Source organism: Ictidomys tridecemlineatus, chromosome 9 (genome assembly GCF_052094955.1).
Source record: "Ictidomys tridecemlineatus isolate mIctTri1 chromosome 9, mIctTri1.hap1, whole genome shotgun sequence".
Classification (NCBI taxonomy): Eukaryota; Metazoa; Chordata; class Mammalia; order Rodentia; family Sciuridae; genus Ictidomys; species Ictidomys tridecemlineatus.
Window position 1 is genome coordinate 135,542,816 of NC_135485.1, and position 72,089 is coordinate 135,614,904.

Sequence of the window (72,089 nt, forward strand, 5' to 3'; positions counted from 1 at the left end):
CACAGAGAGAGTGAGCAAGCCCTCTGGTGTATCTGCTTAAAAGGATATTAATCTTGTTAGATCAGGATTCCACTCTTATGGCTTCACATAACCATTACTTCCGTGTTAATGTCCTGTTTCCAAATACAGTTCCCCTGCAGTTTAGGGTTTTAATACATGAATTGGAAGAAGGCAATATCATTCACATTCAATCCATGGCACAAACTTAAGGAGGTAACTTTCACAAACAGAAGAAAGTAAGAAAAAAATCTGCATGTGCAGATTTTGCATCGGAAAAATGTAACTAAGAAGCAGTATTGGTAATTTGATGCAAGTATGAGATAAGAAAATTGCCATAGAATGGAGTGGACATGTGGGGTCATGGTTTGGAGATTTCATTTTCAATGTGAAGGTAAACTATTGAAGGCATGAAACTAGGTGGTAATTCAACACAATGTGTGTTTTGAAAACATCCCTATGTTGGCTTTGTTGAGAATAGGTGGGTTGTGGTTAATATTCAGAGGTCATCAAATACAGAAAGTCAAGATGCGAAAAACAGTCAAAAATACAAGTATAATATTTATAGAATTAACACAAATTGTAGTATGTTTGAACTCTACTAATAGAAAAAAAGATGGAAATTAAAAGCATCAATGGAATATAAATTTTGTCACATTGAGTTTTTAAAGGGGTCCACTAAGGTATAAGTCAACTAATGTATAAGAGGCAAGCTGTGATTCTATTAAAACAGGAAAACCAGACAAGGCGGCTCAGCATCTGTGTAACCGGACCATATCAAGAAAACAGATCCTGCTCTCCTGTTTCCATCTCTCAGACAGTGGACCACCAATGGTCATGTGGAAATGTGTCAGGATACTTTTTTTCACAGTGCCTGGTAAAGTTTTATTGACAGTTGTCTTCAGTCTGCTGTAACAAAATAACTGCCGACTGATTGCTTACAAATAAAAAAAAAATTCTCACAATTCGGGAGTCTGGAAGTTCAAGATGCCATCTGATTGTGTGTCTAGTGAGGATCTGCTTTCTGGTTCGCAGATAGTGCCATCATGTGGTAGAAGGGGACAGGGACCTCTCTGAAGCCTCTTTTAAAAGGGCACTAATCTCATTCATAAGGACTCCACACTCATAATCTTATCAGTTCTCAAGTGTCCTGCCTCCCAATACCATGACATTGGGTGTTAGGATTTCAACATATTAATTTGGGGAGAGTACAATCCTTCAGACCTGGCAGCAATTATTTGTGCACAATGAAGCTGCAGTGGGGAAGAAAACTGAACTTCCTGAAGTGATCTGGACGGTTGCACACAAGGAATGGTAGCTGTGTCCTTATGCCAGCAGTCCCTAATGCTGGAGGATAGAAGGCCATGGCAAGCTGACCTAGTTCTCACCCCTGGACAAGAGATAGGCTCCCCACAGCAGGGGAACCAGTCAGCCATGTTCCAGAAATTGGAAGGGAATGCAGTTGAAGAAAGTCAGCGCTTGAAGAAGGAAAGGATGAGGAATTATTGGGGTTAGGATTTCCTGCCTGAGATCTGCCCAAGGCAGGAGAGCCACGAGGTTTAGAGGAAACCAAAAAATCTTCTTATAAGATAGATTTCCATTTCGTGGTGGAAGATTTGCATTTGGTTTTTGATAGTCCAATGCATAGTTGATATACTACTTTTGATCAAGCAAAGAGAAACTTTAACTTTGAAATGAATTAACATCCCCAAGTTTCACTTCAGAATATTTTTTTGGAGAAAATTATAAGAAATCCAGGAATTCTCCATGATAGTAGTCACAGTATTATTTCTGTTAAGAAAAGAATGGATGGGCTGGAGTTGTGGCTCAGTGGTAGAGTGCTTGCCTGGCATGCATGAGGCCCTGGGTTTGATCCTCATACTACAAATAAATAAATTCATTAATTAAATAAAAATTTCATTAACAACTAAAAAATGTTAAAGAAGGGGCTGGAGTTGTGGCTCAGCCGTAGAGCACTAGCCTAGCACTTGCAGGGTGCTGGGTTCGATCCTCAGCATCACATAAAAATAAAATACAGGTGTGTGTCCAACTACAACTAAAACAATTTTTTTAAAAAAGGAAAGAATGGAGATGATTGCTATTATGTAGCATCAGAATTGTATTTCCAAAATGTCTTATTGACATGGACATCTTCTCACAGTACATTGACAGGATAAAATATGTGCGTTCATACAGTTTATAAAATATTATATGTGTATAGGGTATATATGCACTTATATATACACATTTGTGTACACTGAAAAGAGATCTAACATACTTTTAATGATTAACTCTGGTGGGTAGTGTTACTGGTAACATTATAAAATATTTTTATTTTTTAAACTTTTATAACAATCTTATGTTACTATTTCTTCTTTGTGGTTGTTTTAAAAGTATGTATTTTTTTCATTGTAAAAGATTAAAAAACATTAATATATGGGGATTATATTTTATTATAGGAAAAACATTTTTGGGGACATCTCATAATTAAAAGTTTGTATAAATCAAGGGTAAACGTATTAAAGAATATTTTCTCCAAGAAAAGATAATGGAGAAAAGCAGTTTCAGAGCATAGATATTTCCAATCACAGCACATACATCTCTTAAAATGCATGTTTTTCTCTAATGATGCCTTTATTTTATCTAAAATGAAGCCACCTAAATTCAAAACTTGACCTTCTTCATTGAAATTTAGTGTGCTTAATTGAATTCCAAAGGTATGTTGTCTGACATCCCTTTTAACTACCTGAACTGGTCCTACAAAGGCTTAGATAAAATATTTTTAAACTTTTAACAACAAATGTCAAAATAACACCACACTTTTTGTGTTATTTTCATGGTAATTCTATTGTATGTAAAGGAGCAGTTAACTTAACTGACATGCCGGAAAAATAGAAATGAAAAACCAAGGAAAAGTGGATATTTTTGTTCATCGGTTTGTAACAGAGCTTGTGGCAATCAACAAAACACCTATTAGAATGATCCTGGTTGGCTCATTTTCACATTGCTACAGACTTGCTGATAAAAAGCTAACATTCACTATAATTTCTCAAAATGAAATTGCACTGCAGATATAGTAGAACACATCCCTAGAACACACTCTAACACAAACACACATGCAGCCACTCACTGATTGTTGCCAGCTGCTCCCAAATGTGAATGTTTCTAGAGTTACCACTGAAGAATTGGGGGCTGATGTTTCCAATGATTGACTTCATAATTCAGTATGTATGTACATATTATATTAAATGTATTATATTTTATTCTCATTTCCCCTCTAACTTACATGCTAAAAATCACCTGGTGGCCAAACTCAGAAGGAAGTATGCTAATGTGTGCTATACTATTGGTTGTAATAGACTGACTCAAGAATCTGTTACAATGATCTGAAATTTAAGCAATTCATCACAAAAAAAATTCACCTTAGAATGTTTTCCCTGGGTATACATTTTGTCTTCTATTTGCTTTACCTAGATATAAATAGAAATATTTTGAAGGGATAAATTTCACAAATTCCTGTTACCAGGTAAAAAATATTTGTCCTAACACTAAGAAAAATGAGGTACAGGAAGTCAGCTTTTCCTGTTTCATTAGTATAATCTGAAACATTTAACAAAGAGAGTTGACTTTAATTATGGACATAAGGCTTTTCTTGAAAATAAAGGGCCAGCTATCTCCTGAGCTATGATTAGGTCTCCTAAGAATCAGCTTATAAGAAATTTAGAAAAAAAAAAACCACTAATATTGAATGAGGCCTAAATTATTATCATGTATTTGAGATGATAAGGAAAAACTTGCTAATACAAACAGAACAGAAAAAAACAGGTTTTTAAAGAACTATTTATTTAAGGAAAAAACCTTGCTTATAAATTTCTCCCCATTGATGAAATTTTAAACTTGCGATCTGCTATGGATTGAATGTTTCTCTCCAAAAATCAAGGTTTTGGAAAATTAATTTCCAATGTGGAGCATGAGGATGGGGAGCCTATTGGAAAGTGTCTAGTTTACAGAGGGTGCCCCCCTTGTGACTGGATTAAAGTCACTACACCAAGCACTTGTGGGTTTATTCTTGTGTTCTGCCAAGTGAGGAATGTGTCCCTCTCGTCCAAAGGATGGGGCATTCAAGATGCCATCTTGGAAGCTGAGACAGGGCACTTATAATCATCAAACTTACAGGCACTTCGATTTTGGACTTCCCAGTCTACTGAACTGTGAGAAGTTTCTGCTCTTTTAAATTAACCAGCCTCAGTTATCTTGATACAGCAGCACAAATAGGAATAACAGATGAACCCACCACATTAAAATAGAACCTCTCTGAATCTCTTCTCTAATGTGAAATTAAGTACCTATAAGGCTTTTTGTTTTTCTGTACACAGTAGGGTTCACATTAGTAAATTATCACTCACTATCCTTTCAGTAATTAATATCATCCTGTCTTTCCATGCAATTTCCCACAGTCATCATGCTTAAATTACAATGAATCTTCCAAAATAAGAGTGTCATGAACAGAACACAAAAACAGTTATAATCCAATAATTCTAATGATGAAAGTAAGTAAGTTTAGCTAAGAAAATAGAAGAAGTTCATTGATATAAGAGATTGACATTGAAGGAAAATTTATTTCCAAATTTATTTTATAATTTACATTTCAATTTTTTGAATGATGGTCCCTACCTCAATTTTACGTAAACAAAAATAATTCGAGTCACATCATTTTATTAGAGCTTGCCGAGGAAGAGAAAATTCTGAATTTTTATTAATGATTGATCAGGTTTACTATTGTATATTTGTCAGTAAATCAACCTATAATTACTTATGGGAGCAGAAATGTCATGCACATTTGTATTTCCAGTTTTGCATTTCTAGAAGCAAAAGGTGCTTAACAGATGGAGCAATATTGAACTTTACCCAGTGTTACATTCATCTTATGCACAAGTCCATGCAGCAAGCAAGCCAACTTGACAGTTTAATTCCACATTAGGATAATGCTTGGAAGGGTAATCCTATTCGCACGGCAGGATAAGGATGCCTGCATAGTGGCTTTGGCCTATAAAATTGTTAGCTATAAATTCTGAGCTGGCATTATGAGCTTCTTAACTTCTAAACCAGCTTTTTCTTAGCATCCTATTGCCAGGAGTAGGTTATTTGTCCCATAAATCCACCTAACCCATTATATTTTTCTTTTTGAAGTCATTTGGCAAATACTCAAAAGTAATGAAATCTGCTTTTAAACTGGATTATTGTAATCTGTACATAATAGTCACATGTATGTAAAAGATATGGACTGAGTTATAAATTGAATATATTTATTTATGACAGTAGATTTAAAGAAAAACAAGACAGATTTGTTTCTTTTTAAAAAATCTGTATTTAAGTATAAAAAATTAAGCAAATATTCATTTGAATAAAGATAAATGTTCACAATAATTTTTACGGAAAAATCAAAAAGGAAATTAAAATACCTCTTTGTTTGCTTAGTTTTTATAAACAAGTTTTTAATCTGACTGCTCAGCTGTGTACCTGCCCATACTTTTATAAGCCAGATGATGTAGGAGTCTCATCTCTGCTCTGTGGAGATGTGAATGTGGGTAGGGGAGTCACAAGGGGTTTTGAGTAATGTCTTCCCTGTCATTCTATTCCAACACACCAGTTACATGTCAGAAACTTCAGTCTCTAAGGAAAAATAAAAGTGTCTTGAAGCCAAGTGTTTTTATTCTTAACCCTTCATTTTCAAATAAAGATATTAAAAGCAATTTAAAATGAAGATTAGGCCTAAAGTACTCATGAGCAATGGCTAGTTAGTCTGGGTGACCTTAACCTCACTTGGTTAGTAAACAAGAAAATTTGAACATGAGCTCTGTTTTCTGAATGTGTACATTAAAGGAAAACAGAACTTATAGTCAAGCAATAAGAAACAGTCAACAAACAGAAGTATTTAAGAACTTTCAGTGGGAGATGTCAAATAAAGCAACTGTATGACTGTAACCGAATTTCTGTATTTAATAGCCTTCCTTTGGGGCTCCAGAAGTTCTGCTGCCATGGAATTTACCTATGGAGTGCTATTTGCTCAAAAAAATCTATTCAAGTTTTTATTGTGTTACAGTTTTAGTTTTTAACAGGCTAAACTATGCCTGGGATATATTTGGGTAGGATCTTAATATTGAAATCCATAGCTCCTGTCATCTCTTTCAAATGAAAGAGAGGTTGATTGTCTCTGAGAAGGTTTGAGAAGGTGGAATTCTTTCCCACTTCTAGGTGCACCTATCTCATTGAGGTTTTGCCTTTTTTTCAATTTCTTAATAAATTTACTTTGTTTATTAATTTATACTTTTTTCTTTCAAAATTGCAGTCCAGTAATCCACGAGTATCTTTCTTTAGCTGTCCCTCTCAATTAATTATGATTTATACCATTTTGACACAAGAATCACCAAAATTACATTTGGTCACATGTATATTGACTACATTAATTAACTTGTAGACTATTTTCTCAGAGCAGTTTTATATTTATAACAAAGTTGGACAAAGAATAAGGAGTTTTCTCCCATTTATCCCTTGCCTTCTCCATACATATTGACTGTCATTTGTATTCTTCTTGTTGTAATTACATTTTCACTGTAAATGTCATTGTATGGTGTATTCATGTTTGTATCTATGGAAACAAGAATGTTCATAATGATTGTCACTCCACAGACCACCTATATCAACTGAGAGCAATGTCTATCATAGGTGTCAACTTTAGTGGAAATGGCATATCTATCTTTATGAGAATTATTTTTTAAATTTTTAATTTGTTATATATGACAACAGAAGGCATTACAATTCATATTACACATATAAAGCACAATTTTTCATATCTCTGGTTGTACACAAAGTAGAGTCCCATCCTTCATGTCTTCATACATGTACTTAGAGTAAAGATGACCATCACATTCACTGTCTTTCCTTCCCTATGCCCCCCTTCCCCTCTTCCCCTTTGTTCTATCTCAGTCTCTTCAAACAAAAGGAGGAGAGGTTTGTGAACTACAAGGCACACAGAGAACAAACGAGATAAAATGAAAACAACAGTTACAACTCTTAATTCTAAGCAAGGCTTAGATGGAATTCTGGATTACAAGAATGAGTAATTTCCATTGAATTTTATATTTTTTTAGTAATGTCTGCATATTCATATTAACCTGGAAGCCTGGTAGAAAACACTGATGAAGAGATTTTATCATGAGACATTTTTCTGTAATTGTGTTATGACAGGGATTATGCATTATTTGTTATGTTTGTTTGTTTTTGAGTTTTGCACATTTATTTTTAAAATCTACTTTATTCTGGATTAATGTGCATATGATAAATTGCTGTTTTAAAAAGTCCACTTCATTATTTTTGTAATTTTTTTCTTCCCGTCCATCACTCAAATCCTCATATATGGAATATGTACATTTTCCTTTACTACCAAAATTTTCTTATGCCCTTTGCCCTAAATCCTTCCTCCCATCTCTAGTTCCAGTCCATCACAAGTCAGTTTTGAGTGACTATGGATTAGTTTTACTCTTCCTAGAATCTCACATAAAGAGAATAACTTAGCATTTTCCTTTCATGTCTGTTTTGTTGTTATTGTTTTTATTTTTGTTTACCTAAATCTTCTTAAATTTACCCACATTGTTGTTTTATACAGATCTGGTTGGTTTTTGTTGCATAAAAGCTTTTGATTGTGAGCTTATATCAAATTTGTTTATCTGAAGAAATAGGTCTTTTATGGGTTGTTTTAAAAAATATTTTCTAAAATATTTGAATTTGCCTCTTCAACTTTAGATAAATGTTGTACTTAGATACATTTTACAATAGAAGTTCATAAAAATGACAACTACTTTATCCCGTGGGTTATTTCAATACTACCTTCATATACTCAAAATATAATGTCCTGTTTTCACCATCAGAAATGTTGACTTCATTGTTCAGTTCCAATTTCATCAACTATTTTATTTTGTTTAATGTCTAAGTATAAGACTTAATCTGAGTTAATATTTGTATTTGGAAAGAAGAAAAGGTTGAGGCAGATGTCTTTGGACAGCCAGTTGTTCCATCACTATTCTGTAAAACAACATCCTTTCCTATGGCAGTGTTGTCAAAAATTAACTAACATGATTTGGGGGAAGGCTTAGTTTTTAGTGGATTGAGCAGAGATTTTCATGGAGATGAATAGTGTGTATTTCTAGACTCTGAAAGAATCTATTTCATCTGTAAATCTGTACTCTTATGAAAACGACACTGCTTGATACTTCTAAAGTAGGTGTTGAAGTACATTAGTGTAAATCTTCCAATTTTGTTCTTATCTCAATTTTACTGTAAGTTTTTTTTTTTTATGTCTTACTAGGTCCATTCCAATTTTAGAATCAGTTTTCAACTTCTAACAAAACAAAAACATGTTTGGAGGATATTTGAGGAATATGCTGAATATACGCTTCTATTTTGAAAGAACCAGAAACCTGACAATATCTTTTTTCTTAAATATAAAAAAAAATTAACATCCATTTTCACATTTTAGGGCATCTCATTGCTAGAGGTGCTTTGTAGTTGTTAGCTTTCAGTGTTTCATAAAATTTTGTGTATATTTTGTGTTATATCTATCCTAAAATATTTTAATTTCATTCTCTGATATTTTGATTCCCAATGTATGAAAATGCAATAGATATTTTCTAGTAGGTTTTCTAGATTTCTTTGGGTATTTCATAACTATAAAAATCCTATTTTCTGTTAAAGAAAACATTTTTGTGCCATTTTTTTGCAAATCACATACTTTGACCTGTATTTCACTGGCTAGGACCACCAGATAAAAGTTTAATAATGGTGGTGAGAGTGAATTTGCTTGGCTTTCTAGTCTTAGCAAGAAAGTAGTCAGTCATTTGTCAATAACTATAAAGTTTAATATAGGTTTTTCAAAGATGTCTTTTATCAGAATGAAAAATAGTATTTTTTATTCTTAATCATGTACAATGTATCATGAATGGATATTGAGTTTTATCCCAGACTATTTCTGTATGTAATGAGATTAACCGATGCTTTATTTCTTTTATTCAGTTAAAATGCTAGTATGTGTGTGTGTGTGTGTGTGTGTGTGTGTGTGTGTATGCTTGTCTGTGTGTATCTGTGTTTATATATGACTTTCAAATGTCAATCCAACCTTGCATTTATGGGTGGAGGTTTCAGTTCATGATATATTATTTTTATCTATTATTCAAATACATTTCTAATTTTTTAAAAAAATCTTTTCACATCTGTATTCATCATGACCTCCCCAAATGTTCTCTTCTCAGCTGCCTGACCTCCTTGCTCTTATCTGGTTACTTTGTTCCTGCATCAGGACTCAGAAAATGCCACCTGGAAAAAAATCTGACTGTCCATGGAGATATTTAGTACTACTATGGTGACTGGTAATTGTAGTGGCTGTTTTAAATGAGATCAGTTGCATTTCTGCTGTCTTCGTTCGATCCATAAACAACATACTAACCGTGTCACTTATGAGCAACCAAATATAAAGACAGAAGTCCATAAAAATGACCTCTTTCCCTCTCATGGGCTTCTCCAGTACTACCTTCATATACTCAAAATGTGATGTTGTCCTGGTCTCATTATTAGGAATTTTAACCTTAATGTTTTGTGTTAATTTAATTGAACATTTTCTTTTGTTGTTCTTTCTTTGGGCTTTTGTTTTTAATCTTTTCAAGTATTCTCTCATAAAGTCACAGTAAGAGAATTACTGGTCTAAATCAATTAAGTTCAGTCAATTCTTATAAAGCTTTGCAGAGAGTTCTCTGCCACCATGCTAGAGGTTAAGTAATTTACAGAAGTTCATTTTTCAAGTAAGTAGCTAATCTGTATGATGTGGTGATCACTAGTATTCCTGTTCTTAGCACTCTACAGTCATACCTTCTTTGGCCACTATTATGGTATTTATTCCCTTAAATTTACTAACATTATTATATAGTGAAGTTTCCTTTTGAATTGCCTACTGATATCAACAGGATATCCCTTCAGTAAAGCACTGCCCTTAAAAGATCAAAACTATGTAATTAATATTTTCAATACCCAGTCATGGTCCCCTCTACATCATAGAAACATGATTCCTTTTAAACTTTTGCTGAGAGGGACTTTTTCCAATTATTTATAACGGAAATAATTATCTCGTATTAACTCCTATATAAGTGTTAAATTCATTGCTATCTTAAATTTACTAAATTGAAATTCCTTCTGTCCGTTTTTTTCTTATATAAGCAACACAACGTAAGTCCCAATAATTTAAGTAGGAAAACTAATTTATTTAAAGAATATTGACTGTTGGTGACTTGATGAGTAAGACAGAGATTCCAATTTGGGAAATAGGCATGCACAAAAAGAGTCTAAGAATCTGGTGTACAGCCCAAATCATGCCACAGGAAGTGTGTGACAGGGAACATAGTCACATTCCTGTTGGACACTGGATACTGATATATCTACCAGAATTGAGCAGTAGAGCTTCAATGTATATTCTTCTAGATATCTTTTTCTACTGTGGTCATCTGATGGCTGAATAATTCTCCATTGTTCCTGCTCCACACAATTTTGATCCTGTCTCTAGTTGACCCATCACAATCATATGCAGGTGTCCAAGCTGCTAAGTAGTTAGAAGTGCAGGCCTGAGATGCTGAGCTCCTCTGCTGTATAGTCAACTCTCCCTAAGTTGGTGGGAGATCAGATACCAATTTGGAGGAAAAAACTGCAACCCTACTTTCATCCAACCTGATTGATTTCTGTGAAGAACCCTAGATAAATATCTCCATTTGTCATCCTAGATCCTATAGCCTCTTATTCAACAGAGCAGTTCACTAGGACTCTGGCCCCTTGTATAATGAATCGATCTTAATATGCAAACAAAACCAAATTCAAAGAAGTGAATAAAGAAAACATTTTAACTTATTAAGTCATAGTTCTCCCCCCAAATCATCTGAATTCTTTGAAATTAATTTTTCCATCCTTCAAGAATCTATGTAGTCTAACCTTGTTAATTTTGCTGTCCAAGAATCATCATGACAGCACTGTTTTATTTTATGTTCTTCATATTTGTATCATAAAATTATATGGTTATTATGATATATTTGCTTTGGTTAGAAAAATGTGTTTAGGTATTACTCATAACATCAATTTTAAAATGTACTTGAAATTTTTATGAGGGTGTGGTGTTAATAGTTTAGTGAAAGAAAAGTATTCGTTTTCCAAACTAATCTTTATCAGACTTTACTTGAAATAACATATATGAGGAATCTCAGACTGAAATATAAATAAAGACATATTAGTATGTTTTCTTTGGATATTTTCTAATCACTTTCAATTATTTTAGACAATCTACAAAGTTACAAGTTTAACCATATACTCACACAAAATTTTTATATCAGTTTTGCTCTGTGTACCTCTGTATTGCTCACAAACTATTTGAACTTCTCTTCAAAATATTTTCATTACAAATGACTCCTAAAGTGTTCAGATGAAACAACAATAAAACATCAGTTACTAAGTAGTGCATTTATTTGATGTATATACATTTTATTTAGCAGAAATATAAGAAGGAAATTAAAAATCAAGGTATTAAAAGTTGTAGTTGGCTGGGCACAATGGCACATGCCTATGATCCCAAAGGCCCGGGAGGCTGAAACAGGAGGATCATGAGTCCAAGCCAGCTTGAGCAAAATTGAGGTCTCAGTGGGTCTCAGTGAGACCCTTTCTCTAAATAAAACAAAATACACAATAGGACTGGAGATGTGGCTCAGTGGTGAAGAGTCCCTGAGTTTAATCCCCAGAACTACCCCTAAAAAAGTTGCGACTGAAAAAGTCCAATTTAATAAAAAATTAGAAAACAAGCAAGTCAAAATAATAAAATGAAAAAGATATATCAAAAATTCCACTCTTTAGAGATAATAATAGTAGTCCCTCCTTATCTATGGGCATCTATTCCGAGAGTCCCAGTGGGTGACTGAAACATGGATGGTACAAACCCCATTTATACTACGTTTTTTTTCTATACTTCTATACATATGTACATTTTATAAAGTTTAGTTTATATTAGGCAAAATAAGAGCTTAACAACAATAACTAAAAGTAAAATGGATCAATTAAATCAACCTGTTACAAGAAAATGTAAGTGAATGTGGTCTCTCTCTCTCTCAGTCTTGCTCTTTCTCTCTCTCTAAACATTAACCTTTCCATTTAAAGGCAGCCCTTTTACAGCCCCAGTGTGTCATGTAAGAGTTGCCAGCAGCATTGCTCTTATATGTCAGGTTATTATTTAGTAAACTAAACATGACTTGAACAGAGGCACTGAGAGACCACAATGGGGCATGGGATGAGCAAGGCTGCTGTGACATGAGGTTAGGGCAGGTAGTAGTGGAGAAAGGGAGGAACCACATCCCAGAAAGGATGAAGTCAGACTGCAGAGAGTCCATCATGCTACTCAGAATGGTGTGCATTGTGAAACTAATGAATTGTTCATTTCTGGAATTTTCTATTGAATATTTTTGTGCTGCAGACGACTACTGATAACAGAAACTGCAGAAACTGAAACTGCAGAAATGGGAATCTACTGTGTTATTAACTTTCATCAATATGGACCAACTTACAACCTAGATTTATACAGATGTTGATTCTTCAATCTCAATTTAATATGGTTTAAGTCCTTGATTCACTATACATATTTATGTGCTTGCTAGCCATTTTTACAGAGTTCTTCATGTCTTTTCCAATTTCCAACAAAATTAAATGCTGATTAATAAATCAAATGTACCTATGAGAATAGATTCTTTATAAGAACTGTTTGAACTCTCCAGTAAAGCCAAGCTACTCTTTTTAAAAGCTTCATTATAATTTTATATTATTAGTCAACCTTTTTCTTTCATTCCCAGTGATACCTGTTTCTCACTAGGTGTAATCGACAAAGCGTTAAGTAGAGTTTATGCTGGCGTGGTATCAAATTTATTTAAAAGAGCAACCATGCAATTATGGTAGACTTTATAAATCCCTATGGTTTCTCAACAGCATGGTAATATTCACAGTTTTGCAGCCAAGAGGATACTTGTGAGATTGTTGTTTCTATTTCCAATAAACTTGGACTTAAGGGACTAAAGGAGAGTAGAATTGAAGAGCAAGCCGGACTCACCCACTTAGGTTAGTGTTGTTTACAACAGCTGATGCAAAACTTCAGCCCCTTTGTAAGCCACTGAAATTCACCATCAGCAAGGCTCTTCCATCTGACAGTCATTAGTCCTTTCATGTGGATTGATCAAAAAATAATAGCACTTACAAAGCCTTTCAGCACAGGCACATGTGGGAATGATCTCTCCTTCAACAGGGCTGCTTTACCAGTTCTCATCAGGTAGAGAAACCTTGTCTTTCCATCTAGAAATGTTTGAGAGCAGTTTTGATGGCAATTTTTTTTAAATGGTTTTGTTCTTTTGTAGTAAAAACCCACTTAAACTAAGTCTCTCTCAAATTGAAAATGGTATAAAAAGTAAGAAAACTGTTACTGGGTATCATGCATTTGTAAGAGAAAGAGGCAGCACAGGAGCCTGGATATGAAAAGTATTCTCTCAAATTTATATGTCCCCATCAGGAGCTAAGATCATCTTGCCGTTTTTGTACTTTAGCTAAGGATGGGTTCCACTTGTTATTGTTATCACCCTTGAGAGATGCCCTTAGCAGAAATTTCCTGGATTTCTCAGTAGGGATCTTCAGTAATTAGATCAGGACACCAAATCTTTCTGTTAAATATTGTTTCCATCTTTTTTTTTTTCCTGAGAGGGTTTGTGGTACATAATTTGTACAAATAACTAGCACAAAGCCTGGTCAAGGATTCCAAAGGCTAACCTTTTTTAAATTGTATTTTAAAATAGAAAGTAAAACAAATTTCACCTGTTTATCATACATTTTACAGAAAATATCTTTCATTATTAATGCATTTACTGCTTTTAATAATTAAAGATTGATATATCACAAGTCCTTTATTAGACCTATTTTTTATTTATTATAATTAGTTATACATGACAGTAGAATGCACTTTGACACATCATACATAAATGGAGTATAATTTCTCATTCTTCTGGTTGTACATGATGTAGAGTTACACTGGTATGTAGTCATACATATACATAGGATATTAATGTCTGATTCACTCTACTCTCCTTCCTAATCCTCTTCCCCCTCTCCCTCTTTACTTCCTTCTACCTAATCCAAAACTTTATTCTTCCTAGCACCCTCCACCTTATTGTGAATTACTATCCACATATTAGAGAAAATATATATATTTTTTTGGAAGTGGGCTTGTGTGGAGTGGTGCAGAGAAAATATTTAGCTTTATGGGGGAGGGGACTGGCTTATTTTACTTAGCATAATATCCTCCAGCTCCATCCATTTACCACCAAATGCCATAATTTAATTGTTCTTTGAGTAATATTCCTTGTGTGTGTGTGTGTGTGTGTGCGTGTATAATATTTTCTTTATCCATTCATCTGCGGAAGGACACTTAACACCAAAAATAATAATAATCCAATCAATAAATGGGCTGAATAACTAAACAGACACTTCAAAAAAGAAATACAATCAATGAACAAATATATGAAAAAAGTTCAACATCTCTAGCAATTAGAGTAATTCAAATCAAAACTATTCTAAGATTTTATCTCACTCCAGTAAGAATGGCATTTAACAAGAATATAAGCAACAATAAGTGTTGGCAAGGATGTGGGGGAAAACATACACTCATTCATTCCTGGTGGGACTGCAAATTGTCACAACCATTATGGAAAATGTTAGGAGGATTCCTCAGAAAACTTGGAATGGAATCATCATTTGACCCAGTCCTCTCACTCCTAGGTTTATCCCCAAAGGATTTAAATTAGAATACTACAGTGACAATGATGCAGCCCCATCAATGTTTACAGCAGTTCAACTCACAGTAGCTAAACTATAGAACCAACCAAGGTGCCCTTCAACAGATGAACGGATGAAGAAAATGTGGTATATATAGACCTATGTTTTGGTAGAATTATTAAACCTATTGATTCTCAAAACTAAAATTTAAAAATAAATACAAAGAAAGAAAGAAGGAAGGAAGGGAAGGAGGGAGAGGAAGATGAATAAAGAGGGAGAGAGGGATGTTGGGAGGACAGAAATACTGAGGAGCCACCTTGACACAATGGTATTATTGCAGTGGTCAGTGAAGTTGTCTATTAGAATGATCTATAAGCTTTATACGGTAGATATCCAAATTCTAGTTCTGAATTAAGAAAACGCCCATTATGTTATCAATATATGAAATAATATATGATGAAAGAAATAAAATGACAATGTAGAGGTTTTTTTGTTTGTTTGTTTGTTTAATTTTTTAAAAAAAGATGTCCACATTGTTCTGGGATTAACTTCCCATGGCACTCTGTCATCCTGTAGTAGGACAGTTAATAGAGAATATTCAACTTGAATGTCACGTTGAAGGCCTGAAATCAACACTTCTGAACCAACCACTTGGAAGCATCCTTTGTGTTTTCCTGATAATTATCTTATAGATTTTTAAAATTCAGGTTCCACAATGAATTCCTCATAATTTTCATAAGTTCATTATATTTTTAATGTTCAAGTACATTCTTTTTAGAGCCAAGAGTTTATAAGTATATATTTAATACAAGTAGTTGGGACATAGTTTGAATCAAGCCTAATATCTTGTTCTGAGAAAAGTTATTTTATTTGAGTTCCACAGATCCTCAGGGAGACTGGTTAAGAAAATGTGAATGAATCCATGAAAATCCATTGCCATGCTGACAAAACACCGAGTGAACTATGCAGGCTGTGTCAGTTCTATCATCTTTGTTTACAAATGAGAGAATTATATAGAATCAAATAAAACAATTTTGGCTAATTTGCTCTACAGCTCTACAAATCTGTTACTAGTTTGAAGATTAATGAGTAAAGTAAAAAAAAAAAAGGCCACTCTATTTTATTTGTTATAGTTTTCTACATGGAAATTATATCTTTTAAATGACCCTTTAACCTGTCCTGCTTATAAAATTAGTGAACATAAAAATACATCAATGTTATAATATTAAAGTAGAAGAACATTTTTTAGAAGACACACAACTATATGAAACAAATGTGAAACCATGGTGCATGAAATTAAAGCAAGTGAGATAATTTACTAAACTTGGTGATATTGTTTTATTATTTTTCAGAATTCTTGTGTCATTCATATATATACACACAAACTAAAAACTAAATGTCATTTCATATTTGATTTTTATACTGGTCTATATAATCCTAATTCAGAGATTATGATCAAATATAAAATGGGATTAAGAAAGAAAGAGGGAGAGAAATTGTTTGATACAATGTCTTTAAAATACATATTTGTTTGCTTTACATGTAAAGACTTTGTTGAATTAAGTCAAATAATTATAACTCAAGCCCATAATTGTTCTTTTATGGAATCAGATAAAAATTCAATTAAGAGACTGCAGGAAATATATAAATATTGCATCTTAAATCATAGGTTAGCTCCATTTAAAGGGATCTCACTGATGGAGTTAAATTTTAATCATTGGTATTAGGGCAACTAAGTAACCATTTTGATAAAAGAAAAGTTGAAATCTATGTTTTTGATGCATAATAAAAGGTCACTGAATAAACAAAAGAGCCAGCAACCAAAGGAATGATCAAACATAGCACACAGGATGCAGCTAGGAAAGGACCCCATACACCAAGTTAGGAACAATAAACTTCATGAAATAATGGGAACAACAATTATAACATGCTGCAATAAGAAATCTTATGCATAACTCCATAATACTTCTTAAGACAAAAGATTCATGCAAGAAGAGAACACTTTTTTTTAAGAGAAGATTATCAGCCAATAAATGTAGGAGAATGAGAGCTGCAGAAAATTACCAGTGCACGCTAAAAATCATTTATACAGGTTGGGAGCACTGTCTCACATATAATTTACATAACAGCAAAGTGAATTTCTTCCTTTCCAATGAATGGATCTAGCAAACATGACCAGATGACACGATCACCAATAAGGACAAGATGACATCATGTGCATAATGCTATGCAAAAGAAATCATCCACATAGTTTTTTTTAAATGTCCAAATAAAGTTTAGCTCAATCATCAATTTAGTCTAACTGCTGATGAAAAAATACCTAGTGCATGATTTTCTATATACTGTTTGGCCTGGTCTTGTACAATGTGCCTTGTTCTACATCCCCCTGACTGGAAGAAACTTCTAGCATTTTTATAACTATCCATTGTGGCTTAAAGATAATCATTTTCTCCTTGTGAGAAATAATATTTTGAGGCTGAAGCTGTTTGGATATTTCTCTGCCACTCATCTTTGCTTTTAGGTTCAGACTTCACAACAATTTCCACCATTAGTTAGCTTGAATATGTGAGTCACACATGATCCAGTAGCACTGCTACAGTTTGAAAATGGATTGTCCCCCAAAGGCCTATGTTTGGGCCCCAGGTTGGCATTATTATAGCAGAAAAACTTTAAGGGATGGAACCTAGTGGGAGGTCTTCAGATTATTGGATGTGTGCTTTCAAAGGGGACTGTGGGACCCCAATCTCTTCCTTTCTGTCTCTTTTGCTTCATGACCATAAAGTGAGCAGCTTTATTCCACATGCACCCTCACCATGATGAGCTCCCACAGGTTCAAAACAGGGCCAAGTGATCCTGAAAAGCACCTTTTAAAACCACAAGCAAAAACAAACCTTTTCTCTACAAGTTAATTGTCTCAAGTGTGTGTTACAGTAAGAGAAAGCTGACAAATACAAATCCTGTGTTTCTTTCTCCTTACACCCAGGGATTTCTTCCCATCCCATTTCAGCACCCCATGTCTGTCACTGCCCCATGGACCTGAACATCTCCACAGGCACCCAAACTGCAAATAACATTACACAATCACTAATGGAAAGAGACTTCTTCTTTCTGGCTTCCTCTTTCTTTTTCAACAACCACATTTTGGTATTATTAAGTTCTTCAGTCTCCTGGGCTCATTTTTACTGCTTCTTAGCATTGGTCAGGACTTTCAACTTTGGTTTTCACCTAAACCTCAGCTCTTCCTGTCTCTGAATTTTCCACATTCATGTTCAGTCTTAGATTAGTCCATCTTAATAAAGTGAACATGACAGGGAATTCTAAAACTTCAGATAAACAGATAGATATTATTGCAAGATCATGAGCATGTATGTTGTCAAGGAGGAAAAATAAGTGGTGAACAAATATATAGTAGAATTATTTTTCTATGAAAAATGTAATGTTTAATAAAAAGAACAGTAAAATACTTTCTTAGCCTATATATATATATATATATATATATATATATATATATATATATTTATTTTAATGAGACTAGGCACATTTATTGAGGACAAAGAAAACTGCACTCTTTTATATGAAGTGGGAATTTAAACTGGTACTATATTTGGAGGCAATTTTACAGTATGAAGATCCATTTAAATTTTTATATATTTGACTCAGTAATTCTGCTTTTGAGAAAATGTACCAAGGGAAAATTCTGAAATATCATAAAAATGTCCTGAATGTTTATAATAGTTCAATTTTAGCAAAATCTCAATACTAAGATATCTTTATATAAACTATATTTGCTAGAACATGATGGAACATTATTAAACTTTTAAACTATTTTACAGTTTTATAATAACATAGGAAATGGATTATATATATTTTAAGTGAAAATAGATTTTTCTTTTTATTTCCATCAGATTCCAACACATTTAGAGTTTTCAAAATATAAGCAACAAAAATGTTGCTAATGACAGTCCTTGAGCACCAAAAAAAAAAAAAAATAGTGGTATTGACTATTTTCAGTTTTTAAATCTCCCAATTAATTTCAATGAAAATTCACAGGATTTTGTCGTTAACTCTCATATTTTTTTTACAATTTAGAATGAAAATAAGTGTTATAAGTGGTATTCTTAAGAATGCTCAGGTATTCATTTCTTTCAGATCAACCAAGAACATTAAGCATATTCTGCATCTCCAGCTTTATTGTCAATTGTATTGATCCAGGAATTTCTGACTATTTTATGTGTGAGCATGATGTGTGTGTGTGTGTGTGTGTGTGTGTGTGTGTGTGTGTGTGAGAGAGAGAGAGAGAGAGAGAGAGAGAGAGAGAGAGAGAGAAGGAGGGAGGGAGAAAGGGTCCGTTTTTCACTGTTCCTGTATCCCAACTATAGATTTCAATGCATCTATTTGAGACCAGGAAAACCACTAACCATATAATTCAATTCCTTTGGGACTTACCACAGGGCCAACAGGCTTCTGAGAGAGAATTTCAGTAAGGAGAGACAAGGAAGATTATGTTATTTTAGTGCCGTTTTCTGTTATGCTGTCATAGTTTGATTTTAAGTCACCCAATGTTGATTTCATTTCAGATTATTTAATTTTCCTGTATAGTTATAGGAACATAAATTAATTCTTTAAGCTCTGTTTTACCATATCCCACCACACATATAAATATACACAAAATCTTATATAAAATTTGATTTTGAAATTTGTTTCTAAATTTTTAATTTTTAATTGAAATATTTATACATACTGATAGAATATCATGTAATAGTCCAATTCATGCTTATAATGAATTGAATTTTACCACTCCTTCAAGGAGTTAGAGGTAAGTGATTTGTGAATTCAAGGAGAACATCTAACATAAGGAGAACAGAGGAGGAACAGGCACTACTATATTTACTAGTGGACATTTATTGAGAACTTTTCACTTTGGCTAATTCCAACTCCTACAGGATTACTCAGTAAGGGATATTTTTTTGAGGGGGCGGTTTGGGATGATATCTCTTGGTCCCTTACAGGAGCAATCTGTGAGCAAATATAATTTTGTGACTTACAAAAAAAGAGAATAGCAGATTGAACCTCATCTGGAAAATTCTCAAGATTTCCAGCCGCCTAAGTTAGTCTGAGCTGCAATAATAGATACACTTACTAGAGGGTTTGAACAACAGAAGTGTATTTCTCACACTTCTGGAGGGTGGAAAGCACAGATCCTGTTGCCAGCGGGGTTGGCGTGAGTGAGGGCCTCTTCCAGATTTGCAAATGGCTTACCTTTACTTGAAGAACACAAAGAGGGAAGCCAGCTCTTCCAACACTTCTTACAAGGGTACTGATCTGGTTCTTGAAGCTCCACTCTCATGACTTTACTATCTCTCAAATGGTTGTTCCACACAGAGATACAATCTGAAGACATGAGAACTTTGGCATTGAGCTCTTTGGGGACAGGAAGAAGAGTTGCTTAATATATATATATATATATATATATATTTTTTTTTTTTTCTTATGTAAGCATTCTTCATGGTGGGAATACAAGATAATAACACTTGGTAAATTATTGTGAGTATATCTGATGCCTATAATCCTAGTCCTAAATTCATAAGAAAACACCAAGTTTCTTTCTTAAGACAGTCTGGGGAAATCAAGCCATTGGCTTAGTAATCTCACAGCGTTTTCTCAAGAAATTCTGTAATAAAAACAAAACACATTTCCAGGTCTTTTATTTCTTAAATATCTTCACATTCAAAAACTAATATAGCATAACAACTGTGGCATGGATTCTGGACTTTGGAAGCCTAGGTGCAAAACCCAATTCTGTGTATGTTGATTATGTTATACAGTCTTTTTTCTCTGCACAAAGGAAATGAAAAGAGACTTTCCTCCCAGGCCTGTGGTGATCACTAAATGGGATGATCAAGTTTCAGTGCTTTGATGAGGAACTAGTGCATGTTAAAAACTAAAGTAATTATTGATTATCCCAAAATAGTTCTATTTATTCATTATCTGTTGATTATTATGTGGAACACATTATGTTAGGTCTTACAAGGAGTTAGTCCTTCTAAGAATAGTAATTTTAAATATTAAAAAAACAGTAATTTACTAAGATTATAAGAATTAATTTTTTTTAAAAAAAATTGATAGGTGTTTTATTAATGTATTTCATAAAACTGAACTCTTATGGTTATAAATTATATTAATATCTTCTGATTTGTTTCCAAATATAAAGTTTAGTAAAATAAAAGCATGTCAAACGGGAGTATTTAATAACTTGAAAAGCTGTTGGGTAAGTGGCATTATCATACTTGTTATTTCATTTTGATATAAATGGTCTGTTTTCATCACAATACAAAAATCCTTATTCTGACTAAAATAGGCAAATGATAAAACAGAGACATAAGTAATATGCAACTTTAAAACTTCCGGAGAAGAAATGAGTGGGAAAATATTGTGATTGACTCAAGAATTTTTTCCCACTTAATCACTTAATGAGGGAATTGAACAGTGTTCAGACTTGCACTACAGTACTTAGATCATTGGAAATACCCCGAGGGAGGAAAAATCACATATTTTAAACCCAGATTGAAGGAAAATTATGCATATGTGAATAGGCTTTTCACAGTTGCATTCCTAAGATGTAAAAAAATAAAATAAAAATAAAACTGAAATGTAAGCTGTTTCAGCAATAATCTTTTAGCAGGATAATTGTCAATCCTATCAAATATGGATGATGTAGAAACCAAATTTGCTTAGAGATTTATTTAACATGGTCACTGATGATTGAAAAGCCTCATCATGTTCATATTGGCATTTACCACCTATAAAGTAAAAAACAATCCTTGTAATATAATTATTCCTGCTGTGGCCTTATAACAATAGAGATATTACATGGCTTATAAAGTTTAAAATATGATTCTCTTATATTTAGCACTGGCACAAACTATGTGAATTCTCTTTGATAACTGTTCTTGCTTCTGATTAAAATTGTATTTACCCACAGAGATACCATGTGTACATTTAAAAGTGACTCCTATTTTAGAACTGATACATACTAATTATATTCATACAGGCAAAACAACAGGAATGAGAAAAAAAAAGTCCATGTGTTATGGCTACCAGAAAGTAAAAGATTTGCTAAATATTGTATACACCCAGGAAGAGCAAATTCTATCTGCCTTTTATTTTGTGTGTTCTCTGAGGATTTACACTGAACTTACAAGTTCTCCCTTGTGATTAGCTGTATAATTTCTATAAGATTTTCCACAATACGGTGAGTGACCTTGATTTACTTGTGTGAAAATCAGGGTTCTGCAGCTAATTTTCAACGATTCTACCTATAAACAATACAATAACAATAAAAAATGTTTCAATTTTCAAATATTTTAGAGAACTTTAACATGCACATATTTCCATACTCTTCCCCTGGCAAACTTTTTTTTTTTTTTTTTGCATGTCTTCTCCCTCCAGCAAATTTGAAATTGCTTCAGTGGAGAATGAAATTCTAACTTATATCCTAATTCGGTTACCATCTTGTTAAGAGATGAATGGGTCCCCCCCCCACCCTCCTTTACACCAAACTGATGTGTTACAATGCTAACATATATTACTATGTGATCTGATTTGGAGATAGAGTCTCTCAGAGGAATTTGCATGAAAAATGTGGTTATTAACCCTGACCGTAATCCAATATGATTAATCTCCTTATAAAAGAGGGACATTTGTAGACACAGGAAGGGTGATAGGCAAATGTGAATTCAGAGATGTGGTGGTGTGGTGTGAAATGATAAATACAATCAATAAGAGTGTAAGTAAAGGTTATAGATTAGTAAAAAATATAGATTATAGATATGAGATTTTGATAAGTAAGATAGGACAATTATAAAGCAAGATCTGTCATAAAAAGACCTAAGACTCCATTTTGCTGCCTTCTATAAAAAACTGTTACAAGAGCTGTTTCTGAGGAACTGAAATGCAAGCTGTTTTCTTATAATATATGGTTTTCTTTACTTTCTACCCCGCAAAATGTACTCAACCCGGCATATGGTAGTCTTGGTGACCCAAGACTTTGAAGTAGATTCTGGCCCCCACTAAACACCTGCTCGAACTCAGGATACAGTTTTCTAACACCTGCTTGGACCCAAGATGTGGTTAACGCAGTTGCTGCCTTAGCTTCTATGATTAGCTTGCTTGCATGATGTCAAGCAAAGTCACTGAGCTTTAGTTTTCATCCTTAAATTCTCAAGACACAGGCCCAGAAATTGCTGTTCTCCCACAGAGCTTCAGTCTCTATGGGTGCCTGACAGTCCCTGGCCAGGTAGATAAAGCTCATTTTGGTTTGAACTCAGAGTGTTTTCTGAAGTGGCTCCCCAGAATGGTGCCTGATTTGCCCACAAGCCACAGAACTCCAAAGATGGTCCAGAAACCACAGGAAACTGAGGAAAGGCCTGGAACAGATTTTTTTCCACATTCTTCATAAGAAACCGGACCTGCCCACTCCTTGAGCTCCAACTTCCTGCCTCCAGAATTGTGACAAAATGCATTTCCACTGCTTAAGTCACCCAGTTTGTGGTACTGTACTTTGTTAAGCAGTCTCCAGCAAACAAACAAATTAGATTCAAAGCTCAAAAGGGAAAATAGAGATGGACTCATTTCCTTGTTGATTTTCCTTTAACATAACAACTTTTTTTTTTTGCATGATAAATTTTGTTTCTTACCTCTAAGTGATTCAAGTCAAAAATTAATCAATGATTTGGGTCACTTTAGCTGTTACTTAAAATTACCTTCCCCACTACTTTGCGGGGTGGGGCCGGGGGCAATCCCACTCAGACCCCTTGTTGACACTCACTAACTGGAGCTTTTGATGATTAATGCAGCTCATCAGGTTGGCTCCTTCCTGCTCATGTATCTTAAAGGTCTCCTGCAGCTCCCAGCAGTGTCATACTAATTCAGTATCCTAGAAAAATTAACAGCAGGAAACAAACCTTTGTAATTTTCTTCCTTTATAAATAGCATTGTTCATTCAGTAAAGGATAGCAGTTCTTGCTGTAATTGTTTCTTCACTGAAAAGTTACTTTCTTTCCATCACTGTTAAAAATCAATCAAAATGAATGCACATACAATTAACCAGCCTACTGAGAATGAGAACATTCTTTTACTTCTGAACTCTTTTGATTTGTCTCTGAGAGCCTGGCCTATTGTACTGGCACCTATAGGAAGCATTCAAGTCTTTGAGTGTACCTTGAGGTTGCCACTGGCAGAAGGAACAGCCAGACCAGAAAAATCCGGTGCTACATTTTTTTATATGTATCTCAAAAAAACCCCATTTTTTCCTCAGCCCAAAAAATTAGTATTTAATACAACTGAATGTGGAATTTGGGACTTCCTGCTCCAAAGGTGTATAATAATAATAAAAAAATCATAAACCAAAGAGGTGCTATGTATAAATAGTGGATATATAGAAATTGTCCACTTCTTAGAGTGGAGGAAACTTCAACTCTTGTGTCCTTGGAAGTAGCATAATACATCTTCTTCAACACTGCCTATAAATTTAATAGACATAGATCACAGTGATTTAAGAGCTTAGCAATTTTTATATGATGTTGCAATTGCTGTGGGAAAAAAAATCAAAAGATTTACATGTCTCTTTAATCTTAACTCCAAAGAAACAAAATTGAAAAAAATATCTTTGCATTCAGAATACTACAGTGATCAACAAGAAGCATTTAACAAACCATAGTAATTTAAAAAAAAAAAAGCAAGAAGAACAAAACAAAAATACAAACTTTAAGGATAAGGGAGAAAATAAATGAGCAAACATATATCTGTATATTTAACTCTGTACACAGAGACAAGACAGTTTGTCCTAATCAGATCCTGCTAGAGGTCCAACCTGAGCCTAACCTGAGCTCTTTGCGGGGTGCAAATGTGTCTGAGAATGAAGTGAGGTGGTAGAAGGACTGACAGCAGAAGAGACAGGAAGCCTCTTGGGAAAGAAAGAGTCAAAATCCTGGGGGAATAAATTCCCAGGAAAGAATAATGCACACCTGCTCAGAATTAAAGGATTATAGTTTTTCAATAGTCTCTGAGTTTTACAAGTGCCAGCTGTTGTTTAAAATTCACATTTGCTCCCCACTTGAATATGCCATGAGCAGTCACCCATTTGCTTATGATGGACTTAAAGATGAGGAGGTTGAGAAATGAAAACTGAAAAACGTGTTTTTGTTAAAATCCCATGATAGGTCTGGAGAGAAATTAGTATTTTTCAGAAACTCATCTAATATAGTATAACCACAAAATACCAAAAAAGAAAAAATGTGACCCCTGTCTTGGCACAGAAAACAACACTGAATTAATCATCTTCGGCCTCTTTTGAACATCCAAGGACATTGTAATTTTGTGCCCAAGGTCCAGAGGGGCCTCAGCACAGCACTGCCTCGGATGAATCGTGTCCCCAACAATGACACCAGACACAAATCCTAGAAACAGGTGCCACCCAACAGTTGACTTTATGTTTTGTATGAAGCTATTCAGAGAAAAATAGTGATGAGCCTTTCAGTACCTTCAGGGAGTAGGAGCTGTAATGAAACTCTGGGGCTAAGAAAAATGATTGGCACTGTGAAACAAGGATTTTTTTTTTCCATATGCTTAATTTAAAATTGCTTCATTCAATTCTATAATTTCCCATTTTACTGCAAGCTTACTTTACCTTTGTATTACAAAAATTAATTATTGAAGACTATACAATGTCACAAAATCAGGAAAGAAAAATTTCACTTCCTTGAATTTTACTGCTGTGCTAGAAAGAAATGAAAGAAACTTTCTTTGATAATAGACCCTATTCTCCATAGATTTCCACCTAAATTTAGAAAAACACGGCTACATTCAACAACTATTTAGAATATTAAATAAAAAACTGCACATAATGGTGCTACTTAACAACACAGTCACATCCTCACGATTCTGAATGGTACCAAAACAGGTGATTCGCCTGACCTGCCTCTTTTCTTTGGTATCATGCAAATACCTTGCTTAAAGCATTTCTATGTTCTTTCTTATAATATAGTTGGGTAATTCATTGGCATTAGCTATTACTAAAAACACGTTAAGTTGTAAAACTGATTTTACCTTCCAAGTCAAGAGAAATGATGGGTCCTGAATTTAAAATAGAAAAGTAAATATGCAATTTTTTTTGTTCAAACTTGACATCCATATCTTAGCTGTGATTTCTTGCCCACATAAAACATTCTCTGGAAGAGGCAATTTACTTCATTGAGGCAATAATTTAACTACCAATGTGTTTAACCTGTAATGACCAAATACACTAAAAGAAAATATACCAACAAAGATTGCAAACAGTGTTTTTTTTTTTTTTTGAGTGAACAAAAATGACTTGCATTTAATATTCTTATTCCATATTGGTCCTGTTGAGTTGAGCAAAATGGCATGAACGAGGTCCTAGCTGAGATTATTTATTCAACTGAAAACAGAATTAGAAAGGGCGGTGACACATACATCATTGCCACTGTAAGAAACAGCCTTGAAAATTCAGTCTCAGTTGAGTGTATTAAACTCTATGAATGACTGGGCAGGCAAAATTATAGTCCACTAGGATAATTATAGTTCACAGTCATATCTAATGGGATCTGCATAAATCAGGGTATTGTTTGCTATAAAGTGTATTTATACTTGTCAAATGATTGTAATTGGACATTTACAAAGGACCATTTCAATTTATAAACATGACTTTTTAAATGAATATTTATAAAGCACTTGTTAAAAAAATAAATTTACTCAGGTAATTTTGAACTGTGATTTTACAGTGTGTAATATAAAACCATCTCTTACTAAGAAAACCTCTCTAAACGTCTGTTGATGATAAAGTTCAAAATTAGATATAGATAAAATCCTTGCACAAATTCCTAGTGAAAAAAAGGACAAAATATTCCAAAGTATCTATGTTTAGCGCCCCCCCCCAAAAAAAAATAGAAGCCTAAGTTAAACTCTTATCTATGGGACTAATTTGGGAGGAGAGAACAGCACCAAAGCCATCCACATCAGTACACAGATGCACGTGCTCTCCCTTACAACTTACACAGAGCCTGTTGGACCATTCTACTTACATTGTAGAACTTTCCAAGAGTGTAATAGTAATTTATTACCAAAAATACGAGGAATTGGAAAGTGAAACAAGCACTTAGATCACCACGTGTTCAACTTTGGATAACCTTGTATTTTCCTCTTTGAATTTATTTATATCTTATGGAATGTTTCTTTTTATTAATAAATTAGCTCTACACAATTGAGGTCCTTTTCATAAAGCCTTTGCCTGTGATGAGTGTTACCTGTTAGGACTGTAAACAACCAATTCAAGGACAGACTTCCTTCAAATCTTCCACTAGCCACCTAGGGTCTGGCTCCTTCTCTTAGCCTGGAGATTATTCTGTGTATTGGATGACCTTACTGACTAATGCATGCTGTCATTAAGGACACTGCCTACAAAACTCTTCCTAGTGTTTTTGCTTCTATTGAGTTGGGTTGGGCTGGAAAATGTCTCCCACAAAATCAAGCTTACGTCAGATAAGCTTATGTGGCCAATTCCTGCCTTGCTTCCAACCTGGGATCTACTTAGTTCTTCTTTGGTTTTTCAAGGTGGAATGACACCTCCAAACTTCTTGGATGGATGTAAACCTAGGGGCTGCTTGACACAGAACAATCTAAGGGCACATGATGTGAGTGGAAAGAATACATGGCCCTTTCAGTTCCCTGTACAACTGCTTCGTTCTTATTGACCACACTGCCCCTTCCATCCAAATAGGCCCCACAGAATAGTCTTTGTTGCTGAGAAATCAATTTTTTTTTCTTACAAGTAGGACACACCTGGACTTCTTTGACAGGGAAGATGTTTCTGAGCTTCTCTAGAGACTGGAATGTCTCTCCTGTCGCTGTAAGCTCCTTGGGAATCACTGGTTGCTCCCAAAAGGAGCATGGGATGGACTCACCTGAAATTAGCCTCTGCTCTGCCTTCTTAGAGCACTTTTCCGTTTCTCTTTCCCCATGTTGTTTATCCTCATTAAGATTCACTTAGATGAATACATTGTCTTCAAATATTTTCTTCTTACAGACATTCTCCTAAAATCCCTGTGTTATTTTGTTGATTAAGCTTTTTACAATATTTTGTAAACAACATTTCCAGTGCAACCATGGGATCCAATGTCCAGAAACCTGGCTCATTAAACTCTATAATCTCAGTTGCTGCCATGTAATCAACAAATTTCCAGTGGATGAAGAAGTTAGAATAATTATGTGAAGACCTCAGTGCCTGAGATCAATATTCTGCCTATTTTAAAATGTGAAAACAGGACTTACATTCAGTTAAGCAATTAAGATAATTTAATCTTCACATAGTGAAGGTGAAGCACCTGACTGGTAAGGGATGTGGGACAGAAGACTAAAAGAGAAGGTAGGTCAAGTCTTCTGCCTCAGTGCCTTCTGGTCGTCACCCACACACCTTACTGAAGCTCTGGTGCTATATTTATATTTTTACTTCTATTCATCAAGCTTGCTTTCCTTAGGAATCCTGAGTATCTACACCAAAGATACATTGTATGGTATTTTGAGATAGAAAAAAAGTTTAAAAGACATTGCTTTCTCTTGCATGGCAGTGCACAAACATGTGGGCCTTGTAGACCTATTTGGCAGTGATTTCTTGATCTTTACCTTATGAGTATACTGGGATACCTTGTAATAAATAAAATATCCAGGAATCCAAAGTTGGTAATTTTTAAAATATGTTTTTAGTTGTCAATGGACTTTATTTATTTGTATGTGGTTCTGAGAATCAAACCCAGTGCCTCACACAAGTGCTCTGCCACTGAGCCACAACCCCTTGGTTGGTAATGTTTATAGAAGCATTCCAAGCATTAACGAGCAAAATAATCCAGATCCAGTAGATTTATTTTTATGAGGATAAATCTCTGGGCTCTCCCTGGGTGACAAGGATCCCTTATACAGTTATCTGGCTGCCAGGTAATGGCTGGTTCCCTTGGGCAGAGAGGCCTGTTCCTGAGTCCGTATGGATCCTGACTGGTTAGACACTCAGGAGAGGGGTTGGGAGGCAGCTCAGCCCTGCAATGGCCAAGGTCCAGTGTTAAGAAGCTCCATCTGCACCACTTCCGCTCCGCTGCATTGTGGCAATTGATCCCTCATCACAACAGCAAAAAGATATCAGTAAAGTCAATCCGCACAACATGGAAGACTCATTTCGGATTCCCTCTTCAGGTCTACTTCCTGTGAAGACATTCTACCATCTAGCAGAATGTCCAACTCAGTTACTCATGCTTGGCTACTGGGGAAAAGCACAGGTGTCAATCCCAGGAGATTCTTTGCAGGAATTTACTATTTTTTTTTTCAGGGCTGGGTATGGCATCTGGGGTTTGGCACATGCTACACAAGTGCTTTTCCACTGAGATAAGGTCCCCAATGCCATCTGGAATTTACCTTTTAACACTTCCTGGAAAACGGTGACTCATAAAGACAGAAAAGAGAAAGTCTTCTATCCCTTAGGGAGAAGATCTGAACCACACCAGCTTCATGCTGACCAGGGACAAGGGAATTGTGATGAGCAAAGAAGAAAGTTCACAAGGATGATGACTCTGTGGCCTCAGCAGCCACTCATATTATATCTTGACCATGTACCTCTCTTCATACTGTCACCACCAACCTCTTACCCTTCCTTCTTTTTCACTTACTGATTTACATAAAGTGTTGGTGGTTCCTATAAATTAATTTTGGAGAATTAACTTTGGACACCTGTTTTTAGAAGAAAGAGAGACAAATCTTTGCATTATAAAAGTACTATTATATATTAAAAATGATCATGCTGTTTTCTTTCCATTAAAACTTTACACATTGGCCAAACTGGAGTATGCTCGGCTCGATATTGTTCCTGTTTGGCTCCCAGTGTTTGTGGCCAAGTTCTCCCATGCTCTTTTTTCTCCTTCGAGAGCCAAGAACCTGGCAACCAAGGTTCAGTGGCCCATATACCCAGGATTTAGAGCATGGTTCTTGCTTGGCCAGTAGGATTCTAACTGTGATTTGCAACTTTTGTCCACATCATTCTCTAACATGCGAAACATTTTTACTTTCTAGTTTTTATTCTCCCACACTACAATGGCAAATGTTAGGAGGCAAATTATTTTTTCTCAGTTTCTTTAGCTACTGTGCCATGTGTGACAACAATATTGGGCATTAGGTCCTGGATAGAATTTCCTGAGTGAATGATTAATATATGAATGAATATTAAAACCAAAATTAATGTGTGAAAAAACAATGACTTTCTGTGGATTTCTACATATTTTTAAGGGAACAGGATCATCTCAATGTTTAAGTTGCTAACATATATTGAGATGTGAGTGAAGCCAATTTTTCGGCCTCATAATCTTATAAGACAATTCAGATTATAACAGAACTTACAACATTCGCAAACAAAAGTATAAAAAAGACAGATTGTAGGTGAATTTTTTAAAAAGAACATTTTCCAAATTTCTGCAAACATATTACAGAAATTATATATAGAGAAATAGCTATATAGAGAGAAATAGCTAGTGATAAGTGTTATTCATTTTATAGGTCTAAATGATTTATCACAATTTTCGATAGTAGAAAAGATGATACTGCATTCATTGCTTGTATTTTTTTTATCCTGTGACTTAATCTTGCCCTTGCACCTACTCTAGAAATGTTAGTCCACTACCAGTGTTTATGTATATTTTTCCAAAGGAATTATCAAATCCCAGAGGGTAAAATCCAAGCATTATTTATGTGTGTATTGCTTAAGCCGAAGGTAACTCCTCTCACATGACAGGAAAAGATATTCTATTGAACTGAGTTGAAGTAGAACATTTGATGTGCCTGAATACTTAGCTGAAAATCCTCTGCACATATGAAGTTTAACTTCATCAGTGTTATAGCACACGAGCTAAGGACATGTAAAAAAAAGAACAGCTAAAAGTACATTTTCAAGGCAGAATCATGATTAATGGATTGACTAATTATTCTTTGCTATGGAGAACATTTGATATCATTTAGTATTCCTTCTTACCTCTCTTTGTAAAATAATTACAAGAACCATTTGTTTCAAATGATTTAAATGGTCCCTTAGAACATTTTACATCATAATAGTATGTTAGTTATTTAAAAATTTAATAATCAACATGAATACACGCAGTTTTAATGAAAAATATCCCTTAAAACTATTGTCCAAACTTAATAAAACATTCCTCAGTTGGTCTTGAAAAATGTTAAAAAAATACACCTATTGTATCTTATTATTCAGTCTGTGACCTTATTTTAGTTAATTGTATATTTATGTTTATCATGAATCTCTCAACATAGATGAGTTTCTCTTCCCCTGTAGTGGTTCATTGAATTGATAGTTTTGACATTTTTCTCAAAAAAAAGCATGCATAAAGTATCATCATAAAATCTAATTTACAGCTGTCCTCCATTTGAATACAACTGTTTTCTCCACACTCTACTTAGTTATGCAGCTTGTTAAAAACATTTGCATGTCATATGTGAGATTTTTTGATGGAATGTATTTCTATAAGAGACTCAGTTGTTGAAGTATTATCTTCATCAACTTGAGATTTGAAAAGCAAAAATCAACAGCCTCATTTCAGCATTTTCTGAGAAACAATTTTTGAACAACAATTATTAGATTACAAGAATCATAGTGTTCCAAAATGGAAAAAAAAGTGTTACTAAAAATGACACATTTTCAATATTTGATGCTATGTGCCTTAGATATGCAACTCTAAATTTTACCAATGTATTTTTGAAATAGATTCGTGATAGATATCTATTATGCTCAAATGTCAAGGGATTCTATGTCATTATGCACTTCATTGAATGGCACAAATGTCACTTAAAATTTTTCTGCTACTTAATAACTCTATTACAAGCTAGTTTGAAATGACTATGGGGTAATTTACTAAATTGTGCTCTAATTACCTGCAGTATATTAGAAGCAAAACCAAAGTTCTGGTCATTCTGGAGGGATTTAGGAAGAGAGGAAAGTGCCTGCCTGGATCTGCCTGGATCTGCTGGGTGGTATGGGATCTGTTCTAAGGATTGTAAATGACAAACCTCACGTTCTCTTCTGCAAAGTGTGGAAGGTATCCCCTATCACTTGATTCAGTATTATGGTAAACACCAATACATTTAAAGTTCACAAAAATACTTTGCAAACCGTGAGGTGCACACGGTGTGTAAAATAGCAGTGGTTTTTTTTGAACATCTGGGGAAGAGAGCAGGTTGAGGTCTGAAGCTCTGCAGAGGAACTCAGTTTAGCTAAAGGCCAGGGCACAGTTTTGAGCAACTAGAGAAGAGGTCCTTTCTTTGAGAAAAAAAAAATGAGCTGAAGGACTGGGGAAAAAAACTGATGTTTTCTTAAGGTGATCTCCACGCTAGCTATTTTTCTCGTTCTTATGCACTCATGCTGCTAAAGTGTACTTTAGGCAGGTGTCCACCTTCATGTAGATGTCTGAAGCCAGGAGTCTCTGGAAATTTCTTGCTATTTCTCCTTATCTCATACCCAAGTTGAATCATTTACCAAGTCCTGTAAGTTTTATCTCTGGAAAGTGGCTTTTTATTATTTAACAGAAAATATCTATAAATCCCATAGTATATGAATATTTTATACAATTTCTTAGTATAGTGTGGCTTAATTTCTTCATAGGTACATGTGTATCCTATTTTTAGAGCCCTTTGAACTCTGAGTACCCTCACACCCTGCACAAGAACAATTGGTCTCATGATTAGAGTAAAATGAACAAATTAACTCACAATACAATGTTGTTAGGTATAGTTTTTAAAAGGCAAAATCATTTAAAACTGGAATAGAAAATCATCTTGTAAAACTCTATTTTTCTTAATGGAGAATATTCATGCACTGTCAAGGGGATGGAATAGATGAGTTAATATATTTTTGCATATTTAATTTCTGCAATCTTATGAGGTCTGACAGTTATTAAACAAGTAATTAAGAGGCATTATGCAATTACATTTAACTTGCGTTTGTAAGCGATGTTTAATTTAAAAGGTAACTGTATAATGGTTTTCATGATACACATTTAGAGGCAAATTTCAGGAGACGAGTATGTGAATTTAAAACATGACAATTTTTAGGACAGCTCTTTTTTCACATAAAGAACCTAAATATATTCATAATTAGCATTGTAAAACCCTCAACACCAATTTTATAGCTCAAATTTGTTAATTAGTCTAAATTTTCAATAAAAATCTTTTAAATTCAAAGTTTTAAGTTTGTAATGACCTTCTATAGAAATGTAGTCTTTGTCTTAGCATTCATTTATTGACACTAACACAACAGAGTAGGCTGCTCATCTAGGTCTGTTTTGATGATAAAAGCATTAAGTGTATTGTGAGCTCTTGATGTTAGGAATCAATTCAGATGATATAAAAATAACTGCCATGTAATAATCTGGTTTAACAATCATGCCATTTAAATTTTCAATGTTGGTTTTGATTTTTTTTTTGCTATTGTTGTTATGTATTCAATATCAATTATAATTGTAAGTTTTAATAATTTAGTTCATGTCATGTGCTAAATTAAGAAGAATAACCACAAAACTCTCATGCTGTTTCCTACACCCCTCTACTATGCTGGTCAATTCAGTTGATTTTAAGTTTTTTCTTCATATGTCCTATTGATTTTATTTCTGGAATACGTCTTGTATCTGTTTTGAGTTTTCCCCTCCCCTTTGATTTGAATCTCTCTGCTTCTCGATTTTACTCTTGGACTAGCTTCAAAGATGTTTCTCTTCAATCCTCCTTTCTGCAAGTTTCTTATTAGAGCTTCAATACTTTTATGTCAAACCTTTGCTCAAAATCTCTTTTAAGCTTTCCTCCTAGGCTTACTGGAAAATAAAATAAAAGTGCATAGTCTCTGGCTGTGATAATTTTTCGTCTACACACACACACACACACACACACACACACACAGATAGTGTGGGTCAAGTTTACCATGGAAGTCTTACTTCTTATCACATACCTCCTTTTTCTTTCTATTCTACAAACACTAGAGTACTGCTAATTCCATTGGTTATTTAGATTTTACTCTTGCCATGTTTTGCTATCAGAGTCCTAATATTGAAATGCCTTTCCTTCTTCCTCCACTTACCCTTTGCCCACCTCAATCTCTTGATTTTCTAGATAGTCAGTGGACTAAAAGATTTTCTCCACAGAACCTTTCTTTTCTCTCTATGAGTTATTAATTTTTATCAACTTTCTGCTCTTCGTGGATGAGTACTTGGCCTGTTCTATCTGGATTGAAGTTAACTACCATTATTATTATCTCCTCCACTAACATAGGGGTGTTTGTCAGCAGAGAATATCTCATACCCATTTTTATCTTTTCCTGCGAAGTATTCATAAGCATTTGTTGAAGGAAGAAAGTAGAAAGGAAATATTTCTGGATTTCCTCTTGCTGTGTTACCTTTCTGAATTAATGAGTATATTACTCTGAAAATTTATGAAATTCCTTATTATGAATACATCATATTTCTGTAATATAATTTCAAGGACCTTGGTAGCCTCTCTTCACTCCTGCTCTCTGATCTTTTGAAGTCTGCTATTTGGGGGAAGTTTTGATGGGTGATCCCATCCTATTTGCCTTGAGTTGAATCTACTATTTACCATGTTCTACCACCTTTTCCCATGTAAATTAACATTTCAGATTTTTTTCAAATTGTTCTGCACAGCACTCAATCCACATATCAGTTTTATCTGAAGAAAAAAATGATTTTTTTCAAATTTTCCCATGCACATATTCCTATTTAATGTTGACCCACTAAATAGGAATATTCTTCTACTTAACATAGAATATTCTTCTACTTAACATTTACTCAGTAATTACAGAGAGATTTTAAAAATTACTATATTACTATACTAGCAGATAATTCTTGAATTCTTCACGTAAGTATGGGATTTTGAAATATAATGAGTTAAAAATGAGACTTTTTCTCCCTGTTCCTATATTTACTAAAATTTATAGTACAGTGAGTGCAAATAAGGGAGTAATTTAATAAATGCAGGCTGTTTTCCAAAAATTTAGCTAACCATTGCAATTTTATGCAAGAGATCTAAATGTATTCTTGATTCACTTATGATTCTGACTTCATTTGCTTTTGGGGACCATTATTATAGAACCAATTAATTTTTTAAAGTCACATTATTAAAAACCATGTCTTATGAAATATGATGGCTATTTCTTTCCTTCTCCTCTGTTAAGCATTCCCCAGCTAACCTGAAAGGAGCCAACAGTGACCTTAGTTAATAAGAATCCCAGGGATAATTGCACTAATTGGGAAATTGCTGGCTTGAGCAGCTTAGAGTCCTCCTATTCACTGGAAGTGTATTTTCTTTTAGTATTGCCAGGTTCATTACATCTCCTAGTAGGATTTTAATAAATTTTTTAAATGAAAATTTTAAAAAATAATTTGCCACATGATACCAGCCAACATAATTTTTGATCAGAAGTGTTTTATTGTTCAAGCACAGAGTAAAATAGTCACATCTTTAATGGCAAAAAGTAACTACACCAAGAGGCAATTGTGGCAGAGGCATTCCTTGACTGTGGATCAATGACTCTGATAAACCAAACCTGCCTTGTGGTGTTGGCAAAGCTCTTTTCAGCATCTGTGAACCAGTGACTTTACCTTGTTAAGTGTGAATAGCTGCTTACACATCATGGGACTGCTAGCAGGGTTAAAGTGATGTATATGTCAGCCGTTAGAACCATGACTTGCATTTGTACTAATGATTATATTTTAATTATTTTTAAGTTAATATTTTACAATCTGCAAACCTTTTCCTCTTCTAAAAATGTTGTGCAGAGTTAATCAATGATTTCTAAGCTTCATTTTCATGATTTTGCCATATATATTTTTGATTGATTTCTTTATAATGAATTTGTTTCTTTTTTTCTTGTTCTATAGATTCATAAGTTTACTAACTTTATTGATATGCAAATTTATATAAAATCCACATGGACTATAGCGGTGATCCTCCTGCCTGAGCCTTAGGAAGAGCTGGGGTTTTAGGATGTTGGCTATGGATTGTGATTGTTACTGCAACACAGTTGGGTGGGGAAAAGGCATTATCATCCTCTCTTCACATTTGTGAAAAATGGGACAGAGATAAGTAGCTTTCTCAAGCCAACACTGGAATTTAATAAGTGGAAGAGCTGTGTTTCAATCCCAGACCTGCCTAACTTTAAATTCTGTTTTGACATATTTTTCATGAAAAAAACAAACAAAAGGAATCAATGGAATCAAATCCTTTGGTGCATCTCTCTTTTTTTAATTTTAAGCTAATCCAATTCTGATATGTATTTAATTCAGAGTATTGTATCACTTAATAATAAAAGACTTACCCTAAGGTATGATCAATAGACATCCAAGAAGGAGTGATTTAATATCTTTCATTGTCAATCAGGATATTTTTCTTCTGACAACAATACCAATATCAACAAAGAGCTGAATCAAATTCATTGATTTTCTATGGGTCCCTCAGGATCTTTCATCATACTTCCTGCTACATCATAAAGGAAAATACACTTAGCAGGACTTGGTAAATCTCTACCTGAGAGGACTAACCTGAACTATATTAAAAGAGGTATCTTAGGTATAGCCTACCCTGCCAGCCTGCACCTGACACTGTCAAAGAGCTCAGTCATTCTGAACATTGCCAGGTTATAGAAGGTTTGGGTCTCTAGAATTTCCCTACGTCCCATGTTATATTCCCAAACAGCATGGCTAAGTGTTTATGAATGTCACTTTGCTGCACCTAAGAGTCTTGACTGAAATATTCAATAATATCCAACCATGACAGTGCAAATTGCCCCCAAGCATTAAGGGCAATATCCAGGATCTCTGGCTACACTCACGTGTCAAAAGACATAAGATCCCGTCCTATCCAACTCATCAATATTTCCGATAATTCTTTGGGAGAAACTATGGAGGGATACTTAATTGTTTTATTCACCTTGACTCCAAATTCCTGCTTTCTCATTCCATGTTCTTGTCACCTCTGCATGTGGAAAAGTCCTTCCCCAATCATTTGCACAACAGGTTCAGCAGCACAAGGCTCTGATTTCAGTAGGCTTTTAAAGAAGGGTTGATGACAAAGCAGAAATAATTACATAGTAGCATAAAATTAAAAAGGTCAATACTAAAAAAAAAAGCACTCTTAAAATAAAAGCCCTCAATATTCTCATAAGAAACATAACATCTTGCTTTGGACTTTTGTTTTAGGACTCTGGCTATGAACTACTTGTGCCCTCATCTAAAATATTCATCTTCTTCATTTCTAGGTTTCTACAGTTCTTCCAGAGTATTAAAGAAAAAAAAACCTCACAAATAGATTCCTTTTTTCTATCTAAAATTCTACTTTTAAACTTTCTAATAATGAGTTCCCTAAACAAAAGTTTTATCTTCTCCCGACATTTTTCTTTTTCTTTTTTTTTTTTTTTTTGAAATTCTGTGACCATTTGCTTTTCTAAACTTTTCTTCTGTTACATTGACACATTATTACTTCATGGGATTCTTAACTCAGCACACAGAGATAATAATAAGAAACCTGTTTGGAGAAGGGTTATGAATTTTCAAATGCACTTTGAAGTGAGAGCTATAAACAAAGGTTAAACAAAAACCAGCAAAGGTTTATCATTGACTCTAAAATCAATTTTCATTCTTCATCACTGAAAAATTTGAGATGAGACCATTACTCTGGCAGAAAACAACAATGGTCTAGTCTGCTTCATGTAACTTTGCTTTGTTTCTGTCTCATGTCCTTTCTCCTATTCTAAAAATTCAGCTTCTTACTTTAGTTCCTTTATAACTATTCCTTGAAGAAAAGCAGAAAACTTCATAATAAAAGTATTCAATATTTGAATCCCTGAAATTACAAGATTATAAGAGAAATGAAATAATTTTATGATATGAAAACAGTACTGCTAAATTGCAAATACTAAGCAAACTTCTTATTCAAAGATAAACCATTACCTCTATAAATCTAATGTATGCACATATATTAATAGACATGCAGTTATGCTTAGAAACTTCTTCTTGCTCACTTTTAGGTGCTATAAATATCTTATGATAAAATATGAATAAAATGAGAATGATTACAAAATTAACTTAGGCATATCTTAGCAAAATGTAAAATTTCATGAAGTCAATGAAATTAAGTGTTAAGCAAAAATTTGTATCATTATAAACTGTACATCTGGTACAGTGTACAAGTTTAAAATTGAAAACACTACTGACAACGATCATGGCAAAGAGTCTGAGAAAGCAAATTATTTCAATATCAGGTGATGATGACTGGCCTTTTAGAAAAATTGATATTTTTTAATTGTTTTTTTAGAATAAATTGTTTTTGGACTCTCTCTTTTGAAGCCAAATATGAAGTGAAGACTATTGTAGGATTCCATCCCACAGCATGGAAATGATAGCTATGCTAATAAAATATTAACAAATCATTTCTTCCATCTGAAATTGAGTGCACACTGTAGAGGACAAACCAATGCTGTGAACAGGGCCTCAGTTACTAAGCAACTCTTAAACAAATGTAGAGAGGAAATGGCAAAAATGAAGAAATGAGGGAGGAAGAATGGAAGGAGAAAATCCTGGACAGTGCTTTCACTATCATGACTTAGAATTAACCAACTACACCACTACTTTCCATATGGAGTTTCAGAAATCATTTCCTGTGGAGAGACAGCTACCTTTCTGCAAAGAGAAAATTCTATCTCTAGGCCAACATTTAGCATTAGAATTGCAGTCAGAGTTAAAGTAGAATAACACCTATTGCTTCTGCCTTGCAGAAAACACATAGAGCATCATTAAGACAGTTGCCTTCATCACTTGAAAATTGCAATGGCATCATGTTTATGCATGGAGATGCCCTACAGAAATCTCTAGATGTAGTGTCTGAGTCATAAGTGTTAAAATAATTTTAGCTCACTTTCCCTTGAAGAAGGCAGAATCCTTGCAAATTTCTTCTTATTAATGAACAGATTGAGTATATGCCCAATGTTCAGTCCTCAACTGTTCATGGATCAGATAACCAATTGTTACTCCATCTTTCCTACTTCTCTATCACTCTTCTTTTAATTTGCAAAGGAGGAAACCTCAAAGTATACAAGAATAATTACATCTTAATGAACCATTTTTGTTATTTTTCAACTTCAATTTTACATGTGATTTTTATTTCTTTCCAATACAACAAATTGATTTTCATATATGCTTCTATACTATTTTATTTTTATATGACATAGAAAAAAAGTAAAGCACTGATTTCTTAGTTTACTTAAACAATTACCTTGACATATAAATATCATAATGTGAACTGAAGCATTTGCTTAAAATGTAAGAAGCTTTTCTTGAAATATGTGTTCACATTCCAAACAATAGAATTTATAAGGAAAATTATGAAACAAGGAAAGACTATACACAGTGCCAACATATAATTTTGCTGTTATATATTTGGCTCTGCACAAAGAAAAAAAATGATGGCAGTCACCCCTCAAACACTGTTCTTTTTTAGTCAGGTGCCACAAGCAAGCATCATTTTAGGAGTGCTGAGTTTGTTAAAAACAGAAAATGCTTCTTTAAGGTAAAAATAAGATACAATGAATCTACTTGATAAACATGAGTGCTAGTCGAAAATTGCATTCTGCCAGAAAGTTACTGCATTTAATATGGCCACCCAATTGTAAACAGTTGCAGACTGCACTGAGGAAAATTATAACTATCTAGCATCACTTGGGATGCAGTTGATTATGTTCATGGGAACCGTTTGTGTAGAATTTATATTGCATCAAAAATGCTGACAAAATCAACATTTTACATTACTGGAAAAATTATAAGACTGCTCTGTGACAAAGTATGATTGATGAACCCATTTATTTAATGTATGTTTTTTAGTCAATGGGTTTCTTTTCAAATTATATAGCTATATCCTCGTCTTAGTTATTCCTAATAATGTTAAGTTAAAGTCATTTTTTACCTTGCTGGAGGAAAAAGTTATGTTAAGACTATTTTCAGTCAAATTATTTTAGGTAGATATATAAAATTCTATTTCTATAGGTCTCAGATGATTTAAGTTGATTTTTTAATTTTTTTTTTTTATTTCTTCTGTTTAGTTTGAAAACCTAGGAAAAGTGCTGATACTTTCATCTGACTATCAAGTATGTGAGCTTAGGTGAAAAGTTCTTGTGTTTTCCCTTTGATATTTATCTTCAACTTTATTGTGTTGAATTCTAAAACAAAAACAAAAAGAAGAAAGAAATGAAGAGCCTCTTCAATAGCAGTTCTTCAGTAGATCTCAAAGTCTTAATTCTTGGATGTGCTGTTCTAGAATGACTCCAGATAGGTCAGGGTCTTCATAAACTTCTCCGTAGAGCACTGTCTAGACAGTAGACACTAGACTGAAGCAGAAACCTTTCTACAGTAGTGATTCAATAAACTCAGTGGACACTATATTTCTCTTTCAATTTCCTAGCTTTCAACCAAAAATCCAGGGCATGTTTATACAGCAGTATTCAAAACATTTGAATTTCATGAATTTTCAAATGGTAGATGGGTTGAGTGTAGATTTAATTGTTCTTCACCATTTGAATTGCTAAGATCTTTATAATTGTCCATCTGTAGAAAAATGTAAGAACAAGGTTAGTTCCTAAGGAAAGATTTTTATGTAGTCAGAGATTCATTCCATTACTAAAACCCATCACCTGAGTTATTTGAGGTGTTCACGATTGACTTATGCTTCATGATACACAAGAGACAACTTAGTTTAGATAGTGACATAGTCACCACTCAGGAACAGAAGATACTTCTAGTCAATTGATTCATAAGTTTTCTATTATTTAAGACTTTTTTTCTGCCAGGCCCAGTGGCGCATGCCTGTAATCCCGGTGGCTTGGAGGCTGAAGCAGGAGGATCACGAGTTCAAAGCCAGTCTCAGCAAAAACTAATGTGCTAAAGGACTCAGTGAGACTCTGTCTCTAAATAAAATACAAAATAGGGCTGAGGATGTGGCTCAGTGGTAAAGTGCCTCTGAATTCAATCCCCAGTAAGCCCCACACCAAAAAAAAAAAAAAAAAAAATCATGGACAAAATATAAACCCCAAAGGCATACCCCCAGGAAACTACCTTCTCTAACCATACCTTGCCTGCCTTTGTAGTGGTACCCGCTTCTCCACAACCCCCCCAAAATTCTTAACTAAGCTTCTCCAGAAATATTCACCATAATTGATTTTAAGAATATAAGCAAAAGAGTGTCTAGAAAAAAGTTCAATGTAGTTAAACTTCCTATTTTCCTGTTGCTCTCTTTTACTTGGCCACTGGCCGGGAAGAAATCAACAGTCCAGGTGCTGAAGGCCCCTTTACTTGTTTTTTCACAAACATGTATCCAGTACAGTAGTTTCCAGAAGTCTACTTGCAAATGCAAAATGTGATTAAAAAAAAAAAAACAAAAAAAAAAAACAAGACAAATCCTTTAACAAGGCCTCTGGCCTTGAGCTGGAGCTTCACAGAGATGTCTACATTTTTAAGATAAGTTACCAATTGAACTCCATGGTAACAGCTGGTAGGGGGAGGAAAGATAGGGGAGAAGAAGCTCTGCCCTTCTCCCATGTTGTCCTTGAAGGGTTAATTTGCCCAGAACAGTTAAAGAAAAAGCTGCTTTTATGTGAACTTCTGAGCTCCTCCCCTTACATGCTGGGTATAAAATTCTGAAACTACCTAAACTCAGGGTTCAGGTGATTGACTGATTACAGCAAAAGCTGTGTCCTCTGAACCTGGCTACAGCCAAATAAAACTGATATCTTCAGGGCCTTGCCTCATCTGTCCCCTACTCACCTTCAGTTACCACCCAGTTAATCCCTATAGGGAATTAATGCACGGATTGGGTTAAAGCTCTCATAACCCAATCACATCACCTCTAAAGTTTCTTGCATTATATCACACACTAGGGACATCTCATTTCAAAATGTGATGTTCTCTGAAAGTTCGTAGGTGATACAATGCAAGAATATTTGGAGGTGAAATGATTATGAGAGTTGTAACATAATCGGTATATTAATCCACCTCGATGGATTAATTGGTTGGTATTTATTCAGGGAGGGTGCAGCTGCCAGAGGTAGATGAATGGTGTCTTTGGGGTGTATATTTTATCCTGGTGAGTAGAGCTCTGTCTGCCTACTGTCTTCCGTGTTTTGAGCTGCTTTCTTCTGCCATGATGTTCTTCCTTCCCTTGGGCCCAGAGATGTGGAGTCTGCCAATCACTGACTGAACCTCTGGAACAGTGAGGCAAAATAAACTTTTCCTCCTCTAAGGTCTTCTTGTCAGGTCTTTTGATCACAAGGCATGGAAGCTGATTAAAATACAGAACTGATAGAGTGGTTGAAATAAATGAATAAATACTAGCCATGCAGAAGTGCAGACAAAATGGAGTAATAGAGGAGGTAAGCTCTAAAATATGTCTGTGAGCTTAGTACAAATCATTGGTTGTACACTGAACTATGAATGTAAGAAGGAAATGCCAGGGCATTCAGTGATATCAGCAGCTATCCTTTACAAGAATGGGGTGGAGATTTCTGCTTTATTCCATTCAAGAGAAAACAAGAGTTTAGAGTCAGAGTCCAGACAAGCTAATCACTTATTAAAAGAAAAATGAACCTTATTCAAAGCAATGTAACTAAACCCAGAGTGTCTATAAAATACTATTCAAAATATCTATTGTAAGAAAAATAATACAGATAAAAGTAGACATAGAAAAATAGAAAACCATAATCCAATTCAAGAAAAAAAAATGTCTATGGAAACAGATTCCCATTTGAGCCACATGTAAGCAGAAGCAGAAAAGAGATTTAAAGAAACTATTTTAAATATACTAAGGAACCTAAAAGAAAATATAGTTATAATGGATTAAAATGTACAGACTCTCTGAAGAGACAATAAAGAAAATAAAACAATTAGAAATTTTAGAACTGAAAAAAGTAAAACAAGTAAAAGGAAAGATTGGGCTTAACAGTGGCATTTAAAATACAGAAGAATAAGTAAATTAGCTTGAAAAGAGACTAATAGAAATTATACAATTTACTTAAGAAAGGCTCAGTAACATATGGGACTAAATTAAGTGGTTTAAAATCTATAATAATTTGATATGATTTATACCTGAAAGTGGAAGAAGTCATGCAAGTGCTAAACAAAAAATATAAAGCCAACTCAATAAACATTCCATAAAACAAATGACAAAATGCAAAGGTCAAAGAAGCAAGCAAAGAAATTGACACAGTATATACAGGATACTATGAGAAGGTGAAAACTGGTCACTCATGAGAAAAACAGGAAGCCAGAGAGAAATGGAGCAAAGATTTAAATTGTTCAAGAAACTAAAAAAATTAAAAAATGAATCCAGGAAGATACATTTACAATGGCATTCTTTTAAATTGGAATTGAAACAAAAGAAACTGAAAAAAATCATTGTCAGGAGCTCTGTGAACTACTACTAAAAAAAAACAAAAAAAAAAAGATACTTTTTTTTGTTTGTTTCCTTAAAGTGAAATAACATCAGATGAAAATTTAGATCTACATATAGAAAAAGATTAAGAAATAATAAATATGTAGAAGAATTTTATAAAAGACTTATCACGACTTAAATCTAAAATTATTACACAAAAGGTAGAACTTGTGACAATATCCCAGATAATGTGGAGGTAATTAGAATGATAACCTTACAGGGTTCATATATTCTACACAAAGTCCAATAATATTACCCTTAAAGAGATCATCACTATTTAAAGATGCATATTTAAGTCCCAAGACTCAGTCATTAAAAAACAATTAAACCAATAGAAGGTAAGAAGTGAGGGATTGAGGAGTGAAAAAAAGATGGACAAATTAAAACAAATTATAGGAGAAATAAATTCAATCCTATTGATCATTCTATTAACTAGATGAAACACTCCAATTAAAAGGTAGAGTGACAGACTAGATTTTTTAGGAGCTAAAAAGGAAAGAAAGAAAGAAAAAGGAAATAAAGAAATGTGAAGGAAATAAGAATGAAGAAATAAAAATGTAATGAAACAAGCTCAATCATATATTATCTAGGGACAAAACATTTTCAATACAAAGACACAGAAGTGTTCAAGTTAAACATGAAAGATGCAGTAAAAACACTAATGATGTGAAAGCTTAGTGATATATTTACCACCAGACTGTGTAGACCAGGATACAAAGACTTTTACCAGAAATCAAAAGGGAAATCAAAATGTTAACAGGGCCAATTAATTAGTTTTTAAATAATGATGTGTATACAGGACCTGCATTATTCAGTTTTCTGTCACTGTAATAAAGTACCTCAGAGAGTAAACTTATAATAATAATAATAATAATAATAATAATAATAATAATAATAATAAAGGTCTGTTTTGGCTCAGTCTTAGAGGTTTCTGCACATCATCAACTGGTCCCATTGCATTTGACACAGGATGTCATCAGGAGATGTGGTAGAGCAAAACCATTCACTTAACTCCAGAAAGCAAAAGAGAGAAAGAGGCATAGCTTGTGGTCTTTAGGGGCACACCTTCAATGACCATAGGATTTCTCACTATGCTCTAACTCTTAAAGGTTCCCCTGCCTTCCAGGAGAACCACCCTGGGGATCAACCTTTAATGTCTGGAACTTTGGGGTCATTCAATAATCAAAATATAGCAGGACCTACAAGATGCTCAAAATAAGTGACAAAACTAAAGAATAAATAGATAAAGACTCATAGTTAAAAATAATAACATGATCTCTTAGTAATTGATTCAGTAGACAAAATAAAAAATTAGGATATATACAAGATCTGAAGAAGACAAATGACTATGTTGATATAATTGACGCTGACAACATATGCCTAACAATTAAAAATACACATTTTATCAAGTGCACATAAAACATCTCACCAAGATAAATGATATGGTGTTCCATTTTTAAAGCCCCAATAAATACCAAAAGACTGACATATTAGAAAATATTTTTCTGACAATTTTTGAATTGAGTCAGAATCAGGAACAGTATCTAGAAAATCACCAAGTACTCAGAGTTAATCAACATAGTTAAAACAGTGCATACAGAAAAATATCGTGCTTCAAATATTTATATTCATAAACAAGTTTTGAAACACTACTCTAGACTACTGTTTTAGATAGCTATAAAAAGGCCCCACCTGCCTACAATTACCAGCCAGTTAGTCCATTCAAACTAGGATGGGCCAGTTAAATTAGAGCTTTCATAATCTAATCATTTCATCTCCAAATGTTCCTGCAATAATACAGGAGCTTTTGGGGAGATACCTTATATCTTAACCATAACACTTATAAAATATTTGACAAAACAGATCAAGATATAAGTTGCTAATTATCAGAAATTATCAAAATATAAATAATAAAGTGCCTATGGTATTGAATAATAGTATGATATTAAAAATAAATGTATAATAATAAAATTCCACATTTTAAAAAATAAATAAAAAAATTTATTTCAATAAAAAAAATTCTTAAAACAAATAACTACTACAATTTTAATTAAAATTTAAATGGTTATTAAATATTTAAAACAGAATATATAATATAGGATGTTTAAGAATAAATAATGTCAAATTTATATGAATCCTTTCAGCAAAATAAAAGATGAGGAAATAATTTCCAAATAATTTTTGAAGGTGACATACTTCATTCAAAACTTGTTAAATATATTAAAAGAAAATAATATTACTGACCAAGAACATTGTAAACCTAGGTGTGAAAGTACTTCAGAAATCATTTAAAACTCGAACCTGCCAATATATATGCATAAGAAATATTTTATGATTTAAAAAGTCATATTAAGTCACTGTGTTAACATAATTTTCTAAAATAAAATTGACACCTTCTTAAATAGATTCTTTTAAGAGTAATTCTAGGTTCTCAACAAAATTGAGCAGGGAACTGGCTATTTTTTAAGAGGAAGAAGCAATTTTAACACAAAGTGATAGTTCAGTATTAATATATGCAACACATTGACTATTAATGATTTGTATGAATAGTGGGACAGTTTTCCTCACATAATTAACATTCAGGAATTATTAAGACAGTGTTACTTTCTCATAAAGCCAAACTGAAAATTTCAAGATATATAATATTTGCTTAGAAAGTGCAAATTATGATTAAAAAGAGAATCCATGCCTGTCAGGAGTAGACAGGAGTCCATAGGAATTGACAAATTCTATGAAAATCGCGGTAATTGTTAAACATTCATCCACTGAAACCCTTTCTCTACTTCAGTAGTGTTTATTAGTAAAGCTCTCAGAGTTTTGAACCTGAGAATAAAATTTAACCTGAACTAAAGCCTGAAGACTTTGATACAGTGAAGCCAAAGACTGAACTCAAAATTGACATTGTGAGAGTAAACTATTTTTAAAAAGAAAAAAAAAGATAGGAGAAGAAAAATTAAGGGAAAATGTGAAGCCAGAGTAGGCTATAAATTGATTAACTTTCTGATCATCTACTGGATAACTCTGCATTTATTTTAATAAACCCCAAATCTAGTAGCTTTGAAATTGATATCTGATTCATTTAAATTTGATGTTGATAAATCATTAGGACATACATCTGTTTGTCCTGGCATATGTACACATTTGTAGGTTCAGAAGGTTGGAAAGCCTCAGTGACCAGTTGGTCAGGGCACTCCAGTCCTCTTGGCTGCCATCCCAAACACATTCCAGATGCTTCTAATGGCTTCCTGTACCCTTTTAGGAACAGTGATCTGGTCAGAAAGACTCAGTGTCTTGCTTGGTCTGATAGTCAGTTCAAAATTCATAATTTTGCATTAATTAACCTGTGTAAACTATCCTACCTATTTTGATTTGCATCATGACAATTTTTTTTCCTGGATCCTCTGAGAACTCATTTAGTATCTGATAATTCCAAAATATTATTGCTTGATTTTTTACTTCATATTGCAGTTCATAATTTTATTCTTAGAGTTTCCCATTTTCTACCAGTTCAGTATGGTGACCTATCAATCTTCAGTTCCAAATCCAATACCATCTCCCCCATAATGACATTTATTCATTCTCTTCTGTCTCTTTATTTTGAAGGGCTGGAAAGATGCTTTATTTTTGAAACATCCCAATGATATGTTTCTTTGGGCAGGCTTAATTCTGGTGCCATCGTCAGGTAAGAAGCAGCATATATAAGAAAAGAGTAATATTTACTTAAAAGCTTGGGAGTCCTACATCCTTGTAATTCTACACATTAGGAAGACCTTGGGAAGCATTTTGAAATAAAATTTTCCTAATTTTTTTTCTGCTTTACTGTGGAATTGGTATTCAAACCCAAGTTCCTGGAGCTTGGCCATTGAAAATAATAAGATTAAGCTCATACCTCAGTCATTAAACTATATATCCAGTTATGTACAATGCATTATAAAAAAGAGGTAGACAATTAAAGTGTTGTTTCCAAGGAAGAGTACCACTGGACTCACCAGCATGAAAGTCAGATCATGATTTATAACCAAGTTTCCTTGTGCCAATTATCCCAAATCCATTGTTATAAATAAAACCCATCTATAAAGTCAGAATGAATTGGGTGAAATCTGAAGTCCAGATATATGGTTCTAACTCAGGCACTTGCATAAATTAAGCTGGTTTGGCTACAAACACTAGAAAACCTGAGATCAACATATATAAAAATCAAGAATCCTTATTACAAAGTCTGGAGATAAAATTGTTCCCACTTTTTTCAATTTGGTTTATCAAATGCATCACCAAGTTTTCATTTTTTTTAATTTTTAAATTTTTTTCGGTTAATTCATCATCAGAATATTGGCTCTGCTTATTTGCAGAAGCTCTACATGTGCAATATTGACACCCCAATGCCAGTAGACAGAGCATCTTTTCCTTAAGTCTCTTTATGACCTACTTTGATGTTTTACCAGACCACAATAATTTCATTGGATGAAACTGAATCATGAAAACACATCCATGTCATTCACTGCAAAAACCCAATATGCATTTTATAATTAGAGAATTGCCACAGTCAAAACATGAAGTTTGTTTATGGCCACCATTATTTTAAGGCTAAAGCAAAATCTACTACTATTATTTTCGTTTAAGTGAATCGCTCAGGAAGAATGTTTGATCTATCAAGGAATTGTCTGTTTTGTCATTCACGGGTTCTGTTAAGAGGGACTTATTATTTTACCACAATTTTTTTCCTATAGTGATTTAAAATTTTGACAATTTCTGAGGAAATGTATTAATATTACAAGTCATTTCTTTTCTCCAAATATAGAACCAGGCGGTTCTAGAAAGTACACCAACTTTCAGCATAATTGGGGCCAAAGGAAAAGAAAATGAAAAAAAAAACGGCCCTCTGATACATTTTATTGACAATATAGCTAATTAATTATTCATCAGACTTGTAAAGCACAGCAAGTCAAGAGAGGGTCATGGCCCAATTTAATACTGTGTAAGTTTTTGATATACCTGACACTTTGGTTGAACCAAGTAAAATTGATTATGTTCCTTAAAGGTGTTGGCTCAGAGAAGAGATTACTTGAGTATATCTAATGAATTCTAGTGGACAGTGGAAGGAAATGACATTTTAAAAGTGCACCCAGGTTTTATAACCTGAGTCTGGTTTTACTTATCATTGCAGAGGATGACCTTTCGCTAACATATGCATACTAATTAGAAGAGATCCTTACATAAAGAAAACATTTTTTTTTTTGATTTTTTGTTTTTGGAATCTTTTTTATGTCTATACTTAGCCTTGCAATCAATGTCCTTGAATGTGATTGCTAATTTAACAAAAGAATTAATAATGTGGAGAATCGAACCTGAGCTATGTACCCACTCCTTTATTATTGATGAGTATGGCTTCAGAGTAGGTATAGTGGAACAGCCTTAGGTATCATTTTAATAACATCACTTTTCTAAAGAAGGTGCATTTAGCAATGTGAAATGTTAGTGATCATGGGTCTCCTCTTTACTGAGGATGAAAAAGTTATCTTCTTTCATCCGAGACACTGAAAGCACTTAAATGACATTATCTCATTATCTCTATAACATCCTCTGACAGCATTGGCTTGTAGTATAATTCCCATTTTATTGGAGGATAAAGTCATGCACATTATGGTTTTATAATTTAGCTGGGCAGCTGCTCTGCCCTGGCAGAAGAGCTTTCAGCTTTACTTCATCTTGGAAATTTGTCTCATTTATGTCTTCACATTTCTAGTGCAGACATGACCTTAATGTTCCCAGAAACCAAGTATTTAAGTGGTCATTTGTCCAACAACTCTTTCTTTCCTGAAGAAATGTATCTGAATTATATGTTATTTAATTTTGACATGAAGGAGAAATGAATAACATTTTGGATAACTGATAGAAATTGATTTGGGTCATTGTGTAGAATCAGATGAATAAGAAAAGTTTTAAGAAATGTATTTTTTATGATGCTAAGTGGCTCCATTTGCCTTTAAGTGGTTACTTTTAAAAGTTCCAATACATAGCTTTTAAAAAAAAACAACAACATTCCTTGTGATTATTTATCATATACGTGGAAGTTAAATCCATGATATGTATGCATAGTGTACAGATTTCGCTATGGATTAATGCAAACATATCCAGAACCTAGTCTAAGACAGGCAGAATAGTATCCTGAGGACTGAGAACTTGGGTTAGTGGAATCATGCCAATTTAATGGAAACCAGTCAACTGACTCCAGACTGAGAGTTCCATCAATTGTTCTCAAGTCTTGCTGTTTTTCTACTTTGTTTCAAACAGCAATGAAAGGTACACAAATCAGAAATATATTTTCGTAAGGGTCGCACATGTTTACAGCCGATATGAAGACACTGATGGAAATCTGAGTCATGACTTGTCTAGGAAAGAACCCAGGGACCTGATAGTTTGTACTGGATTAACATCAGTTTGTACATATTAGGAGAGGGTCAACAGGAAGAGAGAAAGGGAACATGGAGCCATGGGAATTTGTCTATGCCTTTTCCTTTTCTCTCTTTTCCAAAGAAATGTGTGAAGTGCCTTTTCTACACGAGGTATGCTGTGTGTATACAGATGTAATTCAACCATGAATCGTCCTTACCAAGTTATATCTGAATATTCCTATAAAAATTAAAAGCAAAACTTATTAAACACAGTAAAAAGGAAGGCATAAATCAACACATCATTTTTCATACTTCGAATTTCCTTGCCGCTATCAGAAATCTCACAAATCTATCACAGCTCAGACAGGGGCTGTTACATCCTCCAATATGACAGAAAAATGTGGAAAGAAAAAAAGGTAAAAGACTTTTTCTCTTTGAAAGTAAGGTTGGAGTACACACTTTATGATGAAAGCTTTTATGCTTTTAATGAAAGCTCTGGACTTCACTAATGTATTATAGAATAATGAAAGGATTTTTAACAGATACTTAATTTTGACAGATAAATTATGATTGAGTTCTAAAACTTTGGGACTTCGATCTATTATTAGAAAAATGTATTAATATTTTCATTTCATAGCTGTAAGATTTTAATAGATTCCTTTTCCACTTCAGAGAGCCATCCAATTAAAGATTTACTCTCAAAGATAATATATAACATTTTGGTTGAGGTTCAGAGTAAGCATATGCAATCTCTTTTTAAAACAATATTTTACAATAAGAACCATTTGTAACAATTCTCCTTCTCTTTATTGTAAAGGGAGAAAATTTATTTTTCTTGGAAATAAGACTGTGATACAATCTTAAATTTACACAAAAATATATAAAACTGTGCCAGAATACTAAATTGATCCTAACTGTTCTCAGGTCTTAGGAGTTATGTATTTTTAGTGGAAAAATTGCTTTTGAATCAGGAAAAAATAGATTACTTTATTTTGGATATTTAAATCACTATTCAGTTCTATAACATCGTGCAGCATGCACAGAATAAAATACAATAGTCTTCAAATGTTCAAATAATAAAGATCAGTTACTAAATATCTGAACAGAGAGAAATGCACAATGGTACACAATGTTCTCTGTCTTAAACTAAGCCAACTTGAAAGAAATGTTTGTTTAGTGCCCTGAGGGTCAAAATACTCAAATCCCTGTTCAGACAAGGACAGATAGCGGATTCCAAAGATGACTTTAGGGCTCCAAAGTGTAAATCTGGGAGCATTTTGACAGAAGTACGTCAGTTCTGACCTTAACTCCTGCTGAATGCCTTGTTCCTGTGAGAGAAAACCTCTCTTCTGCTGAACTGTTCAAAATTCATTTCCAAAGTGCATTTGCTCTGCTCCATTCTGTCTGAAAATATATGCAGACAAAGTTGATTGACAGCCCTCTAGTTACCATACCATGAAGGTTGAAACCAGAAAGGCGACAGCTCTAATTCACTGACAGCTGAAAGCTATGGAACCTAATTTCTTTAGGTTCATTCTTAAATCTCTACTCATTGTCCCAAGAGGAAAACAAATAATGGGGGATTACATAGGACTAATGGAACTCTGTATAGGATCAGGGTGTAAATATGGAAATTGTACTCATGAATTATCTGCTTTTCTGAGAAGAAAAGAAATTATATTTATTAAAGTAGTTCTCATGAAGCTGGCTGATGAAATCATTTCATTTACCAAAAGATTTCTTTTGCAAGTAGGAAAACATAGGACACATTTTCCATTAGCAGGATATAATATTTTCCTGTAATAAGGTATTGAAATGATGGCATAATCTATCAAATGGCTCATACAAAAAATAAATAAATGAAACCCAATGTCACTCTTCCTTTACTTTTAAATTTTGGCTGTGAAGACTAAATACTTATTTCCCTGTTCCTATGTATAGGAACCTCTGGAAGAATTTGGGTTATTAAATAATGCTTTGAAGTTAAATCATGTTTTTATATTCCCCTTCTTCCTAATACAAATAAGGATGTGATGGTTAGGATGCAGCAGCTATCATGCAGGCATGAGGGAAGGGAGAAAGATTAGAGAGAGGTTGAGTTGAATGTTATTGATTCTTTATATTCCTATCTCTTGACTTATAAATGCATAAGGAAAATAAGCCCCCTCCATGTAAGCCACTGTGGTATGTTGAATAATGGCTCCCCAATAATGTTCATATCCTAATCCATGAAGATGCTATCTTACACAGTAAATAGACTTTTCAGGTTGATTAATTTAAATATGGTGAGATGGGATCTTATTCTGGATTATTGTGTAAATAAAATGCAGTATGGAGGCAGGTGTCCCAGATATCCAGAGTCTGACAGGGATTTAGGGATAGATATCACACTGCAGACTCTGAGGATGGAAGGAGAGACTCTGAACCAAGATGCAGACTTACTCTAGAAAATGGAAAAGCAACCAACAGGCTCTCCACTAGGGGCTCCAGAGATAATACTTATTGACCCATTTAAATATTTTTAAAGTTCAGAACCCCAAGTGAATACAATTTATGTTATCTTAGGCCACTACCTGACTAGTAATTTGTTACAGCATCCATCAGAAACTAATTCAGTCACTGTTTTGTCACTTGAAATGTGCCTTCATCTTAATAGGAACAATTGCACAGAAATCTTGTATCTCAAACATTCCAGAAAAGCCTCCAAGGGATATCTTTAGAGTTCACTATGTTTCCAATGATAAGTGGCTATCTTTGTTCAAGTATATTCTATTTATTTAATATGGAGAAATTTAAAAAATAATATTTGTCAAGAATGATCTAACTTGTTCATCCATTTGTTTCTTGATTTTTGCTTCCTTTGTTACATTAAATTGAGGATGATCCTTTAATAACATCCTTCAAAAGGGTAACCATTTAACTGTATTATTCATATTATCATACAGAAATACATTTAGGTCTTAAGCAATATGATAATTGTGTGTACAAACACAGACACACACAGGAAGAATTATGAGAATTAAGAGAGAGGCTAGTAGGTGGGTCAGGCAGACTCTTCATATATCTCCCCTGATCCTACCTCCTGTTCAACATATTCTTGCTTGTAGGTATAACTAGCTATTTGTTTCTGCCAAAAGAATACAGCAAAGATGCTAAAATGCACAGGATTACACTATGCAACCTTAAGAGAGAAAGAGAGAGGAGAGTCTTCTTCTTCTTCTTCTTCTTCTTCTTCTTCTTCTTCTTCTTCTTCTTCTTCTTCTTCTTCTTCTTCTTCTTCTTCCTTCTTCTTCTTCTCTCTCTCTCTCTCTCTCTCTCTCTCTCTCTCTCTCTCTTGGCTTTAAAATGTTCAGCAACTCACAACCTCTTATATGTAATTTTGTATAGCAAGTGAGGGGAATGGGAAAATAAACAAGGAGAGAAATGAATTACAGTAGATGGGGTAGAGAGAGAAGATGTGAGGGAAGGGGAGGGGGGATAGTAGGGGATAGGAAAGGTAGCAGAATACAACAGTTACTAATAGGGCATTATGTAAAATTGTGGATGTGTAACCGACGTGATTCTGCAATCTGCATTTGGGGTAAAAATTGGGAGTTCATAACCTACTTCAATCTAATGTATGAAATATGATATGTCAAGAGCTTTGTAATGTTGTGAACAACCAATAAAAAAATAAAAGCAAAAAAAAAATGTTCAGCAACTCATTTGGCAAGAAATTGAGGATGTTTCTATGTACAAAGTATGACCTCCAGCTGACAGCCAACAAGACACAAGTTCCCCAGATATCGAAGTTTAGAATGTAAGGGACCTTCAGTGAAGTACCTTCAGCATGAGAGTGCTGTGTATATATATAATTCAAATATATATTTGCAGAACAACAGTACTTTTATTTCAAGGATACTGCCAAGGTAGTATGAAAAGAATCTATGTTAATTATATGACCCTGACTCAAATCCAGCCTGGCACCATCCATTCTGTTACATACTTATGAATTAAATGAATATCATCTTCCAGGGTTCAATCTAGGCATTCCTGACTATGCAAGATAAGTGAAAGAACCCAGCATTGTTGACTTCTCATACTCTGCCTTTTCATAAATATCAAGGCCAGAACTGGACCTGTTTGGAGGAATATAAACCAACCCTGGCCCTGTACAGCATCACCCAGTTGCCGGTTGCTCTGCAGTTCAATTTAATTCCAATCTAATTGTACAGTTTGATTCATTCACTTAATAAGTGAGTACTTTTAAAAGACAGAATGGTACTTAAAATTATTATATAGTTGTGAATTTTATAGTTGATTAAAAACTTCAAGGGCTAACTACCTGTACTCAAATTTTAGCTCTAGCCATTTCTAGGTCTGTTTCCTTAATCCAGCTACTGAGTTTACACTTCTTAGTGTATGTTGCCTTATCTGTATAACCAGGATGGCTGGGTATTCACCTAGTTAAACTGTTGGGAAAACTAAATGAGGCAATATATCTAAAGCACCTGGAACCACACCAAGAAAGAGTTTACTGGGAATAGGATGTAGTTAAGAAAGGCTGGAGATATATAGCTCAGTTGGTAGAGTGCTTGCCTCCCAAGCACAAGGACCTGGGTTCACCCTCCAGCATCACACACACACACACACACACACACACACATGTTTCTTCCTTTATCCTCTAGCCAACAAAAGCAGGGGATGTCCCCTCACATTTTTGGCCCTTTGCTTGCTACTGCTGGAAGTGCCTATTTGTGGCCCAGCCCCTCCTACCTCTTTTTTATTCCGGACCTGACTATCCACAGGAAGTACCTTTCCTGCTCCAAAGCTTGTGCCAGACACAAGGGCATTCCTGTCCTCTTGGTAGAGGATCAACCAACTTTTATCTATATGTGTTACCAGGTAAGTCTGCATCACACTGAGATCCAATTTTAAAAATGGATGTGAATATAAAGGACTAGATTACCCACATACAATTCATGACTCTTCTCAGTAAATTGGAAACTAAACTTGAATAATTTGATATCTCTATTCATTGTAATAGTACACTAATGTTTTAAGTATTAAATTATATAATTTGTATTTGAACATAAAATTTTAAAAGGTTTAAGTATTCTCATATACCACAAATAACTGTGTAATTTGGTATTATTTTTAAAGCAATGATGCTTTGAGATCAGATATGTCAAGATATTTATAATTTAACCAAAATTTTCTGTAATAATTGAAAAAAATTGAAATCTACGAGTTATTGAAAGAATAGTCAAGTATGGAAAAGGTTTAATCTTTGTGATAGTTACACAAATGAATAATTCAGGCAATATGGGTAATGATTATATATTCTGGACAATGGCAAAGATTTACAAGTATACAATAATCTAAAATGAGAAGCAAATTTTGTGAAATTGTATGGACAGTATGCTGGCAGCTAAATTAAAAAAAAATAGTACTAGCCACAATAGCAATAATCCACAAAATGGAATTAAACTAAGAGAGAGATGCCAATCCAAATAGTAATTATTGTGATGTGGTGACTTTCAATGTTCTCTGTACCTCCTCCCACTTTGTTGTTTTGTATAAATATTTTTTGTTTCATTACTACTTTTTAAAAAATTCAACACATTGCTATTAGAAAAAAAATCCTTTTTTTATTTTTATTTTTTTAAAAATATTGAAAAATATATTTATAGTCAAAATTTTGCTTAAAACTTGGCAAAAAAATCAACTTACTGATATCATGAACCTTTGGACCCTAGCTTGTGATGGATTACTAATTTCCACAATACATTTAGAATCTTTAATGAAACTTGATTTAATTTTGAGATGAATTAATTGCACCAGAATTTCATTATTGGATTCTGTGTCTTACCTAGATCAGGATAGGAATTCAGGAAGACCATCTAGGACATATTAGGTGACCCCCAACTATAGCACTAACTCCAGCTTGAACCCCAACCTCAGGCCTACTGCCTGCACTGATCTGCCAGGGCATTCGGACTCTGGTCTTGGAACTCAGATACACACAGGAGAATCTGGTGAACTGGTTGGGAAGTACCACAACCAACCTGGGAGGTGGAGGCCAGCGCGATACCCCAGACTGAGCCCAGGAGTTCTAGTGTCTAGTAGAAAATGCTCCATGGTGGGCAGCACTATATTCTTAGGAAGAAAAGTTAGCTTATAAAACTGAAAGAGCTGTATGATGCAGGCCTTTACATAACTTTTCTGTGGAATCTCCCCCAAAATAATCAAATATAGACAAAGAGGAAGCTTTCTATACCAACAAAGGGATGAGAACCTTGACCATGAAGAGAAATAAGAGCACATCATTTGACAGCTTATCATAGGGATGGGGGCAGGGCTGAGAACTGTCTTGGGAAGATTTGTGTCTTAAAAATAAAGATGTGGCTCCAGCAGGGCTCACACCCCCTAATCTAAGTGGGCGCAGCTCCAGCCTTCTTCCAGCAGCCAAGGGTAGATCAGTGTTTTCTGAGACAGCAGCGACTTGGTGCACAGTCTGAAGAGTGTAGCTACCGGGGATATTCTTTGATCTGACAGTGTATTGAATGTCTCTGGAAATACTCGGAAAATAGAGAAGTGAAGAAAACAGACATATGCGTTTCCACAGTTTGGATATTAAGTGTTTACCGAACTGTGAATCTATTATTGTAATTTAATTAGGATGTTTATGTTTGGGGACATTCAAGTAATCTTGTTTTTCCTCTTCTTTAGTCTATCAAATGTAAGTAAAGAAGTGTGAGTTGCAGCCATATGATGTTTCTTGAAAGATTAAACTTTAGTAACATTATTCCTAATATTCTACCTATTGTACCTAAGTAATTTTCAATACATCACAATTGTAATACATTAAAATATTTTATTTAATATTCCCATATAAACCTCATTCAAAATACTTGTATAAGTTGCATTTACCATTTCTATGGCATTTTTGGAAAAATTTGAACATCTGCTAATGTCTGTTGAAATAATTTAGCTTTTCTTTGATATCAAAAAATAAAGAAAGAATTTCGTTGATGTTCATGTAAGCTATAATAGGTAAGAGCTGTAAGATACCTTAGAGACAATGTAGTTGAAGGTTCTGGCCTCACATGCAATATACATTTGAAAGCCAGGGTAGAAGAATTAATTGGTTACTGGTGTGCCTGAAGTTACATATCTAGGCAATGGGAGATGTCTACAATCCAGGTCTCTATTGCAAGTACTGCCAACTCCAATTTTGTTTCTGCTCTATTGAAAATTCAGTGATTTTTTTCACTAAAAATGAAAAATATTACTTGACCTAAGAATTGGAAAAAATATACGTCTCAATACATCAGTAAGTCAATGCAGTGACTATAGTCTTAATAAAGTGTATGAACGTGGTTTCAATGAGACCATCTGCTACTCCAGGGAGTTCTTTTGCATAAGTCAAGTTGGTAGGTTTATTTGTTAGTCTTTATTTTCACCTTGAATAATTGAGAGACACCTAGCAAATTAGTAAAGCAACTTCCGCTTATGTCTGTGAAGGTGTTTCCAGAGAAGATTGGTATGTGTGTCAGTGGACTCAGTGGGGAAGACCCACCCCACGTGTGGATAGCAGAGTAAGGCTGGGGCCAAGAAGTAGAAGTGGAAGCTCAGGAGTGTAGAGTCAATCTCTTGAGCAGGTACATTTTTGCAGCTTCTGTGGCCTTTGGATTTCATAGTCCAGATTTTAAGCATTTGAATATGAGCTTGTACCATGGACTCTCCAGGGGCTTTTAGGTCTTCAGTCTCAGACTGGGGCTGCATTATGGAGACCTTTTGTTCTGTGCATTCTGGCTGCTTGGACTGAGCAGGTACTGGTTTCTCCAGATCTCTAGTCTGCAGACAGTGCTTGGGGACCATTTAGCATCTGATCATGTGAGCCAATCTAATAAATCCCATCTTATAATTGGTTCTGTTTCTCTGGATGACCCTGGCTAATACATTAAGCAATTAGGGATTTTCATGTATTTTATTGTTTTCATTAACTTTTGTTGTATTTTGAAAAAAAATGTTCCTATTAAATTATTTTTTATTTGTATTTTTAGATTTTCATTGTAGGAAAATGATTCATATTTTTTTTAGTCAGGCACCAAGTTTAGAGATAGAATTAGATATTGTAAAAATATAAAATTTTGTGATTCAAACGAGTAGTATGTTTCTTTATAAAAAATATAGAATATCATTTTATTTTTATTAAAGAGAGAGAGAGAGAGAGAGAGAGAGAATATCTTAATATTTATTTATTTATTTTTTAGTTATCGGCGGACACAACATCTTTCTTTGTATGTGGTGTTGAGGATCCAACCTGGGCCACACGCATGCCAGGCGAGCCAGGCGAGCACACTACCGCTTGAGCCCCATCCCCAGCCCAATAGAATATCATTTTAGTGGTTAAACCTAAGACGAGTTCTGATGAAAAGTTTTTGTTCCATTGTTTGATGTAATGATCTGAAATTATGAATAACTTACCAAAAAAAAATAACTGGGAAGTAACATCAAATTTTCACTTGAGGAAATCTGAGCTATATTTTAGTAAAATAGTGTGGTATATGCAGAGTAGAAAAAAAATAGGTAATGCCATGGCAAGAGGATCTAGCATGTGCTAGCCCTCCCAATATGCCAGGCAGAACACACACATTCACAAAGCAGAGAATGGATGAATGTGAGAGAAGCCTTCATTGTCTTCTTACTTAATACCACTATATTGCTGAGAAAACTTATGAAAAAAACATTAGAGAACTTGGCCAGAATCAAATAACTGATAGAAGATAGAGGTAGGAAACAAACTGAAATGGTCAGACTCCAGAGAACCCTGTGTCCTTTCCACCCAGTGAGAACAAAGCAAGAAGGCATCATCCATGAACCCTTAGGCAGGTCTTCAGCAGACACCACAACAGCCAACCCTGATTGTGGACTCCCAGCCTCTAAAACTTTGAGAAATAAATTTCTGTTGTTTGTAAGCTAACTAGTTTGTTTGTTTGTTTATTTATTTATTACGGAAGCCTGAAAAAACTAGGATAGCAATCGCAGGGACTGCAACACTTGGCTTCGCACCCAGGGCTGTGTCTATGGGGTAAGCGGTTTGCTGCTCACACCCCTGGCATGGGGGAGTGGTTTGCCCTTAATGTATGCCATACCACATGTACTCACGTGTCCCCACAGTGAGTCTTTTTTTTTTAAATTTAAAAATATAATTTGGTGGAGTTCATGCCATCTTTCCAGAGAGAAATCCATAATCCTATAAGGATAGGCCTCTCTAAAACGTGAGTCATGAATGAGGCCCTGGGGGCCAACATCCTTAAGAATCCTAAGACCCAGGGCTGGGGATATAGCTCAGTTGGTAGAGTGCTTGCCTCCCATGCATAAGACCCTGGGTTCAATAAACAAGGAAGAGAGTAAGAATCTTAAGTCCCTTTACTTAACTAGGAGAGCCTACTATGTATCATCTGAAACTTTTCAAAATTCTATCAAGATATGTCATAGTCACACATTGGTTTCCTCTGTAATTTCACCCACTTTTTACCTTTGAGTCTTTTTTTTCCCCTTTTTCCCCTATGGGAGACTGAAGAGACAGTTTTATTTCCCATCCCAGAAAAAAAAAATAAAACTCTGTCATTTCATATTTCCTTTAAATTATGTTTGTAAAGTGAACAGTCACTTCCATTTATCTCTTTTTCCATACATTATCCATATGCATCTATGATATACCAATTGGCATCTGCAATATGGTGGTGAAAATTATTTTTATCCAAATTCACAAGATGTTTAGAGATATTGTCTATCTCCCAGGATACCACAAGGAACAGTTTTGGAAATTCTCCCCACCCCGCAACCTTGTTCCCCCTAAAAGTTGACTTTTTTTTAGACATCCCCCATCCTTTACCTTTCCCCCTGCTTCTGCTCTGATCCCAGCCTGAGACCATGTTTTGATTTTCAGTTCTAATACTTTGGCCCTTTCAGATGTTTTGTTCCAGTTATTTAATGATATGAATAAACTGGTGGGTTACACAAGAATAATATTTTTAAGTAATTTTTATGATTCTATGTTTGCATTTACTGCCTGTTTTTTCTACCAGTGTCACTGTGGGGCACTGTTGAGTCTGAATTCATCTGGTGGTTGGCTAGAGGCTGTGCTGAATATAGCTGGAACCCTTGAGATACCTGGGTCCCTCTTTCCAGGTGGTCCCTCATCTTTTGCTCTTCATAACATGGGTCTTGCCTCAGTGTGTAAGCCTGTTAATTTTGAAGTACAAAGATATTCGATTCAAGGGGACATTTATCTGAGTGTAAACCATTACTTCATGATGTGGTCTCATTTATCTATTAATAGAAAATTAACATATTTCTTTTTAAAAATTAACTGCATGTCTGACTTCATTCTTTGGAAAGGAGAACAGGGGATAGGTATAGAATATTTGCATTTATGTTTGTCATATATGTTTGGTTGCAAAAAACAGAAATGAACTAGTTTAAGAAAAGAAAAAAAAAGAAATCTGTATTTGCTCAAAGAAGTCTCATGGAATATAGAAGAAAAATAGGTTGAAAAATTTTGAATGGTAGGTGACTCAATTGTGTTTTTGCTATGTATATGTTTCATTCCCCTTTCTCTCTTTGCAGGACTATTTGTAGTTAGACATGATCACACTAGATTCCCATCAGAGTGATATGTTTAAATGGAACAAGCTTCATCTCCTCGGCATGCCCTTACAGGGCTCCTCTTCTCCAGTTTCTCCCTGCTGCATGCCCCAGAGGCAGAGCTGTGTGATCTGCATCCGCAGAGCTCTCTGGTGCCCTTTGGATTCAGCCAATGAGAAACATCAGAGAATTTTAAAACACTGTTTTTAGAGGAGTCTTTTTGAGTCAGAGAGAACTCAACCATTCCTTTTTCTGAAAGCAACAAAATATTTGTCAGGAGAAAATTTGGACCTATGGCAATTACATACTATAATTCCTGAGAATCTGAAAGCTGACCTGTTTATGTACTATTCTTCCTCTTTGTTTTCTCCTAAGTACAGGAAATCTGCTTCCTGTTTGTTGACCAGAATTTGATGATGGGCTCCATGTAGAATTCCAGAGTCTTTATCAGCAGGTCACCTGAGAGGGTTTTTTGTCAGCTCCACTCCTACAGATCCCAAGACCTGAAGGTAAAAATCAAGTTCTATTCATCATGAAACTAAACATAGGAAGACTACCCACACTTACATCAAAAGGGAAACTTCAGAACAAACTGGGATATGCCTTCCTTAATGTAAATGCAAAGGGATGTGCTTTATTTTGCAGTAATAGCTGGAAACATCTGGTTTTAGTGGAGAAATGTATTTAAAGCACGTAGATCTATGTTGAACAATACTGTAGTCACTACCCACACGTGGCTAATTAAATTCTGTTAATCAAAATGAAATGCAATTAAAATGCAGTTCCTTGGTTGCACTTGCAGTATTGCATGTATTTGGTAGTCACATGTGACTAGCAGTGACAGTATCGGTGGCACACATTATAGTCTTTCCATCATTACAGAAAGTTTGCCAATTTTGTCCTTAAAATATATAATGCTATATGATTTCCTTTATAACAGAGACCAAATTATTCAAGATAGTTATATTCAATTGATATTTACTCTAAATATGGTGGAGGTACTCTGTGTTTGTGAAGCAAATATAATTAAGAATAGAAATTATTTGAGTACTTATAAAATGCCAAGCACTACTATGAGGTGTTCTTTTTATAGATCAGCCCATTCAGTCCTCAAAAACCCCTATGAACTGTATAATGTTAGTATCTCATGTACTAAAGTCTTACAGCTCGTAATTGGTGGAGACAAAATAAGAATGAGGCTAAGCTTACTCCAATGCCTATGTCTTAACCGATAATGTCAATTGCCTTCCAAATAGTCATATTACTGAATTAATTGGGATTTTCTTTTCCTCTTAAAGTGAGCGACCAGTTAACCATTATCAAGTAAAATAAGACATTGTTAATTTTCCTGAAAATGTTCATTTCAAAAATGGTTTCTTCTTTGACATAAATTGAATGCCACGTAATTTTGCAGAAGATTTGAAAAAAATAGAATATATTACATATCATTTTATTTGAAAGAGCTTAAATAGTATTAAAAGTGTATACTTAATACTTATATTTTGAATAGATTTCAGGTTATGTATAAATATTAGGGCATTGTTTTGCCATCATGAATAAGACATATATGTTATTTTCTTTATTTTCAAAAATTCACCACTTTTAAAATCCTCTAAATGATAAAATAGTTAGAAAAAAACAAATTGTAATACCAGTTGATGATTCCTTTTAGTCATTTTCTGAGTCAATTCAATCAAAACCTAATTAGCATAAGGTTAAAAGAATGTTACTCAGTACTTATGCCTGGTATAGTTGTATAGCCATGATTAAGAAACTAAGATTTTATTGATGGGTTGCATCTGTAGTACTATTATTAATTATGTTAAAAAAACTTTATTTTTAAAAATAGTTTTTAATCTTCTAAATATGACTTTGTATAACTTCCATATCCATTCTATTTACATGATATAAAAACACAGAAAGGAACTGGGTGCTTTGGTGTACACCTGTAATCCTGGTGGCTCAGGAGTCTGAGGCAGGAGGATTGAGAGTTTATCTGCAAGGTAGCAAGGGCCTAGAGCAACTCAGTAAGACCCTGTCCCTAAGTAAAATATAAAAAAAGGGCCGGGGATGTGGTTCAGTTGTTAAGCACTCTGGGTCCATACACACACACACACACACAAAAAAAAAAAAAAAAAAAAAAAAAAAAACACCAAATAAAAACAAAAAACAAAACAAAATACCACATACATACAGAAAGGAAGAATAAATATAATAGAGAACATTTTTACTTCATGTTTTATGCTGCAAATATATCACTTGCTCAACTAAAATACATTTTGTTTGCATATTTACAAAGATATCTTTAAAAACATTAAAATATCTCCTGACAATAAAGTGTCTTTTTGCAAGTAGAAAACTCCTTCTTATTTTTTTCTTTCTGGCAGCAGTTTGGATTGCATAAGTTAGTATTTCCTGCTGGGCTAAACATTAATTCAGAAAGGATGATTGACAGCAACTTAGGTATTCAAAAGCCAAATTACAAGAATCAGACCAGATTGACTTCCTTACTTCCCAATATTCAAATAGGATATTTTTGTGATACCCTCTAGAGGTTTCTGAAGACTACAGTGCATTTTTACAACCGCTAATTTCTCATAATGTCTCTCAACTTTCATGGAAAATAATTTTTTTTTCCAGAATATGGTTTTTCTACTCTTTGAGGAAATTTATCTAAAATAAAACAAAAAATCAGAGCAATAACATATTATTCTTTGAGATTTTGAAATATAAAATTTACCCATGATCATATTTTCCAAAGTTATTCATAAAATTTACTTTATGACATTAAAGAGAGGTAAGGACTTAGATATGTTTTTGGCTTATTTATTTCACAGTCATGTTCTTCCTAATTAGCATCTCTGTAATGTACATTTAATTGACAAGTTACACATTATGTGGTGAATGATTAACTCTGCAGGCCTGGATTATATAAACCTAGTGCCTTCACAAAAAAGGATGTCTTTGTCCAGCTCCTGGGAGATAACTTCTAAGCCCTTGGGGTATCATGTTTAATAAGTGTTTTTTATTTACCAGGGGCATCCAGTTACCATGGAAGATTACTTTAGCTTCAATTATCTGATTCTTCCAATATCATGTTTTGTGTATGGCTCCCATACCTCCCATGTTACTACATTCATATGCTTTATCATGTTAATCTGTCTATTGTTAAAGTTATAAGCTAATATCATCAAATTTTCAGAGGGAAATTATGAAATAATTCTAGAATATGAACTTGAATTTTTAAATATTGGACATGAACTAGGTGTATTCTAAATTGCTTAGCATTTCTTACATATGATGGTAGTGTAGATCCATGTTAAACACTCTGAAGTGTTTTTTCCTTGTTATAGCAAGAAGATCTATTTAATGTAGCATTATTTCTAATAAGTTTTTTCTTGACCAGGGCCTCCTCCCTAGCACTTTTAATCTCAATTATCCAAACTCTAAGAAACTATTTTTTGTTCATAAGTAAACATTAATATATAATGTGAATCCTATTACCTAATTTACACCTTAATTATTGTTTGTTTTATCCATAGTTAGATGGGAACCTAGTGAATGATATAGACAAAAATTCAAATCTGTGTGAAAGAGGTGAGTGAGAAATAAAAATAATGTCAAAAAATAAAACATTTTTGTTGGGGAAAAAACATTATTATTCTACTCTACCCTGAATAAAAAGAATCAATATGGATTAATATATGTGTGTGTGTGTGTGTGTGTATATATATATATCATGCACATACACTATTTATGCATATTCATGCATACACATATATGCACGTATATGAGAAAATTAAAATTAATGTTTATCAACTTTAAATAGGAATTGACTTCTAAATCAGTACCTTTCAAAAAGCAAAATGATGATTTGAGGTTAGGAAATTTAAATTTTTTATAATAAGAGAATCAGGAAACACACTTAAAATTTATTCAACTGCCTATGATAAATACACATACATATTTATGCATATATGTAACATAAAAAAGAAGAAAAATTTTAAAGAAATTTTATCAATTAAAAAATTAGGAATAAATTGAATATACATTTTTATAAATAAATGAGTGAATGTTAAAAGCCAATACATGTTAGGGAAGTGGCTTAATTTAGTTAAAAATAAAAATATTAAGAGAATATATTTCTTTTTAATCAAAGAAGTCTATGTATACTCCCATTTACACGAATAAAAAATGTGCACATTTACATACAGGTGTACATTAATACACAGAAAACCAGTTTGAATAGATCCATGATAGAGTTAATACTAATATCAGGAAAAGACAAAAGGATAACAAAAATGGTAAACACACAAGATGACCTGGGACAGGGAGTAAAAGGTACTTAAACATTTTTATTTTATATATTTTATTATTGTTAGGAAATATTATAATAACCAAATATTTGTGTGCTTTAAAATTTTCAGAATACAATTTACTCTGAATGTGTCTATTTCCTGTGAAGTCCTAAGTGGGCCAATTTGAAATAGAACTGAAAGAATGTGGTAGTCATTTCCTTTCAGTTACAGGTGAGAAAATAAACTCCCAAAGAGTGCCAAGTATAAATGAGAGTTGGTATCGACCCAAGAATAAAATTTCTACATAAAGTCTCTCAACTAAACTTTGGCTCTCTGTTTAATGCACTCTGTTGATTACGAGCCGGATGTGATGTTCCTAACCTCAAGAAATTTGCTATTTTGTGATTGGAAGATATTACTGTGCTTTCTTAAATTTTATGAAGCACAAATTGTAGCTCATGGAGTAAATCTTCAGAGAATGAGCCTGAAAAGTGCCTTCTGTTATAGGGGAGCCTCAAAGCTCCGTTATAGTGTTTAAACGCCTTTGCAGAAGACCCTCGCCCCCCCCCCCTTGAATGTATGTACACAACAGTGCATCTTATTTTATGGACTAGGAAATTGAGGTGTGCAATTTACAACTTCCAATTTGCTGAAAGTCATGTAACTATTCTTATAAAACCATAATTATCAACCGTGCACTGTGCTCTCACTTGTTTAATACAAATGCTATAATTTATAAGTACCAGCCAGGTCCCTGTGGCTTGGTTCGACAGCTGTACTGCTGGTGAAGCAAGGATTTAGGTTTACTTCTGAAAACAAGAAGTGCACCACTATAGTTCAAATAAGTTCTCTTATTAAAATAATAAGGACTTTTATTAAAGTCCTTGTCACCAACTTGGCAGTCTTTGGAGATGGTGGAACTCCCAAGAGGTGGAAAAAAGTGGCAGGTCTTCTAGTGACTGGGACCCTAGCCCCTCCTCCCCACTCTCTGTCTTTATCTCCCACCTTGTGGTACACAGTGCACGGTCATATGCTTTCCTCACCAGGTGCGGCCTCATCACAGCTCCAGAGCACCGGCCCAACCAATCAAGTACTCAAACATCCAAAACTCTGAGCCAAAATACACCTTTTTTCCTTATAAATTGGCCATCTCATGGATTTGTTACAGTAATAGAAACCTGACTAACAAAAGGGGGAATAAAAAAAAAATTACCTATATTTTAGAGCTGGGGTTATAGTTCAGTTGGTAGAGTGCTTGCCTTGCATGCACAAGGCTCTGGGTTGAATTCAAAGCACCACAAAATAAAAATAAACAAAAAAATCTTATATTTTAGGTATCTATTACCTAAAATATAAATATCTTTAGAAAATGACCCTGATATGTGAAAGATAGAGCTTACTTCACCATTTACCATATCCCAGATGCAGTTCTAAGTGCTTCAGATTTCTTAGCTGATTCAGTGCTCATCACAACCATATAAGGCAGGTGTCCCTATTTCAATCCTCCTGAACACATGTAAAAGATGAGTTGAGAAGAGGGCATCCAAGGAATTGCCTACAGCAACAGGGAAACAGTGCCCCTGCCCAGGACAAACCCACAGACAGGCTTACTGACCATGTTGTTACCTAGAATCACCTCTGCTTCTTGAATAGTGGAAATCTCTTGCGCTCCCTGTGAGTTTCATTAAACTCTGTTTTATTGGCAGTGTGACTTAAAAGTAGTTGCTCAACAAAATATCTGACGCAGAGTAGAAACTCAATTTCAGAAACTCATGTTTTCAGTTTGGTCCTGTTTGTTGTCTTACATTTTCTCCTAGGTAGCAGGCCCACAAAAGTAAATTTGGGACTTCTTTTCTCTTGGGTCACCTCTGCCTTGGTCCAGAATTGTGTTTGAACTGAAGTGTTTGTTTTTAAACATTTGTTAAATAAAAAAGATTAAAAAATAAATGATTAATTAAATTGATCTATGAAGGAATATATGAAAGATGAACTAATTTTAAAAAAATAAAATGCATGTTTCAATACTGGAGGATGATCTCATAAGATTTTTCCTTACGATTTTCTTTCATCGAGTCAGTCTTTTCATTCTGCTACCTGTGTGAGAAAATGAAACACTATGGCTGGTCAGTGCTCAAGGAGACCCTGGTCCTTCACAGATGGCATATTCAGGACAGCTGAGTCTGTGTTTTTCCCTGAACTTCAATGTGGATGCCTCCTTTAGGTCTTGTAAGTAAGGCAAAGGGAAAGTTAGCTTCCAGTCATAGTTGGGACCATTTATATGCAAATTATTAAGCAAAGGCAGACTAAGAAACAAATAAGCAACTGCACTCCAGGCACTGTTTAAAAACATTGTCCTTATGGTCACTGATTTTTCTTAATACATTTAGAATGACGTCTTTATCTAGTTATTTTCCCAGTAAGTTTTCTCAACTTACATAACATTACAAAGAAAGTGAATTGTCTAACCTTGTCCTTTCCTGACTTGATACTATTTATTTCAGAAGACCAGATGTTTATTTTGTATGACAGAGAAAAGAGGGAAATACACACTGCTTACTTTGTCTGATATTCTAAGAAGCTGGTAATAAATCATACTGAATAAACAAACAATAGAATGAACCCTCTTAATAATTATAATCCTGATTATTTTTATTTTTGGACAATCTCTGTTTTATTTAGTGTTTTTAGGGATACATAAATATAATGCAATGCTTGCTGAAAAAAGATATTCTAATGTATCATTTTGTTTTTTGAGAAATTACTTCCTTTGTTAAGGAGTATCTAGTTTGATAGTGCCTGTGTTAAAAGAGCCACTGAAGCAGAATCACTGAGTATTTTCTGGTCACAAGCTGGAATAGAACTTCAGTTAGGAAAGACCTGTTTCTCATGTAGAGTTTTTGCTTTAAAGTCAAGTCAAGAAATTGAGCGTGCAAAAATTGTTGTTTGTGGGACAGAGATCAATGCTTTTCTAAATTTTGCCACTTTTTCTTAGTTTTACAGCTGATAGGTGAGCTCTGTCTTTTCTTGTGTGTAGCCATTGAAATAGATTTTTCCATTAAAATGCTAAGGTCATTGATAACTTGATAACAAACAGTTCTTCCTACTTCTTCATCCACTCAGCAATCCTTGATTTAGCAGTGACCATATATCTGGGAAACAGAGGGAGAGTGAGGAAGGGACCAAGCATGAGGTCTATTCCTCAAGGGCACACAGCCCAAGACCTGCTTCCTCCACCATATCCCACCTGCCTACAGTGTCCGTCTGTGCCCAGGAGTCCATTCAAATTATTGATCCATCAAACAGATTAATCCACTGATGAGGTCAGAGTCCTCATAATCCCATCACTTCTAAACATGGCTGCATTGGAGACAAAACCTTCAATACATGAGCTTTTGGGGAACATTCCACATCCATATATAACAGACTGTGGTGGATTCAAAAGCAGCACACACGCCATCACTTCCATGTGGCCCACATCCCAGCCAAAGCTGAAAATGGCATTTGTATTGTTTGCCCTAGCAAAGTACACTTAATTACATCCTCTATTTTGAAGAGTGTACATAGAAAAAAAATGAATTTTGTTTTCACACAGATATTCTTTTTGAAAGTAAATCTACCCTCATTCCTTTTTTTCTGAGCATCATTTCTTTTCCACAATATAAACACAGATGTCTGAGTGCCAGGTAGAAAACTGTGGAAGGGCATTCCTGAGGGATGGGACAAGGAGAGCAGGCCTATCAGTAAATGTACATGGCCGTGCCAAGAGACAATTTGGGCAAGTGCAGAAAAATAATTACACATCTTGGGAAAAATGTCTTAAGAACAGGAGAAGAAAGAAAAGCTGATTTGAAGGTAGGCAAGAACTAGGTATGACTATAAAAAATAATGTGTAGACTCTGTCTTTAAGCATTCACATCTGTTAGATAAACTAAATCAAAAAAGAAATTATGACATTTCTGCATAAAAGGAGATGAAAAAGAGAACAGTTATATTATTAAGCAAGCATTAAATCAGAATGTGATGCATATCATAGACTGTCCACTAGGAGATTGAAAGAGCAGAAAGGAGTCTCACCCTTTTACACAGTTAAGTAGCTACAGCACCTTAAATACATGTGCTCAAGATAAACTATTGCTACTCCTCAAATAAGAGGAGGTGACAGTATCATTTGTCACAGGAAATTCATGCTAAATTCATTTGGTAATCAGGGTGACCATCTGTGTAGATAATTGTCTTTATCCAAAGGAAGAATAAACTTCTTACATCTTTATGACAGGCGATAGCTTTGCAGCTTGAAAATAAAACACCTTACATGCTAGGCCCCCACCATCCTGTGGACTGGGAGATAGGGACATTGTGTTTCTTGATATGGAAATTTCTGAGAGATGGTTCCTGGTATTTGAGACAGACATCCATGGGTTTAAAGCACATAGCAGGCTTGTTATGAATTTTCTAAAGTTATTACTCTAAGCAAATGAAGGGAGTGGATATCAACTCACCTTTTATTTTCAACAGGGAGAACAGATTTTGTTTCTTTTTCTGCAAATATTTCCCCTTACATCATCAGCAGGCTATCTTTCAAGAGATATGAAAAAAACAAAGTCATTCCTGAGAATGATGAAAGTTACTAAAACGTTTGAACTTGGTTTTGAAATACTAATTATAGAAAATCACTGAGCAAACTTGCAAGGTAGGACATTCCAGTATTATTGATTAATGAAATCAGTCAACACCTTTCTCAAAAGGTTGTGTTCTTTTTAACTAATTTCATAATCTTTTAAAAAATACTTGGGAACTATTGTCACAAAATATAGTTAGATGTGAATTTCATAATTATTTTTGTGATTTTAATACTTTGATTTATGTCTTTGGACTTATTACTATTTATATTTATTCTACTATGGATTTTACCTTCAATTCTCAAAACACATTTATAACATTGGAGTTATAATTCATGCTTCAGAAGTGAGATGAGCTGATAATTTTCCAAAGAAATCACAAAATGAGTAATTGGAGGTTTCAATGCTGTGTAAGAGCAGAAAAGAGGGAGAAATCATTGCTGATCCAATATGGCAGAATATAGAGAGGGAAATAACCCCACATGCTTCTAGTGTTTTTTTGTTTTATTTTGTTTTGTTGTTTTGTTTTATTTTAATCACAACTTAGGTCTCTGCCTCCTAAAGTCAGATATAAGACACAAACATCTGCTTTCACTACTTCTATTCCACATTATGCCACTTTTATTCAACATTGTTCTAACTAGGACAATTAGATAAGAAAAGAAAAAAAAAAACGAAAATTATCTCCATTTGCAGATGATATAATCTGCTCTGTAGAAAATTCCAAGTGTTGCACCAAACATTATTAGAACCAATGAATTGGGATATGCACATTATAAGATCAATACATAAAACTCAGTGTTACTTCTATGTAGAGTAATAAAAATTGTGAAAGTGGAATTAAGAAAGCAATTCCATTTTCAATTGTATAAGAAAGTGCAAAACACTTAGAAATAAATTTTAAAAAGACACGTAAAACACTCAAGAAGTAAACAAGACATCATTGGAAGAATTTAAATAATATTTAAATAAACAAAAGATATCCTATGTTTATTAAGTCAAGAGACAATATTATTATGATGATAATACTTTGCAAATTGATCCAAGAACCAATATGATAATTACTACATCCTTAACATTCTGGGTTTTTGGTTGTTACAGAAATTTTCAAGCTGATTCTATATTCATATAGAAATTATGTAAACCCTTCATAACCAAAATAATATTATAGAAGAAGAACAAGCTTAGAGGACTCATACATCCTGATTTCAAAATTTATTATAAAGATACAATATTCAAGACAGTGATGGTGGAGTGACAATAAACCATCAGTCAACTGGGAGTCCAGAAATGAACCAATACAGTTATGGTCAATTCAATTTTTATAAGAATGCCTAGAAATTCAGTAGCAAAGTACAGATTGAAAAAACAAAGACCCTTAGTACACACACACAAAAATAATAAAATTGGCTCCTTTCCATATACCACAAAGAAAAATTACTTCTAAATGGATCATAGTATGAAATTTAAGAGCAAAAGTTACAAAATTCATAGAAGAAAATACAGAAATAAATTTTGTGACCTTTGATTCGGCAAATTTATTAGATATAACAACAGTGCAAAGGAAGGAAAAAAATATAACAATTGAACTTTATGGAGACTAAAAATTTTGTATTGCAAGTGATTCCACAAATAAAATGAAATATCACATAAAAATGGGATAAAAATCCTTATTAATCATATTATCTGGCAAGATACATACGTATATACATATATATAATATAATATAATAAGAGCTTTTATATAGTTCAATTATAAAAGTTCCCCTAATTTAATTAAAGATGGACAAAAGATATAAGTAGTTATTTCTTTGAGGAAAATAGACATGTGGTCAATAAGCACCTAAAAAGATATTTATCACCATCTACAAGGGAAATGCAAATTGAACTCACACTATGCTACCACTTCACACCTACTATAATATCCCTAAGCCAAAAGGTAATAAAAAGTGTTGGTAAATAGCTGGAAAAATCAGAAATGCGAACTTGCTGGTAAGGAATGTAAAATGTTTAGCGTTTTTGGAAAATAGTCTGGCAAAATTAGAAGATTAAGTAAAATTATCATACCCATAAATTCTACTTTTATGTATATATTCAAGAAAGATTTCAAAAAATATGTTTACACAAAATGTTGTACAGATTTATTAGAACCATCTTTATTATTATAGTCCAAAAATAGAAACAAATCAAATATTAATAAACTACTGTATCAATAAAATGTAGATAAATGCAGTGGCACAAGCCCATGATCCCAGCAACCCAGGAGGCTGAGTTAGGAGGATTGCAAATTTGAGGCTGCCTTAGCAACTTAGAAAGACCCTAAGCAATTTAGCTACACACTGTCTCAAATTTATTTTTAAATAATTAATTAATTAATTAAAAGGGCTAGAAATGTTGTTCAGTGTAAAGAGCCCCTGGATTTGATTGCCAGTACCAAATAAATCAATAAAAATATTAAAAATAAAATGTAAGGGCTGGGGTTGTTGCTCAGTGGTAAAGGGCTTGTCTCATACATGTGAGACCCTGAGTTTGATCCTCAGCGCCACATAAAAATAAATAAATAAAATAAAGATATTGTGTTCAACTACAACTAAAAAAATAAATATTAAAAAAATAAAATAAAAGGTGCTATAACTATACAAGGGAATATTATGTAGTCACAATAATAAATGA